At 39.2% G+C, this 72089-nt stretch overlaps 1 protein-coding gene across 1 annotated transcript; it reads right to left on the bottom strand.

Annotated features, from left to right (window-relative positions):
• Positions 1-4208: 4208 nt before the first annotated feature.
• On the bottom strand, positions 4209-32265 carry HAS2 (hyaluronan synthase 2). Its single transcript, XM_054499257.2, has 4 exons — positions 31698-32265; positions 20614-21240; positions 9305-9406; positions 4209-7126 (listed from the first exon to the last, which is right to left on the bottom strand). The coding sequence occupies exons 2-4, from the start codon at positions 21238-21240 to the stop codon at positions 6197-6199; spliced, it is 1659 nt and encodes a 552-aa protein (XP_054355232.1). The 5' UTR covers positions 31698-32265; the 3' UTR covers positions 4209-6196.
• Positions 32266-72089: the final 39824 nt, after the last annotated feature.

The following is a 72089-nucleotide window of genomic DNA, read 5'->3' on the forward strand; positions in this document are numbered from 1 at the left end:
AATAGAACACTAAGAGCGAAGGTAAATAAATCATTTTAAACTGAGGTATTGGGTAAAGGATATGCTAGTAAAATGAAGAATATGGAAGAATTTTGACAAGTAGATATGAGAATAGGGGGAAAGGTGAAAAGCCATTTAAAATTGAGAGCAAATACTAACAAAGGAGAAGGGCAAAGTGTGTTCAAGAGGAAGCAAAAAAATCAGTTTAGTAGGACATGAAAAATAGTAGGAGTAAAGGACTGCAAGGGAGAAAATAGATAATCATCAGTCTTGAATAATTTCTTATATATTTAATGCTTTTATCTTGTTGACAATGAGGAGAAGTTAAATCTTTGTATTCCAAATTGGGCCTTAGAATGATAATTTTAACAGAAATGCAAAGAATCCATTGGATGAAACAGAAATGGAGAATAGAAAGGTAGTCAGGAGGTATTTTCTTTCTTTTTCTTTCTTTTTTTAAGACAGAGTCTCACTCTGTGCCAGGTTGGAGTGCAGTGGCGTGATCTTGGCTCACTGCAACCTCTGCCTCCCTGGTTCAAGCAATTCTCCTGCCTCAGCCTCCCGAGTAGCTGGGACTACAGGCATACGCCACCACGCCTAGCTAATTTTTGTATTTTTAGTAGAGACAGGGTTTTTGCCCTTTTGGCCAGGCTTGTCTCGAACTCCTGAGCTCAGGTGATCTGCTTGCCTCGGCCTCCCAAAGTGCTGGTATTACAGGCGAGAGCCACTGCGCCCAGCCATCAGGAGGTATTTTCAACAGTTCAGGTAAGAGATTTAAAAAGCCTTAACAAGGATGAGAGACGAATTTGAATAACATGGCAAAGGTGGGATCAAATGACTATAATAACTAGCTGGTTAGGGGCTTCTTATACCAAAACAAAAGCTGAAGAGAGTGCTTGGGTAATTGGCAAGAGGTGATGACCTGAGAATGTAAAGCAAGAGGCAGCCTTGGAAGAAATACAATGAATGTGGTCAGGTGCCTGGGAGAGCAATACCAGTTTATTACAAGCATGCTCAGGCCAAATCGTAATTCTAAACACAATTGTTTCTGTGAGATCTTTGAAACCAAACATCATAAAGTGCCTTATTTTATGACAGTGTTAGAACCCTGTCCAAAAATTCCATGGGTGTGTCATCTATCAAAAGTAATGTAAATATCTCATTCTAGTATTTCTCCCAGTTGTGTTATGGTCTTCCATCGTCCATCTTCAAATTTACTTGCTTTTTTTTTTTTTTTTTTTGAGACAGAGTCTTGCTCTGTTGCCCAGGCTAGAGTTCAATGGTGTGAACTCGGCTCACTGCAACCTCCACCTCCTGGGTTCAAGCGATTCTCTGGTTTCAGCCTCCCGAGTAGCTGGGACTACAGGCATGTGCCACCACACACAGCTAATTTTTGTATTTTTAGTAGAGATGGGGTTTCGCTGTGTTGGCCAAGCTGGTCTTGAACTTCTGACCTCAGGTGATCCGCCTGCCTCGGCCTCCCAAAGTGCTGGGATTACAGGCTTGAGCCACCACGCCCAGCCTTCAAATTTACTATCTATAGTCATGTCCCACTCTTGGTTAACTACAACCTCCACTTTAATTAGATTTGTTAATTCTGTTTAAAGGACCACATATTAAAAGCACACCACTATCGCTGTATTCATGTTCTTTTACCTGAAAAATCCTTAATTCCCATCCAAGTTTGCACATCTTTAAAGAATCAACCTAAATACCAGGCTATCTTAAAATCTGCCGTTATGAGGCTAATTGTATATGTTCACCTTCTTTTTACATCCCATGCCACTCTGTATAAAGAGTATTATTCTATTTTGCATCAAATCCCAGCGTAATTACCCTCTTACTTATGGTGTAAATATCCCTCTTACTCAATTGTAAGCTCTTTGAGTATAGACACAATGTACACCACTTCATTTCTTGCCCATGACAGGAACTTTTTTTTTTTTTTTTGAGACAGAGTCTCACTCTGTTGCCTAGTCTAGAGTGCAGTGGCATGATGTCCACTCATTGCAACCTCCACCTCCCAGGTTCAAGTGATTCTCGTGCCTCAGCCTCCAGAGTAGCTGGGATTACAGGCATAAGTCCCCATGCCCGGCTAATTTTTGCATATTTAGTAGAGACGGGGTTTCACCATGTTGGCCAGGCTGGTCTCGAACTCCTGACCTCAGGTGATCCACCCGCCTTGGCCTCCCAAAATGCTGGGATTGCAGGCGTGAGCCACAGTGCCCAGCCTATAACAGGTACTTAATAAACTTAGTTAAAACCAGGTATCTGCCAACACCCATAAATTATATTAAAGTAGAAAAGTTCAATGGGAGAGTACAATATTTGAATGAATAACTATCTTAGAAATGATACGTGGTTTGAAGGGAACAATATAAGATACTAGATTAGGGCAATGCTTCTCAAACTTTAATGTGTGTAAAAGTCACCTGGGTGTGAATCTTATTAAACAGATTCTCCAGATAATTTGATTCAGCAGGCCTGGGGTAAAGCCACGAACTTGCATTTCTAATAAATTCCCACATGCTGCTGATGCTGCTGGACAGTTGATAAAATACTGAGTAGCATTAGTTGAAGGGGCAAGCTTGATGTCATAATGTCTGGACCTAAATTCCACCACTACAATGTACTGGCTTTATAATATTGAGTTACCAAATCTCTTTAAACTTCACTCAGCTTCCTCGCTTAAAATGGTAATAGTAATGGAACTTCTTGGGACTGACATAATAACTAATCTATAAAGCATGCTTCTGGTAGTGCCTAAAACATAGTATGTGCTCAAAAATTAGGTGTCAGTGTGAGTACTTAATGGTACAAATAAGTCAACAGATTTCTAAAGAGTGGGGGTCATTAACTATGGGCTGCAGGATATATCTGGCTTGTTGCCTGTTTTGGTAATGCTGGTGAATTAAGAATAGTTTTATGGGTTTTTTGTTTTTTGTTTTTTTTGTTTTTTTTGAGATAGGTTCTCATTCTTGTTGCCCAGACTGCAGTGCAGTAGTGCAAACACAGCTCATTGTAGCCTCCTTGACCTCTGGGGCTAAAGCAATCCTCCCACTTCAGCCTTCTGAGTAGCTGGGACCACAGGCGACGCCACCACACTGGGCTAATTAAAAAAAAAAAAAAATTGTAGAGACGGGGTCCTGCCATGTTGCCCAGGCTAGTCTCAAAATCCTGGCCTCAAGCAATCCTCCCACACTGCTGGAGTTACAGGCGTGTGCCACCATGCCCACCCCTAAAATGTATACTTCAAGGCTCTTTACATTAAAAGATTGTCACCAAGTGACTTCATCAGCGAATTATTAAGATTAGAACGATCAATATTTCTGGATTATCTGACAACAATGTTCAGTGGCTATAGTTTATAATGTAGCAGTACAAAAGTAATGAAGGATTCTTAGAAAACAGATAACACAAAAGAACTGGGAAATAAGATGAATTTGAGGGATAAGAGGTAAAATGAGATAATTACTATCAAACTCCTCTAATCAGAAAATGCTGTTAGATGTCCCAACCCACTTTTTAAAAAGTCAATATGTATTGTCTTTTTTTTCCTGATTATAAAAACATATTTATAGTATTTGGAAAATACGAAAACATATACAGAATATAAATCAGTCATTCTCAGTATTAGAGATAATCATGTTTAAACATCTTCACTTTTATAAAATTGGGATGTTACTGTACAAAATGGTTATTTTTTAATGTGACATTTCTCCAAAATCCACGTGTTCTCTGAGAACATTGTGTTCAATAGCTAATGATGTCCCATTTTTTAGAAATGCCATGATTTATTTAATTGTTGCCCTCATCATTTGATTTTAGGTTAAGGTTTTATTATTTCTGAATAATGCTGAAACAAACAAGCTTGCTTAGCATATTTCTGCATATATTTGATTTTTTTCCTGCTATAAGATACCATAATTAAAAAAATTGTCTAAATTTGTGCTGCTTTCAAGGGAAGCAGAAGAAAGAGAAGATTATAGACAAGGGTAATGATAATTAAGCAGTCTCTCTCCTCTCTCTCTGATTTTCCAGATTTCCAAACCACACCAATTTTGGGGATTTCTGCCTAATAATAAGTAACATTAAATGACATATTCTTTTTTACCAACCATCATTTTTTTAAAACCCCCCTTCCTAAATTCATACCATTATAATCAGGAAAACAAAGTTCCCCCTTCCCTTAGAAAAAAAGGCAATAATCTTATCAAAAATATTTTATTTACAAAAAATTAATTATACTATACATCCTATACTGGAAATACATTGAATAATTGCTAAAATAAATACAGGCAATTAATTCAACTTTTTATAAGAATGAGAGAATTTGACATTTGAATGTTATCAAAGCTTAACTTAGAACATAAATAGTTAAAAAGGCAAACTCAAGTTTTCGTCTCATTTATTGGCATGGTGTGTTTGTTTTCCACAAGCTCTCCAATCAGTGGGAGTCTTGAGTTTCAGAAGATGTACCTTTTTGTACTCTGAAGGTAGGATGTGCAGCTTTTTCTTAGGCAGGATAGATGTAACATAGACGACTGCATAAAAAAGAGGCAGAAAGGCAGGAAGCCCATTTTTTTTTTTAACACTTCTCCATGTGTCTCTGCCTCACCATAATGCTGTTTATTCAATTATTCATATATTCCGATTGTGTTTTCAACACAGGTCTACACAGCACCAGCTACAAGGCAAGGTCAATTGTGTAAAAAATAAAACTGGATAATAGAGGCCTTGTAGTAACTAAATTAGCCAAGTTCAGAGTATTTGGTTCAACAATTTTTATATGTGCCAATCATTGATATACTTATTAAACCTTGATGTCACTTCTACTGTGTAGACATTTTTATACAGGCCCAGAACAGGAAATAGGAAGTGATGATCTGTGTAATTCAGAAAAACAAAATTCCTCATTTGAAAGTAAAAGAGGATAGATAATTGGTGATTCTATCTGCCAATTTTGAATTTATATGTTTTATAATTTATCCAACTCACCCGTGTAAACATTATACTAACATGTAAAGCGAACTGGCAAGTTGAAAAGAAAAAAAGACAGGCAAAACATGTTCAATGTATAGGTAGGACCCAGTAAATTCAGGCCACAGAAAACCTTTGATAAACTGCATCATATGTGTCCAAAATTATACAGATAATTTCTCCACTTTCCACTTGACTCGGTCTGGGAAAACACTGCCAGAATCTCCAAAGATTATTCATCTTTGATACCCATGTTTTGTCCAGTGCTGGATGCCTACTGTTTTCTTTCAAAGACTATCATTCCCTTTTTTTTAAATCTTATGAAAAAATTGCACTACCTTTGGCCTTGATTTTCAATGATTTTTTTTTTTAGGTACACATGGAAGTGTGTATTTTTACTTCCAAAGTGTGATAGGTATATTGGCCTTTTCTAAAAGAAATAAAAACAAAAAGTTAAAATATTGAAAGTTTAAATACTTCTTTCACAGAAATAAACTATTCAATTTTAAAAGGTAGAGAGAGAGAAACATTTTATTCTTTCTATCATGAACATCAGTCAACCAAGCTTCACATTTTGGGCAGGATTTTTTAAGTATAAATTTTTTAAGAACTTATTTTATTTTAAAAAAGGAAGAACAGGTTTATTTTGGCAGAGAAGTAAAATAGAGAATATGCAAAATTTGTCTTTAAGATTGGCATACAAAATTTAAAAACACAGTACAATTATATCAAAATACAGCACAGCCAACGGCCTTTAAAACTTCCTTTGGCATTTCATTTGGTAAAGTTAAAAAGAAAATCCTTCCTAAAAAAAAAAATTATCTATCAAAACAGTCCATAAGTTAGGTTGTATAGGTTGAAAGAACTTTTCCTTGAGTTTCCAAAATCCTTTTCTTCCATGATAACCCACATAAAGCATGGCTAGTGAGGTATATAGGGCAAAACACTTTCAGGCGGATGCACAGTAAGGAAAAAAGTGCATAAACAAAGAATTCATCCCATTTTCATAGAAATAACAGGTTAAATCTGAGTTTCTTCTTGTTGATGTATTGTTTTACTTTGGCAGAATGAAAATAAACCCATATAAATGTCTTTGTTCAAGTCCCAGCAGCAGTGATATGTCTCCTTTGGTGGCATTATCTGATGCCACAATACTGTACAGCCCCTAGAGGAACTAAGGTGTTGTGTGTGACTGCAAACGTCAAAACATGGAATATCATACATCAAGCACCATGTCATATTGTTGTCCCTTCTTCCGCCTGCCACACTTATTGATGAGAACTACATACAGCGTCAAAAGCATGACCCAATAGCATGCATAGAGTAACGTTCCAACAATTAGAACTGTCTGTTTGGATTCTGAAAATGGCCTTTTAGATTCCTTATAAATGGTGAAAATCACACCACCCAGGAGGATTGTAAACCAAACTGATACTGGAATGAGTCCTATGAAATTAACAACAATGGTTTTCCTTCCTGATGTGCCCCACCCAGCTTTGTTTATTGTTGCAATTGCAAACATCTTGGCGGGAAGTAAACTTGACATGTATAACACTGAGTAGAGAGACATGAAGACCATGACGATATTTCCTCTAAGGCAGCTGGCAAAAGATGATTTTATGAGACCTACTAGCTGGACAGTTAACAAGAAGAGGAGAATGTTCCAAATTTTACCCCGGTAGAAGAGCTGGATTACTGTGGCAATGAGAAAGAAAGGAAAGAATCCAGTGATAATCGCTTCGTAGGTCATCCACAAGTGATGTTTGTGAAACCACATTGCATTGTACAGCCATTCTCGGAAGTAGGACTTGCTCCAACGGGTCTGCTGGTTTAGCCATCTGAGATATTCTATAGGTGTTTCAGTAAGGCACTTAGATCGAGCTGTGTATTTTGTTGCATAGCCCAGACTCAGCACCCGGTTCGTGAGATGCCTGTCATCACCAAAGCTACATTGGTTGCCCATAAATTCTTGATTGTACCAATCTTCCACAAACTCATGCAACAAGGAGTTTCTGTACATTCCCAGAGGTCCACTAATGCACTGGACACACCCAAAATAAGACTGACAGGCCCTTTCTATATTAAAAGCCATCCAATATCTCACACTGCTGAGGAATGAGATCCAGGAATCGTACTTGTTTAAAATCTGCAAGAAGAAAAACATAAAAGTAATAGGTAAGCTTTAGCTAAAAATTCCAGCAAAACCTGTTCCATCCTGAGGCTACTACCTGGAGTAAGATTTGTTATTTTATCCTCCCATTTTGGCTTCGTTCCTCTTTTTGGCGTGGTTATTTTATGTTTTCTCTGATTCTCTGATTCTGTTACTATTTGTTATGTTGTATGCATGTGTTGCGATTCTTTGATGGTGAATATTTTTTTCTATTTCATCCTCTACCCTCTTTCTGCTATTCTTATTGTGTTTGTTGTGTTATCATATTGAGATATTTATTTATTTATTTATTTATTTATTTATTTAGAGACGCAGTCTTGCTCTGTCACCCAGACTGGAGTGCAGTGGCGCGATCTGGGCTCACTGCAACCTCCGCCTCTCTGGTTCAAATGATTCTCCCGCCTCAGCCTCCCAAGTAGCTGGGACTACAGGTGCGCGCCACCAGGCCTGGCTAATTTGTGTATTTTTAGTAGAGACGGGGTTTCGCCATGTTGGCCAGGCTGGTCTTGCTCCTGATCTCAGGTGATCTGCCTGCCTCGGCCTCCCAAAGTGCTGGGATTATAGGCATGAGCCACCGCACCTGGACAAATTGAGTTTTTTTTAGGCTTTAGCTCTCAATCCCTAAACTCTTTTCTCAGGCACTCTTTCATAACAGCTAAGATTTCAATGTTTTTAGGTCCCAGTTCCTCCTGTGCTGGTTAATTTCAAACTGATCTTGTCCTTGGCTATTACTTTTCCTCTCCTTTATCCACACTTTTTTTGCAATAGCAGCAATAGGAGAGTTTCCCATGGCCTTCCTGCAAAATTTGAATCGTGAAATAATGCTTTATATAAAGGCTATTGAAAATTATCAGCTTTTCTTGGCAATATTTCTACATCCTCTCCTCTGTCTCATGTTATGGATTTTGCAAGCTTCCTTTTTTTTTAAATCACCAGGCTATTTCTTTGTCCCTTCTAATGTAATTTCTTTGCTTTTGCTATCAAACTACATATATAAAATGGGTTATATAGCATGATAATATCTAAATTTTAAAGTCTATTGTCCACATGCTTTCTTAGCTTTTGCTATCAAACTACATATATAAAATGGGTTATATAGCATGATAATATCTAAATTTTAAAGTCTATTGTCCACATGCTTTCTTAGCTTTTGCTAAAATCTAACCTCATATTTGCAAGGGAATCTTATTTTAATCTTCACAGATTTTCACATACACATTTTTCCATCCCACAAATGTCAAATTACCTCCATTAATATTTGTTTCATTAATTGTTTCTTCATCAATAACAAATGATGGACAGTATTGAAAAACCACTTATCCATTCTTTGCCTTTCTCACTAGTATAAATTTGAGTCTGTTTTTTTTTTAATTATTCCTTTTTGACTCAGTTTTTTTTTTAATCAACCACATATTGATCATCCTTTAGGTATATAGGTATAAGATATATATCAATTTCTTACCATACTTCTATTTCTTTTTTCTTTTTTTCTGTTTTTTTTTTTTTTTTGAGACCGTCTTACCCTATCACCCAGGCTGAACTGCAGTGGCATGCTCTCGGCTCATTGCAACCTCCGCCTCCCAGGTCCAAGCAATTATCTTGTCTCAGCCTCCCAAGTAGCTGGGACTACAGTTGCATGCCACCACGCCCAGCTAATTTTTGTATTTTTAGTAGGGATGGGGTTTCACCATATAGGTCAGGCTGGTCTTGAACTCCTGACCTCAGGTGATCCACCTGCCTCAGCCTCCCAAAGTGCTGGGATTACAGGCATAAACCACTGTGCCCGGCTCATACTTCTATTTCTTAATCCTTGTAATGAAATAATTTTTAGCAGAACATGAAATATTAAGTTATGGCCCAAAGGTATATGGTGGAAATCATTATACATTTATTTTAAGTTGCATATAACTTATCAGCTACCACAGAAATGGGTTATACCCCAGGACTAAGCAAGAAAGTTCTAAATTGTATTTCAATTTACATAGGAAAAGAGGCAGTGAAGCAGATCCAAGGCACATTTTAATGTGTCTCAAGCACCAAGAACAACACCTGGCACAGAGTTCGTATTTAGTAAATGTATGTTTAATGAGTCAATGAGTAAAACTGCTCTTAAAAGTATTTCATGCAAAACAAAAAAAAAATGAAGCCACGTACCTGGACATCTCCCCCAACACCTCCAACCATGGGATCTTCTTCTAAAACTTTTACCATCTCCACAGATGAGGCTGGGTCAAGCATAGTATCTGAATCACAGACCTGCAAAGAAGAAAATGAAAAATGAGTTAAAGAAAAGGAGGAACTATAAATACATTCCTTGTAGTCAAAATTTTGCATACATACTGTGTCCTCATCTTACTGTCACAAGGCCTCAGTAAGCAAGTATCATGGTGATAACAAAGGCCTTGTTGTATCATGGCGAATACAAAGAGCCTATTTTTCAGCAAACTCAATATTTAAGTTAATGACATTGCTGGGTAGAACAGCTGAAGTGATGTGCTAAGTATGACTTGTAGCGTGATCAATTTGTCCCAGTTTGCCATAGATGCTCCCAATTTTGTCAATGAAAGTCTCACATCCCAGGTAACCCCCAGTCCTGGCAAACTGTAATGGTTGGTCCCCCTAGAGGTCTGTTTAAGAAAAAAAAAAATGTTTTCTTGTTACCTTCAATAAGGCTTTTAGGCCTTTTTGTCTTTCAGGTCTGAATGATAAGAAAATTCTATGACATTATTGAAAGGGAGATATATTTAATAATGATTTTACCTTTCATTTTAATATGGTAAATAAATGACAGGAGAGCAGTTCTCCTACATAGGATTGTATAATTCTAAAGCAATAGTGTAGTTCTAAAGATTGTTTAGTTCTAAAGTCCATATGACCCGGGCTTAGCAAATGACATTGTATCAGGAAGGGGATTTGCAGGACCTTCAACTCTTTTATTCTAAAGTATTAAGTGTTCATCTAGCCCTCTGAATTTAAAAGTGGATATAAATCACTTTAAGCTATTCTAGAAATGCCCATTGTTGTTTTTAAACACAATCTTTCTATGAGCTAAAAAAAAAAAAGCAAGTCTGAAACCAGACCAACCACAACTTGAAGAAAATTGTTGGAATTAGTTTATAACTGTGTATTCCTAATAGTTATTTCTATTGGAGTCTCAAGGGCACAGGGCTATAAGCTGTGCTTTTCTTTTCAGACTGATTTCCAAATCAATTGAAAAATTAAACAGAAGAATAATAAAGCAAATGGAAAACCAAACTATTACCTGTATGCTTACAAAGCTGATATGGAGAATAGGGCTTTATATGTGGAAAAATGAGCTTCATAATTCTGTTTCCCAGAATTACTCAGTCCCGGAGACTTTACTCAGTCCCAGAGAGGCTCTCAGTGGGACTAGCCTCCTGCAGATACAGTGTATGTCCCTTCAACAGGTACAGCTGATACCTGTTCCTGGGGGGTGCCCACTCCCAAAAGCCAAGGAGAAAGAGCTGGGCTTCCCCTTATTCCTTCCACACTCACTAATAAGATTAAGTCACTCCTTTTCTCTCAAGAAAGCAGTGAAACAGCTGGAAAAGGCTGATGGGTTATACCTGCCAATGGAGCTTCCTCCATATGATCAGAGAAAATCAGAAATAGGAAAAAAAAGTCCCCAACTCCCTATCCCTGCAACATTTACTAATTGGACATATTATTTTCTGCTGAATGCAGCAAAGTCCTAACAAATATAAATTGATCAGAATTGTCATGTGATTAATCAGCTTGACATCCCCATTCAGATAATGAATGGCATGATTGGCAGAGACTGAGTATTTACTATCTGCAATTCCCATTATTCTGCCATCAAGTCTGACTGTACTGGCTGGACTGAATCAAGATTTAGCCCATTTTTTTAATATCAAAATAAATTAGTTAACAGTTCTGCAAACCACTCTATAAACATAGTATTTCAGCCTGAGTGACAAAGTGAGACCCTGTCTCACAGAAAACAGTGTTTGATATACCAGTTTTGAATTAAAAAAAAAAGGAAATTAACCAATTAGTAGAAGCATAAAGTCTCAGAATTAAAGGAGACTTTAGATACATGTAGCATGAGTCCCTCACATTAGTAACTAAGGAATCCCAACATTTTTAAAAGCATCTAGGCTGGGTGCAGTGGCTAACACCTGTGTTAGGAAGAGCAGTGGGAAGCCAAGGCAGGGGGATTGTTTGAGCCCAGGAGTTTGAGACCAGCCTGGGCAACACAGCAAAACCCCATCTGAAAAATATAATAAAATAAAATAAAAAATGAAAGTATCTACCTCAATTTTACTACTAGCTTTTTTTCTGAAAAGGTTTCATGTTAATGAAGAATGCTGGTGAAAATAGCAATTTAAATGCATTATTGGAAATCATAATGTGTGGAGTATATGGGGCATCAGAAGGTGAACCTATCACCCTTCTAGGTTTAATTATAGCAATTTTGGGGTTAACTTCTGAATTTTTAAAACTTTATTCTCCTTGTTTAGAAGAACTCATTTTCTAAATGAAACCCTATTGATTGTCTTTTTGTCATTCCATTTAGGTTCAGCATAGTCTCACTTATTTTAAGAAAAAAAAAAATTAGGCAGAAGCTAGGCATTCGCTTTTCATTGTAAAAAACAGGATTTTACTGACACTTGGGTCTGTAGCCAAGCATCTCAAGCCTCTGGAACCTAGAAGAATTCCCCCGAAAGTGATGTTTTGCCTCTCCCATGCCCTGTCTATCCCTGGTTTATATGTGGCTACGAGGTGGGCAGGAGGTCTGTGATGAGGCTAGAAAAACATGAAGGCAGAAAGTCTAACTCATCTTTAGCCTCCAGCATCCTGAGTTTATGACCACACCCACCTCTGTTGACTCAAGCTGGAAAAGGTAAAACCAGGCTAAAATAAGACTAAAAACAACAGGAAGGGGGCAATCCAGAGTTAATGTTCAAATAACTCCGTCTGCTTGTGAGCACAAGCAAGCCAGGAGAACTGGCTCTTTGAAATGACTACACTGGAACCAAATTTATAAGGTTCTACATATTTAAATTGGTCCCTGCCCCTCCCAATTTCCAATAGTAAAGTGCCAGAAGTTCTCTGAGAGAGATTGTTCACATGGTGAATTTAGCTGTATCAAAAAGGAAAGCTCAGAAATCTCTTGGGAAAGAGTTTATTATCATGGGATTTAACAGCTTTAAAATTTTTCAACTACTGGATGCTGTTTGGTGATAGAATGCCAGCTAGAAAGCCATGGTCTTTGACAGTTTGTGAAAGCATGTGTATTCATGGACACAAGGGAATTTACTCAGTAGGGTGTAAAGAGCATAATTTTAGCCCTTCTTAAAATCCATACAGCAAGAACAGGCTTTCTAGCCATCTCCTCACTCATCGATAACAAGTATGCAATTTCATGAATGTCAGCTATTTAGCCCTGGATTACAATCTGTGGGAGACATGCACCAGTTCAAGGAGAACTGAACCTCACATAAGGAAAAACTACAGGACAACATTTGCACACAGGAAAGAGAACAAACTGAAACATCTTTTTGGCCACACTAAGTGTATCAGTGTAATTCGTTGAAACCACATGATCACTAGTTATAAGATTTCTCACCAGGACATATGGAAATGAAGCAAGTCACCAACTTTTGAGTAAATGAAACATGTCAAGAAGACATTATTTAGAAGAACCAGCCACCACAGTCTTAACCACAGAATCATCCACTAAATTGCAGAAGCCCATCACTCTTCCTGCCTCACTACTCCAGCCAAGAGTTAATCCCCTCCATTTCCTCCCTATCTAAAATAGGGATTGGCAAACCAAGGCCTACTGCTCAAGTCTAGCCTGCCACCTGTCTTGATATGGGTCATGGGCCAAGAATGGTTTTACATTATTCAATAGTTGAAAAAAAAAAATCAAAAAAAGAATATTTTGTGACACATGGAAATTATATAAAATTAAAATTTTACTGTTCATAAATAAGGTTTTATTGGATGCATGCTGTATCAGAAAGGAAAGCTCAGAAAGGCATGCATCCACCCTTGCCTGCTCATTTACTTACTATTTATGGCTGCTTTTCATCCTGCAACAGCAAAATTGACTAGTTACAACAGAGACCATATAGCCTGCAAAGCCTAATATTTACTTTTTAGCCTTTTATAAGCAAAGTTTGCCAACCCTGGGTTCAAAATAACTGGTTACAGGGGGAAGGTTCTGCTTTCTTAAAAATAACAGTGAAGTTGAGATTAAATATGTTTGAAGCCCAATTTTAATTTAGTAGATTTTGCAAAAGCTGTCTCTATCTCCCTGTGTTAGGAAGAGCCTGAAGTGTAGGATATTAATAAATTAGATTTTCTTCAGCCAAGATTTTGCCTATTACAAGAGCAAGTACCCATGAAATCAAGAAGGCTTAATTAAAGTCTGAAGTCCTGTAACTTACTACTTCTATAACCTTGAATGAACCATTTGCCATCATCACGGGACATTTGTGAGACACTGCAAATAAAAGTACCTTGTGAATTACAAAGGACTGTAGAGAAGTATTCCATTAGTATAAGGTAATAGTCTTCAATATTTTATACTTTCTAGGTAAACCCACACCTAAAGGATTATGTCAATTATCACAAATAGATGGCTCAGTAGCAACAATCACTAATAGGAACACAGGAATTGATTACATATACAGAATCTCTTACCACATGAACAAACTCAAATTTATCTGGAAGCATCTATAGCATTCCTGTCTGTTCTAATTTATCTCACTAATCTTAAAGTTAATTTATCTCACAACAATCTAAATAAAAATCTCCTGTAGAAATACTGTTATCTATTCTAACAGATGCCTTTCAAATTTTAAGATACAAGTCTAAAATGCCAAATCTCCATGTTTTACTTTTAATGTCTTTTTTTTCCAGACTGATGGATCTCCTCACTTCCTCCCATACCACTTCAAAGGGCATTGACAGCTAACACAGCAAGAGAGAAATCTTAATTACTCTGGCTGCCTCCAGTGAGGAAACAGGTTGAAAATAAATCAAAACTCTTTCTTTTGAAGAAGGCTTCACCTTTTTCCTGCTTGTAAGGCTTAACCCTTCATCTTAACCTTGACCCTTCATCTTAACCTTGACCCAATGAGACTAGCTCTAGAATGTGTAGAATTTGTTCTTGTTTCCTCCCACAACTTAACCCAAAAGTAAACAGAAATTCTGTATCCACCCCCAGCCCAATTTCTCTAGTAAAAAGGGGTAATGGCAGGAACAAAAAATTCCACAAATACTTACTTAGTAAATACAAGATGCTACCATTCCCCCTGAACTCCTATCAGTACAACCTCAGAGCAAACACACTACTGAAACAAACAAACAAACAAAAAAAGTACTATATAAGGCCTTGGAATCAAATTAATCTGGATCCCAATCCACCATTAACCAGTTATGTAAACTTGGACTCGTTTCTTCACTACAGACTCCTTACCTCCTAAGCTTCCATTCTGTAGGTGAAAAATATGGATAATCACATCTACCTCATAAGTTTGTTGTAATGGTTAGTTAATAAGATAATGTATGTAAAGCTGTTAATAATGGCTAGCTCACAGTAAATGCTCAATAAATGGAACTCATATATACTAAAAAGTGGGCCACAATACATGCAAGATTTGGGGGAAACAAAACAGTGAGGACAGAAGTTGACTTTATAAAGATGGAATATTACACACAATTTAAAATTTCTCATACAACCAAAAAAAAAAAAATCAATCCAAAACTCTAGTGCATGTTCATTAATTATATTACAACAAACTTCTAAGACTTTATCAAGATTGTATAACTTTATTTTTTAATCTTGATTTTCTATTTATATGAATTCTAGATGAATAGAATTTACATATAAACATATAGCTAAGTTAAGCAGCCTCAAATTAAGCAACAAATACAAAATCATAAAATCTAAACATTTTAGAGCTACAAAAGCTTTTTGAAATTAATGAGTAAAACCATCCCAGAAAAAAAAAACAAGTCCTCAATGAAAACATCATCTTTCTTTTGTGAAAGGAACGGGGGATGGGGAGGAGGTTCTTTTCTTGTAGTAATTTGGTTTATGGTACAGGATCTCAAATCTAGCCAACAGAAAGCCTTTACATTATAGACACCTATGCAGTTTGGTACTTCTTTGTAATTCTTCTTAAAAGGAATTAGGAATATACAAGCCTTCCTTAGTAGAATGAATTATCCAAATTATTATAAAATAATTCCTGCCTTCCGACAACCAATCTCTTCCAATTATTAAAGTGAAAAAAAGAAGTCATTTGGTTATTCTCTTTTCCTTTCTAGGAAAGTTGAAAATGAGTGAAAGTTATAAAAGGTGCAAAACAAAGGTGACGAGCCAGCTGGAAAAGTGAGAAACCAAATGCTGTCACCTCTAAGGCTTAAACCATAAAGGACCCTTATTCCAAATGTTTGGAATTCTCATTCTAAAGAAGGGAATCAGAAAAGCTCATAATGGTGCCCTTAAATCAAGATTTATATTCAAGAAGCAATCTGGGGGGAAAAGGCAGATTAAAAGTGAGAGTGAGACACATGATAGTAACCAACAAATGAAAATTCTGATATCCCTTTTTCTTTTGATCTTGCTCTAGCAGAGCTTCAGTATGTTGCTAGATATAATTAAGATGTCAGAAGAATTACACCAATACTGACTTAAGAATCTTGAGCTGAAAGAGATCTTAGAGATCATCTGGTCTACTACCTCAGTTGATGATTCATTAAGGCCAGGACCATAGCAGGTAAACAACAAAGTTGGGTATAGAATTCAGATTTCCTCATTCTTATTTCAGTGAGCTCTTAGTCTTATCCTCCAAAATGAAAGATGCAAATAAACTTACTATTCTCAATACTGGCCCTCAGAATATATCAGTTGCTCAGGCTTTCTATACAGAACAAAACAGGAACCAGTCAAATGTTATACACAGTTGATTATCATTATTTATGGTAATTATATTACATAAAGTTGTCAGGAACACTGAACTGGAAAATACTGAAAACATGCTTCTAGCAGAAACAGGGCTAGGTTCCTCCGAACCTCTGGCCACAACATTTTGACAACATATAATCTTGTTTTATCTGTGCTTCTGTTTATATGTACCTTATTTAATATACCTATAGTTGGTTCACTAATATTGAACTCATGTCCAACAGCACAATATCTCATGCCTAAAGGAAATTCATCTCCGTGAGGTGTATCACAGTCTTCTTGTGCTTAGGAGCACTAGATAGCATTTCAGCATTACAGTTTGAGGCCATGTTAAACAGCTACATCACCAAGGAAAAGCACAAAAAAGGGAAAAATGTGGCACTAAAGAGACCATGAAGAGGATAATTGTTTACAGTATAAAAGCTGAAACAAGAAGCCAAAGCATCACCTTGTTTGACCTCAGCTGGAACATGCACATTGGATGACTCAAATTTTTTGCCACTGTGTGCTTGTTAGCAAATGACCACCTAATGACTGCAATTATTGATTTTAGGGTTACAAGTACGTTTTACTGAGTAGACAAATTTGCAAATACAGAATCCAGTAATAATCACAGTCAACTCTACTGTTAGGAATAATAAAGCCTTACTTTTTTCCCCAAAGAATTCTGCATATGTAGAATGCTGTGAGATTAAATCAATAATAACATTTCCTCCTGTAATCTTCCAGCTTAGAAGATGTTCATATTTGTTATATTATTTTCTACCTAGGAAGTCCCTAATGCAGACATCAGGGGATACTGTTTTATGTTTTCCTTTGTCTCATAGACTGGTGGCCACTTGAGTGGTAATACGCATGTTCAGTAAGAGATAGGAATAAAGCAATTATATAATAAGACATCCAAATATATTTTAAGTTTTCTGATAACATTACATAAAAAATATAAAAAATTAACATAATCCCAAATTGTTCTAAAAACAAGGGAAAAAACAGAAAAATATACATTGGAAAGTGTCAATCAGTTGGGTATTTGTTTAAGATAATTTTAATTTTGTTCATTATACTTTTTTAATACTTTTAAAACATGCTGCCATAGGCCTGTGTTATTTTGTAAATAAAAAAGCCAATATAAACACTATTTCAAAGAGGTACAAACTTTTGTCTAACATTAAGCCATACTCAGAACAGGTCAGAACCCATCCATTTTTTAAAACAAAGTTTCTCTAGAAAATACATTGATTCTGAATTTTAAAAATCTTTGTCACTCTTAAAAAAAAAATTTCATTCCCTTCAACTTTTTTTTTTTTTTCCTTTTTTTGAGACAGGGTCTTTCTCTGTTACCCAGGCTGGCATGATAATGGCTTAGTACAGCCTGGACCTCCCAGGCTCTAGCCATCCTTCTAGGTTGGCCTTCCGAGTAGCTGGGACCAGAGACATGCACCACCAAGTCCAGCTAATTTTTTTTTTTTTTTTTTTTTTGTAGAGACGAGCTCTCCCTAAGTTGCCCAGGTTGGTCTCGAACTCCTGGGCTCAAGCAATCCTTCTGCCTTGGTCTCTTAAAGCACTACACTTACAGGCATCAGCCACCACACTGGCCCTCTTTAACTTCTTTTCTCAATTTATTTTTTCCCTTCCTCTGTTTTCTATCTTCTTTATCTCTGAAAGTACCCACCAGCATCATCAGATAAATTTGCTACCGCACTGGGTTTCTCTGTGACTAGTGACTCCCTTACTGTTCTATGTCAGCATTAATTATTTGAACAGCTACAGGGCCAAGAGAGCAGTCAGCAGAGAAGACTAGAGATGAAAGCTGAGACAGATAGAGTTAGAGCTGGTAGCTGATAAAGCTGTATTCCCGAGGAGACAAGAGGAAGCAGGCCCAGTGGTCTCAAGAGCATAGATCAAAAGAATAACTTTGAGACAAGAAGTGAGGTTGGATACTCTTGAAACAGTTTAAGAAGAGAGTAAAGATGATCTTGACAGCATTCAGAATTAGTACTTTTGACTTTCTCTGTAGTAGGAGGCAAGGTCATCTGTTAGTAGTTAAGCAGAGAGGAGTTTGGATAGGGTTTTGGGAAAGTGGTGAAGGTATGAAATAATAGGCTATGAGAGCAAAAAGCAAGGCATCTATTCAAGACCAAGTGAAAAGAGTGCTGAAGAGTGCCAAGGATTCGGCTGCAACTGGAAACCAATCCTTTTGGCCATCTCTCTCCACAGTTAAGCAGAATTCTCCAGCAAGTTTGGAAGCATGGTTAATTTCTTCCCCAGCCCCCATTTTCTCTTGTGTATTACCACCTGAACTTTGCTTCCTTCATTCCCTAACCAGCCTGCACTCCAAGTTCCATCACTTGTAATGCTTAGCAGCCAACATCCTCAAACCCTTTTACCCTTATTTGTCTTTCTGTGGTTTCTGCTTTGCAATTCTCAAACCCTGGGACAGTTAGAATAGAAGATGGGAGTGGTTAGTATTGTGGATTGAACCTTAGGAAATTGCCATTTTTATAGGTCAAACATGGTTAAATATCAGGGGATTTACTGAGGGATGAAAAGATGGAATTACCAGGTTCAGAATGCTAAGAGATTTGTACTCCTGTGTGAGTGCTTGGAACTGGCTGAGAGTCCCAGGAGGCATCAGGGCCTAGTTAAAAGCTGCTGGTCGGGTCAGTATATCTGGAGACTTCCCCTATCTCAGCCTGGAGGAAGAAAAGTTCTCAAGCTTGATTAGGGCTCTAGCAGGAGGCCTATTCTAATATTTCATATTTTGTATTATTTTTTTCCTGGACAGGCACAGCATAAAGTTGTCAAGGATACAAACAAAATTCAAAACAAAAATGATGGGAGAAGAGGGTTTGGGAGGAGCAGGTTTAAAGAAAAGGAAGAAAAAACCCATACAATGAGGCCTTAATTAGAAATGACAAATGTAGCAATTGTTTTAACTGAAATTAAAGACAAAATATCAAAACAGATGCTTTCTTATTTAAAGCCCAGAACTTCATTTTTCATATCCTCTATAAGTTCCCAGTCATCCTTTCCCTTTGAAAATAGCCTGTTATCCTCTCATCTAAGCCCAAAGTTGTACTTATGTAAATACCAAATGTCCAAAGATAACTGAAACTACCTTAACTTAGAAGTTTTACCTTTGAGAAATTAGGAGAAACTTGACAGAGAAATGCTCCCAACTGTCTAGAAGGGAGATTAACATAATGAAGAAACGTCTCTAAACTCTTCAGACATCAACTGAAATCAGTCATATGGTGGCAATTGACAGGTACTATAATTTGAGCAAGGACTAAATGATAATAAATAACAATATTAATATAAAAAGCTTTAATTATATCAATGATAATATCATAAATAACTTTTGCTAAACACTTGGAATACATTAATTTATTCTATCCAGAAAACTGAGACTCAGAGAGGTGGTCTTGCCCATGGTCAACCAGCTAGTAATCTCTATGATTAGAACTTTGGTCAACTGACTGTAAAGCCAATGTCCATTCCTATCTCACTACCTGACAACCACTAGGCATGACTCTGTGCCAGTAAAGGACCCTAAAGAATAGGATGGGTCTTCTAAAAACTAGAATTTCACTAGAAATTCTAGAGGAGAGGAAGAATATCCCAGTGCCTTTCTTAAACCAGAGACATTTTCCCCCTCTCAATACCATCATGGCCAAAATCTAATTATTATAAAGTATCTGCAGAAAATTAAAACTAGAAACTCACAGGGACCCTACTAATGTTCTAAAGAAGGAAGCTTCAATGAGAACCAGGAGAGGAGAACCCCTATAGTGAGCTGTCAGGAAATTAATGGGAGACACAGCCTGTCTAATTTTCATGCAGGCAAACACCATCACAAATGCTTTCAAAGGTCAAGTTGCAGTGAGTGAGGTAATGCTGTTTGGAGAGTGAAATAAACATTACTTTGCTTTTGCTCTAAGATTTTTTTTCTCATTTTTTGTTTTCCTTTTCCTTCTCTCAATTTTAATTTTTTTTTTTTTTGCTCTTTTAAATCAAAATTGTTCTCACCACCCTCATTTTGCCTCATTTTGCAGTCTCTGTGAAAAACATTTTATAGCCTCCCTTCAGCCTGCAGATTTTCTCAAGACCCTTCTGCTCAGGCAGACACTATTTTCTTACAAAGCTGGAGAGTTTTAGAGTGTGGAAAATGACGTTGGATTTGACTTGGCAGAACCAAGGGGGCAGAGAAGGTAAAAGGGGGAGAGAAGGGAAGGAAGGGTCTCCTGTCAAAATAATCTTGATTTTTAACCAATAACACAGCACAAATTAAGCATTTTCATAGATAGTCTCAACAGTTTTACAAGATTTTTTTTCCCTTTTTCAAAATGTGCTTTCAACAGTCATGCTGTTTTCAAATGAACTGAAAGAAGTACTGTGTTCAGAAGGGACAAGGATGGGCTATAGCATATGACTGGACAGATACAAAAGCTGCTTTATTTAAATGTATGTTTGCCCTGGCAGGAATGTGGAGACCTACCTGTACATAATCCACACTTCGTCCCAGTGCTCTGAAGGCTGTGTACATGACTTCTCTTTTTCCACCCCATTTTTGCATGATGCAGATACTTTTGTTGGACAAGACCAATTGCGTTACGTGTTGCGAGCTTTCTTTATGTGACTCATCTGTCTCACCGGGACCCTTTTCGTGGAAGTTGTTCTTCCAGATATAAGTGGCTGATTTGTCTCTGCCCATGACTTCACTGAAGATGTCCATCATGTAAAGGTCATCTTCTGAGTTCCCATCTATGACCATGACAACTTTAATCCCAGGGTAGGTTAGCCTTTTCACAGATTGCAAACATTTCCTTAAGTAGTCTGGATCTTCCTGATAGGCAGCGATGCAAAGGGCAACTGTTTTGTTCAACTTTATGGGGGTTTCTAGGGATTTTTTCATTTTTCGGTGCTCCAAAAAGGCAAACAGGCTTTGGATGATGAGGTGTGATGCCAAAAAGGCACCATACAGTCCAAAAGAGAAATAGTAATTATCCGTTTGGATAAACTGGTAGCCAACAATATAAGCAGCTGTGATTCCAAGAAGGAGAGAGACTCCAAAGAGTGTGGTTCCAATTATTCTCAGGATACATAGAAACCTCTCACAATGCATCTGTAATATAATCAGATGATACTCTTGGTTAAACATGATTGTCCCACACTTGTTATATACCTAGTATCACAGGGACAGTATTGGACTAGAAGCATTCAGGAGTTTTAACACTCAGTTTCTCACCCAACTCATTGTGTGACTTTCTGCACTTCAGTTTGCTCATCTGCAAAACAGGGATAAGGATGCCCTTCTAGCATACCTCAGAGGGTTATTTCAAGAGTCAAATGAGATGATGGTGCAGCATACTACTGAATGCCATGATGTTTTAAACAAATACTGCATACATTGCTTTAATGTGTTATATCACTTGCCTAAGGCTGTACTCTATATATGTGGTCACAGCCAGGCAGGGACCCTGAAGTTTCTAACACCCAAAGAAGTCATTCTTCTATATAGTCCCCTCACCCCTTGATACTGGCCAGTGAAAAAAATCCACTGGAGATTTTGTTAAATTTCTCATGTGTAATTTAATCTCACCTCCAATGTGTATTCTTCAACTTACATCCTTTCCCTGCAGCCAGCTGAGATTGGAGATCAGGATACTGGATTCTAGTACTAGCTCATTAACTAACTGTGTGACCTTGGGTGAGTCACCATACCTCTCTGGGTCTCAGTTGTTGTTTTGTAAAAATATCTCTTAAATGAGGGATTTTAGAATTGAGTATTTCTGAAGTCCTCACTGATACTAAAAATCTTCCATCCCTAAGTACCCTGCATAGATGTCTATTAAAGCCCCATAATTCTGAATTATACTCATTTGTTCCAAAGTCTCTCTCCTCCATCCACCATCACCAATACTAGATGATGAGATCCTGAGCATCATGAACCTTACTGGAACACAGTAAACACAATAAATGTTTGTAGAAATAGTGAATAAATTAAAGGACAAATAACATCATGATTTATTTTAGCAAGTGAGTTTCCATCCTGTTAAAAGCCATAGCACATTAGACCTGAAACACATTTCCACTCAGTAATAGTCAGTTTTGCAGTCATCCCTAAATTTTGTCTATCTCCTGAAAAAAGTTTTAAACAACTCAAGGACAAAAGGACCATTTTTCCCAAAACATTTGTGTTTCCCAAAGGATTTGTATTTCCCAAAGCATTTCCAATGCTTAGCATTAAAGTGGTGGTTGGCAACCCTTTTTATTTCATTTTTTTCCTCCTGGAGTTTTATTTTCCTCCTCTTCCAAGGATGAACTATCAAAGAAGATATAATTGGTATAAATGCAGTATCTTCATCTTTAGCCATTCGCATCCATTTTTGGGCTTTTCTCATATTTACATATATTTAGTGCTTAATCTTTTTCTTTAATTCAATTGATTTTTAAAAGCTAAATAACTTTATTTTAAATAGAAACTTAGACTAAGCAATTACCTTTGCAAAATCTTTTGCTTGATGTGCTATTTATAATTTCCTAATCCACGTGCAAACTTAACACTGGCTGTTCACACAGTATCCTCTAGACTATCAACAGCTGCATGGACACCACGTTGCTCAGCTCCAAGAGGCACCATTCACACAGTCACCTGCTATTCCCTGCAATTGTACATCGAGAAGATCCTAAGGGGATCTGCACTGTATTTTTGGGAAACCTTAGTGTGGCTTCTTACCAATTGTGTTACCTTTCCTTCCTGAGCATAGACTTGGTGTGGCCACCTCATTCCAGGCTTTGGAAATCTGAGATGTGCCACTTCCAGTAAGATCTTTTAAGAAAGAGAATATACCTCCTCTCATCTCTCTGGCCCTTCCACAGGCTTGATACACATATTAACAATGTTTTAGGGAATTGGAAAGCCCCAAGATAGATGGAGCTTGGTCCTTGGATTGCCATATGGAAGGGAGCCACCCACCAAACAAGAATACCTGTCAAGGACCCTTACGTTAGCACAAAATAATTTCTGGATTTTTGTTTGTCCATTATGCATTTGGGGCTTAGTGTGCTCCACTAGTATAACTTAAATAATGCAAAGCGCCCTGGAGATCATGATTCTAGCTTGCAGGCGTCACTTTTTTATTGTTGTTAAATGGAAATAACAGAACTTGTCAAAGACCCCACAGGGCTGTGGTCAGGAGCAAAATGGAAGTGTTTATCTAAGTGTTTTTAAAAACCAGAAATGCATTGCAGCTTAAAGGATCAGTGAACTAGGAAGCGAAAAAGCAAACACAACAAAAAGAAAATTGGTGTTCCACTTCTAGCAACTATATGGGACACCATAGCGTGTAATGTAGGAGTCTGATAAATGTAACCTTAACCCAAGTGGGAAGTTTAGACTGTGGGGGAATGGTGAAATGCTGAGTTTTCAGTGAAAGGCAGGCAAGTACAGCATCTCTTGTTAATTAACACAGTTAGGGGATGCTGAAAACTCCCACATGATACATTAACCAATGCCTGAAGGTGCTGGAAGCACCAGACTTGGAACTTGTCATTTCCAAGACGTGAGTCATTCTCACAAGAGTGAAAAATTTCAAGGGGACTAAATCACTTTGCCAGGGAGAAGCTTAAGTGTGTATTTAGCTTGTGTTTAAAATCACCATAGCCAGCAAAAAAACTGCCTGCCATTCTTTTCCATTATTCACATTTTCCTTGCTTTTATCAGCACACGTGGACATAGAGAGTGTTGACATAGCATCTGCCGGCCACAGCTGAAGTGGGAACACCCTCTTACATCATAAGACTCTACAGAATGTCCTTTTGAAGCTTGGGAAAAGTACTTTACTAGCATACCACAGCAACGTGGCTAGAAGTGAACCTTGATATTTCTGTAAGATATCTCAGTGTTGTCTAGTATGGCACACACAGCATCTTAGTACAGACCAAAAGGCAAAAGGCACATTTTAGAGCCAGCTTTGCTGAGGGAATACATGCACCACCATGCCTGTGTAATTTTTGTATTTTAGTAGAGATGGGTTTCACCATGTTGGCCAGGCTGGTCTCGAACTCCTGACCTCAGGTGATCCGCCTGCCCCGGACTTCCAAAGTGCTGGGATTACAGGCGTAAGCCACCACACTCGGCCTGAAAATTGTTTCCCTACTGTTATAGAAAATGGGAAATTGGCACCCACTCAAGTATAGACACAAGGCTAGCCAATACTGAGATTTCGGGCTCATATATTTTCTATGTGGGAACAACCTAAAGAGACATGAAAAGTGGTTGTTTCAAAGAAGAGCCTGGTTCCATCTATGCAATAGCAATTCTCCTCCTAATGCCAACAGCTAAAATCCTGTGTTACCATAAAAAAGGCACTAGTGTTCCCACTTCTTCCACCTGGGGAGCAGATATACAGCCTTGCTGTTGGCTCATATACCCCAGTGGGACTCTTCAGGTCACTGGACCTCGAAGCCATTTCCTCTCCCTTGACCTTTTTGTATTAAGCGGAGTGAAATGTTGGATGAAAGGAGAATAACATCTACTCTCACTGCCCCAGTTCAACAGTGAGAATTGAGTTCAATGGAGTTGCCCTAGTTTTTTTGTTTTTTTGGTTTTTTTTTTTGAGACGGAATTTCCCTCTTGTTGCCCAGGTTGGAGTGCAATGGCATGATCTTGGCTCACCGCAACCTCCGCCTCCCGGGTTCAAGTGATTCTCCTGCCTCAGCCTCCCAAGTAGCTGGGATTACAGACATGCGCCACCACGCCCGGCTAATTTTGTATTTTTATGAAAGACGGGGTTTCTCCATGTTGGTCAGGCTGGTCTCGAACTCCTGACCTCAGGTGATCCACCTGGTCTTGAACTCCTGACCTCAGGTGATCCACCCACCTCAGCCTCCGAAAGTGCTGGGATTATAGGTGTGAGCTAACGTGCCCGGCCGGAGTTACCCTAGTTTTCGTAAGGTGGTCCTTCCATTTTGGATCTGGAAGAAGCTGAAATGAATTCAAATGTATTGAGTCAGCATCTGGGAAAGACTACAATTAGGTCTGATGATAACTCTTCTGGGAGGCCTTAGCTTATCTGTCCTTCTAAAGCAACTCCTCCACCCTTGCCTTCTCTTCACCCCCTGCCATGCTCTCTCCCCTTAACCTGCTTGATTTTCTAAGTAGCATATAGAGAGAGAGAGAGAGTATACATGTACATACTCTATGGCCAGGGGGGCTTGTGTAGTTCAATTATTTGGTTTGTCCTTGCATGAAAACCACGGCTTGGCACATAGCAGGGACTCAATAAACACATTTTTAATAAATAAATAAGCCCATTTGGACTCAGGCAGTCAATGTAGACTGACAGACACAGGTCCTACCCCAATCTTTACTGCAGAGGCAGTGAATATGTGCTAGAGACAACCAAGCCCTTAAGGGTACCCCTCAAACCGTCATTTTTTTTTTTTAAGAAACCCATCTCCATAATTTTTCACCCAGATGTCTAAAGGCAATGGTTATGGGGAGTCCCAGAACAGGTCTAGAAGGCCTTTGGAAAGCAAAGATAGAAAAGGCTGATGGTCCCCAAGAGCATTTACAGGGATTGTAAGTTGCAATCTGAGATATCTTATGAGCTCAGGGGTCAAGTTTGGGGCATCAACTTTTATCATCTTGAATTCCAGTACCCTTACAGTGTTTATTGTCCATTAATCCATATGCTGCTTTATATTTTGGCTCTAATGATTTGTGAGCATGTGTGCATGTATGTCTTGTCTCTTCAACTAAATAAATTATCTAGTATTAACCAGATTAGCAAATATTTTGAAGTCAGTTATACTAGCGTTCAAATCCCAGCTCTGCCATCTACTATCAATTGCAGAGAATTTGACCTCTGGAACCAAACTGAGTTGGGATAGAATCCTAGCTCTTCCTTTTAGTGGCTGGCTGACCTCAAGCAAGTTACACAACACTTGTCATCTTCAGTTTCTCCATCTATAAAATGGAGCTAATCATATTGACTCATAAAACAGATTATGAGATTTAAAAAAGGAATCTTAAGTACATATTTTAAAAAGAAATTATCAATAATTAGATCTTAGTGATGTTAGCTTCCTGCCGGTAACTACCTAATAACCCTGACTCTCCTTCCATTTAACCCATTACTTATGGGTTAACAAGTAATAACTATGGCATGATGAAAAGAATAGGAGGACTGGGAATCAGAAGAAATGGATTCAAGTCTGCACTCTGCCTCATATTAGCAACCTGGCTCAGACAAACTGCTTGAGGGTTCTATGAATAAGTCATGTGTCCTTGGACAATTCAATTAATATCTTTGAACTTAAGTTGTAAAGTACACTTGCATCTCTTCATCATTATATTTGAAAATCCACTGAAGACTAAGTTCAGTGTCTTTTCAACTTTTAGCCAAGTATTTAAACACACAAAGGCACAAAAGATGATGAGACATTTAAAGAATGTTTATCTAATGAAGGCGTGAACTGGTTCTAAAACATAGGCTGTCTTTATGCATAAACTCATGTTGTATGGGAGAAGGGGCCATAGGCCTTAAATCATATGCATGATAATTAGAATTCGGACTATTTATCTAGGCTGGTGACACTAGCAAGGGTAATAGAAATCTGCTTCTAAGCAGACATACTCAGGTCAGGTGGTAGCTATCTGCTGGCTAAGAGTGGATTAGGAAGGTATGGTGAACAAAAGGTTAAAAAGTAGTGGTTCCCAGATTTTGCTATATATGCAAATTACCCGCAAATCCATAAAATTTACTGATCTGTGGCTCCCACATTTTGAGTTCATTGATAATGGGCTGTGCCCAGGTCATCACAAGTTTTAAAATCTCCTCCAGCAATTTAGCTATATAACAAAGTTTGGCAACCACTAGGTTAAAGTAAAATAAGACTTTCATGACCTCATTCACATTGATACCCATCCCTGATGTGTATTCCCTCTGCTACTGTCCCTAAGGAGAAATCTGAGATAGGAGAACCCAAATGAAGTCTCCCCGCAGCAGTCTTCACATTACAGCACATTACCTCCTGGAACACAAATCATGAACCCTCCCAACTCCCCCTCCCAACCTCCCTTCTCCCCTTCTGACCTTCTCTTCCTCTCTGGCTTTGAAGTCTGCCTTTTTCTCTCCAGTCCCACTGCAGTTATCCTAGCAAAGACCCTGGAGCCAAGCTTCCAGGGTTAGTATACAAGCCTTTTTTACAGGACTTGTCACCCCAGCAGTGTCTGGGTTCAGAACTGTAGGTTTCAGATTTCTTTTCCTTTGCACCATCTATATTAATAAATTATTTCTAGGATGTGTGTTCTTCCAACTGCTCTACCGGTTCCTGAATTCACCATCCTAAACTTAGTTCACAGTGTAGGGGAAAAAAATTACCAAATGACTTGACATGGAATCTTAGTTTTATATGTACCTACATTGGCTCCTGGGAATCATATCTAAAGGTCAAAACCCTACCTACAGAGCCAAATGTAGCACAAATGCCAAGTCTCTTTAGGAAATCTTTACTGATCTCTCTCAATCAGATGTGACTTCTCAATTTGAACCCCCATAAAACTTGACTAGTGCAGCTGCAGCATAAATTAGCACGAATTCAATTCAAGGCCATTATATTCCAAGAATTCTTGGATTAAATTCCATCCACACCCCTTATTAATTCACTTTGAGTAAATTGCTTAACTTTTCTGAGGCAAAGTTCTTTTACTTATAAAACTTTTTTTGCAGATTAGGATTAGATATATGTATGTAAACCATCTAGTTGAGTGCCTGAAACATACTAGACATGTGATAAACAATAGCTGTTGTTTCTTATGGGCCAGATCATATTTTATCTTACAGTATATTTTAAAATTTCATTAAATACACTTTTAATTCATTTTTTAATTATCTGCAGTACAGATGTATTCAGTTAAGAGGCATTCATTAATAAATTTACTTAATTTAAATAAGAAAATATTTAACAGTGTGGCCTTGTTATATTTAATTGACTCTCATCAGTAACATTCTCCTAGATTGTGGGAAAGGCAATATATATATGAACTCCACATGACTACCATTCAAAATAGACTTTTTTTTTTTTTTTTTTTTTGAGATAGAGCCTCACTCTGTCGCCCAGGCTGGAGTGGAGTGGTGAGATCTTGGCTCACTACAACCTCCACCTCCCGAGTTCAAGAAATTCTCCTGCCTCAGCCTCCCGAGTAGCTGGGATTACAGGTGGCCACCACCACACCTGGCTAATTTTTGTATTTTTAGTAGAGACAGGGTTTCACCATGTTGGCCAGGCTGGTCTTGAACTCCTGACCTCAGGTGTTCTGCCCTCCTCCTCAGCCTCCCAAAGTGCTGGAATTACAGGTGTGAGCAAAATATACTTAAATAATTTAAGGCTGTATGCAGTAGGATAATACTCTACACAGATTGCGCTAGAGAGGAAAGGATAAAACACCAAGTTGGGGTGATGGAAATCAGTTTTCTCTACAGGTAGCTATCCCTCCACTCCGTTGGCATACCAGCTGCCACCAACTCTGTCATTGACAGGAACATGGCATGGGTTTGCATGGATAAAAAGGACAACCCAGAAGGAGACATGGGGGTTATGCTCTGTCCCCTCATTAACTTAACCCAGGGATCACACTTCATACAAGAGCCAGGAAGCTAATAATGTAGCAAAACTACTTGTTCTTAGACTTTGAAAGTAACTGTGTAATATAACTTTGAAAAAGGGTATGTCTACCTTGATCCATAGACAAAAGGACTTTCCCCAGAGTGCCAACAACAGGAAATAAATGAACCAGTGACAAGTAAGTGTTTAAAAATTCAAGAAAAAAATTTTTTAAAAATCTTACCTAGTAAGGAAACCATGTATGGGAAAGTATTTATGAAATTCAATACTATGGGGCTATATTCTACAGACCTAACAAAAATGAGTGGTTTCAACTAACTTACTTTCTAGTAACAGTTTCTTACTCACTTGTTGCACAATTCCCAATTTCCAGGAAGGTAGCTGACTAAATAACTTTGCTTTGTGGAAAGTGACATTAGAATTTAATGCTAGTCACTGATTTGTTAAGTCCTTGAATTTTTATAAACTGCATAACTTTCTTTGATAAAGGGATTCGACTACGGGTACAGTACAAGCAACTCAGGTAATATGCATTTGTCAGCACGTCTACAATATATTTTTCTATTTACCCGACTCAAGTGATATCTAAGAAAAAAGAAATGGGCGGATGATACTTTAGTTACAATATTTGGTTCTAGAAATGTCCACTTAAAAATCAGAGTTATCTGTCCCAGAATTGGAAACACATACAAAACATAATATATAAACGCAACAGGTACCTTAAAGTGTTAAATTGTCATTGAAAATGTAAAAGAATCGCCAAACTATTGGGAAAACTTTTGGTGGAGTATGATGGGTACTCAAAATACAGTACCTCAGCTGTACTGTAATCTTATAAGCTCTAGAAAAATGTGGTGAAAACTAATTTAATGAATGAGTCAACTTGCACACATTGGAAGGAAATAAAAATTTAGAATTTAAAAGTTCTTTTCAATTCAAGTCATAGAAGTATAAAACTTAAAATTGTATCTACAAAGAGGTTGACGGACTTGGATCTATAGAAATACATATTTTAATTTTAAACCTAGCATCGTGAATGTAAATATGTGTTGACCGTTAAAAGCTTTATTCTTAAAATAACCTTTTTAAAAAATAATAAACTGGTTTAATACCGCCAGAAGTACTTATCATATGCCTTAACCGCAGTGAGAAATCTGAGCCAAACCCTTGGAATGTACAATGAGCAGTGAAGTTGTCTCCCTCTTAACAAGCTGCCTCACTCCTTCAGCAAAGCCCATCTACCAACTTCCTTCTCTTTATTCTAACACTGAGCTGATGGTCTATATATACTCAGGCCTCCAGTTGGGGGAAGCCCTTGGTGGCCAATCGGGGCTTCCCTATCTATTGCGTCACACCTCCCCCCTGCGTGTGACGTCAAAGGCAATCCCAGCCCAGACACGTGGGTTGCAGCAGCGTCGCGTTTCTGGGCAATTGCTCCTGAGACCCAACAGGCAGCAACGGTCCCAAGGGTGAGGAAGTGGGCAGGGAGTGGCTGATGGGGCTTCCACACGTTTCCTCCCGTAGCGGGGCTGCTGCAGCTCGTTCTCCCCAGAGGCGCGCGGTGTCCCTGAGTCCAAGTACTCAGCGCGGACGTTTGGAGGACGGAGGGAGAGGCGCTAGGGGAAGCTGGCACCTAAGACTGTGTAATAGGACCCGGGTCTTGCAAGCCCTCCTCCCCAGGCACCGCCCCTGTGCTCCCAGCGCCTCTGTGCAGCTTTAATTATCCTTTCAGCGCCGTTCCCCCGCGGCTGCGTTTCCGTGGTCAGAGGAAAAAGGCTTTCTCGCCTCTCGGTTCTCACCCTCATACAGACCCTCCTTTCAGACCCGCCCTCCTGTTCACAGGGACCCATTTCGGAGCCCTGGCTCACGCTGGGCGGGAACTGCCGTGACGAATTCCGCCCAAGGTGTTGATTATCCACCCCAACCCAGCCTCTGGCTTCCCTCCCACCTCCACCCCAGCTCCCGCAGGCCCCTCGCCCCCTTCATCGGCTGGGCGCTCGAGACGGCGCCCCCAGATCTCCCACCGGGCAGTGTCCCCAGCTGCAGCTGAGGAGAGAAGCGCCGGCGTGCGCGGTGCCACGTCGGAATTGGCTCTGGGGACGCTGCAGCTGCCGAAGCGCAGCGCGCGGTCCCCACGCACGCCCTGCCCCCGGGCGGCCGGCGGGCTGGCCCGGCGAGGAGAAGAGGGATGCGCGCCCTCCTCCCGCTCCCATCTGCGGGTGCCACCGCCTGCGTCAGGGACCCCTGGCCCGAGTAAGGCTTCCGGGGCCGAGCTGAGCCCAGACTGACGAGCCTGACACTTTAATGGGGTGCGGGAAGTGCAAAGGAGGGGAGGCCCGGGAAAGGGGGGAGTGGCCGAGAGAGGATGGTAGCTGCGAGGAGGTAGAGAAGGACCCTCCTTCTCCAGGGTCCCAGCTTGTCGGAGCTGGAAGCCCAGATTGCTTAACCCTTTGCATTCCCAGGAAGAAGCGACTTTCTCACTTAAAAGTAAAACGCGCTGGGCTATTCCAGTTTTTCTCCCCACAGTGTGTGTGTGTGGGAAAAAAAGAAGGGAAGGGGTGGGGGCGGCTGTGCAGAATGCATTTTCCTTACATTGGGAATTCTTGTTTCCTAACTCAGGAGCCCCTCTGCTGCTCCGGAAGATGCAAAATGGAAAAGTACATCTGGGGACGTGCAGCCTTCCCCAGGCAGAGAGGCTACCTGTGTCCCCAGAAAGGCAGCGGATTTCTGGCGAGAGCCGCAGAGATGGGAAAAGAGGGCTATGTTGCTAAGCCTGACAGTGACCTGAAATATTCGCTGATCTTCAGTCTGTTGGAAATTTTTAAACTTCCAACTTTTCTATCGAAACTGGCTTAAAAATTTTAAAACAATTAAATGGGTAATGTCTTCCTTCTCCCTGGCCTGTTGGAGGACCTTCATCCTTCACCAAAACGCGCCAGTGTAACGTACCTTGTTCAGCTCTTGGTCATAAAGTCGTCCTCAGCCTGTCTGTGTGGTCCCGGAGGGTCGGTGGCGGGCAGTTTCCAAAATTGAGGTAATAAGAGATCAGATGAATTTGAGACGACCGGCCAAAAAAAATAAGAAATTTAAAAACAACATTTAAAAAGGATAAGGGAGTCTTAAATGTTTGATTCTTCCCCACTTTAAAAAATAATTTCACTAATATTCTCTTTATGTTTCTGTTGCACTTAAGTCTAATTCTTAAAAAAAAAAATATGCTTTAAAAATAAATTAACTTTTCTTTTTTTTTTTTTTTTTTTTGCTTCAGTCTTTCTGCCCCCGATAACAGAAAATCTCTTTTTCGTCTTAAAAAAAAAAAAAAAAAAAAAAGCCTGTGGAAGACTCAGCAGAACCCAGGAAGCGCAGAATCGGGAGAAAAGTCTTTGGCTGGGGCTGTTTCAAGTCTCTGGTTCAATGGGCTGCTCGAAGCCAGGACTGGGTAATTCTTTCCAGACGTCTTGACTTCTCCTTCCTCGCCGTTGTTGCCTTTCTGCCTCCTCCAACTTAAGGGGGTCTTAACAAGTGAGCTGGTGGGTGTTTTAATAGGGCGGCGGAGGGAGTGGGGGGGTGAGGGAAGTGGAGAGGGAGGTGTGGACTGGGGAACCCTGAGGGGAGGGAACTGGGAGCGCAGGCGGGCGGGCGAGCAGGAGGCGGGGAGGGGGAGAGGGAGAGAGAGAAATTGGCCATTCAAAGCCTTCTCTGAGCTAGAGGCCGGTTCTAAACTCCAATGAATTCAATTAACTTGATTGCTAACGTGTGCAGAGAAATGCAAGACACATAGGGGGCCACCACCTGATTCCCTACTCTCCTCTGGCGGCGGAGGTGGGAGCCCTCGCCTCTTGGATTTCCCTGAACTCCCGCGTTACAAGTTCCCTCCAAGCGATAAACTCCCTGTTGCGCTTAAGTAATTTGTTTTAAAGCCAAATGGTGCCCTTCAGCTAAGTAACCGACCCAAGGAGGAACAGTTGGGAGGGGTGTGTGCACGTGTGTGTGTGTGTAAGTGTGCGCGTGTGTGTGTGTGTACCTGGAGCCTTCGACAGCCGACTGGGACTCTAAAAAGACCGCGCTGGTCCACCACTTGTTAACCCTTTCTTCCCGCCAACTCAAAAGTTTCTGAGCTGACGTCAAGTGTCAAAGCCTTTCTCATAAAGAGGTTTCTGCCATGGGTGGGCGGAAAAAATAGAAAAGTAATTATATGTATATTTTTGCTCAACCTGGTCCCCTAACGTAAAAATATTCAAACAGCGCGCATTAAAATTAAAATAATAAAAACTGTTTTCTGGAGGACTTATATTTAGACATCTTGAAGGGAATGGCTTAACTGGCTTTTGCTTCTTGCAAGCCTTCTGCAAAGTTAACGAGTAAAAATATGTCTTGCTTGGAGATGGCCTTGCCTCGTCGTTTTCACAATGCCCCAAGGCTGGGTAGAGTTCGTTTTTTGGTTACTCCTCCCCCCACCACCCCGCCTCCTTTCTTTCTTTTGGTCCTTGCCAACAAGCCTGCTGATGACTGAAAATGGACAGTAGGTGGCACTGTTTAGGAAAAAATGAGAGTGACTTTACAAATTAACCAACTTGGTCTTGGGAGATTGCGCTGAAATTGTTATAGGGTAAAACAGATTTTTCTTTCTTTCTTTTTTCCTTCTTCCCCTTCCAAGGATCTTCTGAGGGGTAGACTTCTTTGGAACTTGACAGGACCTTGAAGACTGGGTTCTTAGTCCTTATCACATATATGGGCTATAATGAATAAGTCTAAACAGAAAAGTCGAATAAACTGGAAATGATGCTTTCATCACGTCGCACAAGGTGTAGTGTTGAGGGATGTGATTAGAGGTCAAGCATTTTACTGCAATACCAGGTAGTCAGCCATCCCAGTCCCCAGGGGCCGACCTGCAAAGTACTGCGCGTTTCCGCCCCCTTCCCACCCCCACACACAGCGGTTACACCTCTGGGAAGCATTACCTTGGCCTGATGACTTCACGCTGCTCAGGGGACCCCACTGATTTCCCCCAGCAAACCTTCACGCTTCAGCCTTTGTTTGAACTCCGCCTTAGGTGGTTCAACTCTTCGAGAGACTGGCTTAAATTTCAGAGCACAATTTCATCCCACTTAATCAGACTCGAGCTTCCTGATTCAGTTTTTCGGTAGTTTTCAAATGCTAAATTATAATTTTAGATATATCACCTAACTTCTGTACTCTGACATATAACGTGGATTAAACTGATTTAGAGGTAGAGTGGAAATTGTGGGGTGCCAAGTGTCTAGCTGTGAGGCCCCAGGGGGACACTTAACCTTCCAGCTCTAAACTTTCATGAATATGATACGTAATGCGGAAATACCTATTATTGCTTACTAGCATTTAACTGTGCTTGTGCTAACAGTTCAAGCAAGAAGCACATTTACTAAAACTGTTTTTTTATTATAGAAAAACACATTTGTTGTTTCTCGCCTCTTGTAATTCATGTCCCATAAGACAAAAGTAAAATGTTCTCTGACTGCAAATGGATGTAAAAGCTGATTATGCAGCTACACATTTCTGTCATCCTCCCATCTCCACCCCAAAGAAGGAGGTAAGAGACTAATACAATGGGAAGCCAGAGGTGAAAGTTATTTGAAAGCAAACTTTCAAGTTTGAGAGAGACTTTACATTCAAATCCTATCTTTGATGTTTGCTGTTTGTGAGATCCTGGAAGCATATTTCACCTCTCTGGATCTTCATTTCCTGGTTGATAAATGGAGAAAATAGCTACAAAATGGTTTTGATGATATAATGTGTTAAATTGTATTAAGAGCTTAGCTCAGTGCCTGCAACATTGTAGGTATTCAGAAAAACATTAGTACTGCACTCTTTTCCTGGCCTTCTATTCCTTAAATTATTCTTGGTGAGCATTAACCATGGTTTCATTCTAGGTTCTCTTATTTGACCTACTTCAGCTTTCTACTGTCCCCTCACTCTTTTATTTTTATTTTTTATAGAGATGGGGTCTCACTATGTTGCCCAGACTGGTCTCAAACTCCTGGACTCAAGCAATTCTTCTTCTACCTTTCAAAGTGCTGGGATTATAGGTGTGAGCCACTTTGCCTGGCCCCTTCACTCTTTTAGATTGACTTAGTCAGTGCCCATGAATATATCCCAGACATTCACATTTAATGCAACTTCTTTTCTGAGTCTCAGGCCAAAATTACAACTATCGGTCATGGAGTACTGATTCACAAGCACCAAATTAAGAGACATTAAGATCCAGTTTCACAAATAAGCTATGGCAACAACCAATTGAATAACATTAGATAATTCATCCTTAGCTTTCTATCTTACAGGAGCTGTTTGGATCAAAAGATGACATCCTTTCACCCATCCCTTTCAGGTTTTGACATCCTAAAATGTACCTTATGGAACCCATACCTGTTATGTTTTCGCCTGTACAAGGCAACAGAGAAAACATGGTAGTTTTTACTTGAGTAGATGTGACTTAGCAATATGTTGTTGCTGACCTCCATCCCACAGCACAAAACATATGTTTATATGTCTGAGAGACAAAGTATCCAGCACAAGGATTTAGTACCTTCATAATCCTCTGTATATGTGGTTCTAGAACTTTTGGTAAAGAAACTCTTTATACTCTTATTAATTATTGAGAACCTCAAAGTTTATGTTATTATCTATCAATATTTACCACATTAGACATTAAAGCTGACTTAAAAAGTTTTAAAATACTTAAGTCATTTAAAGTAATAATAAATGCAGTTACATACCAACTTAATAACATTTTGTGAAAATAGCTATTTTTCAAAACCTAAAGTGAGAAGTGGCATTGTTTTCCATTTTTGCAAATCTCTTTGCTGTCTAGCTGATAGAAGACAGCTGGATTCTCCTGTTTGCTTTTGCATTCAATTGTTGTTTTGATTGAAGTATATGAAAAAAAATCTGATGTCATACATATATATAATTGGGAAATTGAAGAGTATTTACATAGGCTTTTTTAGATATTCTTCCTTTATACTACATCAAAACTTGATAAGTTGCAATGTTCTGAATTGGCCCAGGGCTTGGCCCTCTGAAGATTTGCTGAAAATCACTGACATGAAGTAGATTAATAGGATAAAAGGCATATATATTTATTTAATGTGTATACACAGCGGCCTTTAGAATGAAGACCCAAAGATACAGAAGAAATTGTCTGTTTTTATGCTTAAATTTAACAAAGAATGGGCAGCCATGTAGAGATAGGATAGGACAAAAAGGGCATCATCTAATGCTAGCTGACTGAGTGAGGAAGCCCAGCAAGGCCTGTCAGTGTGTACTCAGTATGAGTGAATTTTGTGTACTCTGATAATACATTAAAATCTGTATACGTACTCTGATAACAGATTCAAATCTGTTATTCTGTCTTACACTTTAAATGCATCTTTTATAACCATTTATGAATTTGTAATATTGTATATTGAGTATCTAAAAAATACAGGTCTAATGAGTTATTTTTATTTTTTTAATTTTTACTTTATTATTATTATTATTATTTTTTTTTTTTTGAGACGGAGTCTCGCTCTATTGCCCAGAGCTGGAGTGTAGTGGTGTGATCTCGGCTCACTGCCAGCTCTGCCTCCCGGGTTCACACCATTCTCCCGCCTCAGCCTCCTGAGTAGCTGGGACTGCAGGCACCCGCCACCACACCCGGCTAATTTTTTTTGTATTTTTAGTAGAGACAGGGTTTCACCTTATTAGCCAGGATGGTCTCGATCTCCTGACCTCATGATCCACCCGCCTCGGCCTCCCAAAGTGCTGGAATTACAAGCGTGAGCCACCGAGCCCGGCCAGGTCCAATGAGTTATACAGATTTTCTCAATGTTGACACATTTCATTTTTGATAACCCAAAAGGTCACAATCATTAATATTACCACAATCTCATCCAGTGTCTTCAAATATTAAGAATCTGTCATGCCCATCGTGGCAAATACAAGTTCCCCAAAATTCTAGTTTTCTCTTGAAAGCTCACATATTATCATTAGCAATAAATACTGTCAGTTGCTTGCATTGTAGTGACAGGTTCACTTTATTCAATTAAAAAAAAAAAGGCTTCCAAATGCCCACATTTGAATACTAGTAGTTTGTCTATTAATTATTCTTTCAAGTAAAAATTATGTTCCATGATAAAAGTGGCCAGTTAGTTAAGGCGTGCAACTCAATCACATGAAAGCTTTTCCTCCAGATAACCAGGGTAGCTTGGTGTGCAGTAGACGTCTTTACTGTGTCCTATTTCTTCACACAGAATGTTAAAAAGCCAAATACTCAAGGATTAAAATTTAATAAAATTAAAACTATTGGCTGGACATGGTGTCTCACACCTGTATTCCCAGCATTTTGGGAGGCTGAGGTGGGCGGATCACCTGAGATCGGGAGTTCGAGACCAGCCTGACCAACATGGAGAAACCCCATCTCTACTAAAAATACAAAATTAGCTGGGCATGGTGGCGCATGCCTGTAATCCCAGCTACTCGGGAGGCTGAGGCAGGAGAATCGCTTGAACCCGGGAGGCGGAGGTTGTGATGAGCCAAGATCGTGCCATTGCACTCCAGCCTGGGCAACAAGAACGGAAATCCATCTCAAAAAGAAAAAACAAAAAACAACTATTTACTGCTTTATCAAGGATCTTCTTAAATGAAACTTGCCATTTATTTCCTAGTGAGGGCTTGGGGGTAAAGCATGTGAGAATGACTGCTAGTATAGTTTGCTACCACTGACTATTTTCCAGCTAAGTCACTATCAGTTTTGCCCATCATTGTCTCTGCATCATCAATATAAATGTCAACAAAGTGAAAGATTAAAATGCCTTAGAATTAATATTAAAATTATTTTGATTTCCTGAAAGGGCTTCAGGGTCCCCCAAATATCTACAAACCACATTAGAAAATACTGGTTTGTATTAAGCGTACCAAATGCAGTAGTGTACAAATCTGATTGTTTTACTTTGAGAATATAGACAAACTTTTGCACATTGAGAAGATATCTAGCAATAAGAACAGGAATATTGATAGCAACTCTGTTTCACGATGCATGGCTGTAGGAACTAGTAATGCTTAGTATGACACAAGATTCAGAGGACGCAAGAGACACTGGGAAACTTATATGCCTTGGATACACGTGAGATTTAGCATATGCCCTATGATCCTGAGACTGTCTGTATACCACTGGGGATTAAAACACAACATATTTCAGCTCCACAAATGATGGAATTTCTTAAGAGTCTGACTGTGTAAAGATGGGAAAGAATTAACCTGCAATTTAGTTTTCTATTTCCAGTTTGCATGAGGCAAAGGGATTTCCAGCATCTCATAGAAATTGGACTACTTGCCTTTTAGTGTTAATTCCAAGGCTGAACTCCCATGGCTCTAGAATTAATGCAGAGAAAATTTTGAAGATGATATGGCTGTATTAATGATGGTCACTAGATTTTAAAATGTGAAGAGACAGAGATCTAAGCATTTATCAGACACTGAAGAAATTGGAATGAACAGATTGGAAGAGATTAAAATACTCATTGATTCATTGATATAGGTAGAGGAAGATCATTTTATTTATCGTTGTAGTTTTTGAAGATTTCACTATATCAGAGTAGTAATTTGTCAATCTTTGATCCTTTCAAATTAGACCCTGAATATTATTTGAGTTTTTTGTTTGTTTGTTTTTTGAGATGGAGTTTCACTCTTTTTGCCCAGGCTGGAGTGCAATGGCTCCATCTCGGCTCACTGCAACCTCTGCCTCATGGGTGCAAGCAATTCTCCTGCCTCAGCCTCCCGAGTAGCTGGGGTTACAGGCATGTGCCACTACACCTGGCTAATTTTGTATTTTTTAGTAGAGACAGGGTTTCTCCATGTTGGTCAGGCTGGTCTTGAACTCCCGACATCAGGTGATCTGCCCACCTTGGCCTCCCAAAGTGCTGGGATTACAGGTGTGAGCCACCGCACCTGGCTTGAGTTATTTTTTAAGGATTATCAAAGTGAAAATGAAAGGAACAAAAATCCAAAAGTCATGGAAAACTCTTTATAATCATCTCTCAATAGTCCTTTCCACAGATGAGGAAATTAGCTTTAAAAATTTTTTTTTTTTTTTCAGGTAGGAAATGTCTTTATTATTGGCCTTGAGTCATCATGTAGTGTCTGACATAGGTTACGTGTCCAGAGGATCTGCCTGGCACACACTAGCTACCCCTGCCCACTGGAGCAGCCCCTCTGGCCGACACCAGGCCTTTGTCCATCATGCCAGGGAAGCCAACCCCACCATCCCACAAGTCCATGCTTGGGGTGCTGAGGGACAAAGCTGTACCCTAAATGGTAGGTAGGTATTCAAAAGTATTTAAGGTCAATAATTGTGATCTGATTGACAACAAAATCATCAAATATAGCCATCTGGATCACTTAGTGAAAAAGAAAGTCCTGTATTTTTGAATTTTACATTAGATCACTGAATAATTATGTAGGAGCAAAGTTTCATATTATTGAACAATTTAAATCTTAAGAATTATCTCCAGATTCATGTGTGTTTCAGATCTAAGGGCAGAAAGTTATCTTACATAGCCTAAATAACATGTTTATCAGTTGCATTTTTCTGGACCCAGATTATAGAAAAGGACAAAACTATCCAACTATCCTTAATTTAAATGTTAGCAACTTCTGTCAAGAAAAGTTTGTGCTTTACAGGACAAATCAACAATAGCAGAAAGTGCTACTCAAGGGGAAGTTTTGTAATCTAATCGTCCTTTGATATTTTAATGGCCTTAATTGTAATCCCTAAAGATAAGATTTTAAAATGTGGGTGTGTGTCCATAGCAATTGCTAATAATCTCAATGGGGGAAACAGATTAAGTATCTACATTACAGAAATAATCTTCCTTGGAAATCATATGGCATTTTATCTTATTCCTGAATAGCTTAACAAGCTTTCCAGCTTTTTATTTATTTATTTATTTATTTATTTATTTGAGATGGAGTTTCGCTCTTGTTGCCCAGGCTGGAGTGCAATGGCGTGATCTCAGCTCACCACAACCTCCGCCTCCCAGGTTCAAGCGATTCTCCTGCCTCAGCCTCTTGAGTAGCTGGGATTACAGACACCCGCCATCATGCCCAGCTAATTTTTTTTTTTTTTTTTTTTGTACTTTTATAGAGATGGGGTTTCACCATGTTGGCCAGGCTGGTCTAGAACTCTTGACCTCAGGTGATACACCTGCCTCGGCCTCCCAAAGTGCTGGGATTACAGGCCTGAGCCATTGCACCTGGCCTCCAGCTTTTTTAAACCCCAAAAAGATGTGCTTAATTTCTGGAAACTGACTTGTTTCTTATTAGAGGGTGTAGTTGTTAAGCTTTTCTAGATAAAAGAATCTTCTTTGATAATTTGGGATAAAAAGTGACTCTGTTCCCAAATTAATAAATATGCATTTGAAAATTTTCTCACAATTCTGGGGACATTACAAACTGCCATCCCTCAGGCATGTTCATGGACAGATTAAAAAGCCTCTTGTCCGATAGAAATATTGTGCGGTCTTTGGAAAGACTAAGAAATCCAAAATCTTCCTAGTTAATTAGAAAGTAAAAAGCTTAGGAGACTTGTATTTTCATCTACAACATCCCTATAGGAGAAGTTCCCAAGCTTCAGAGTACTTACAAGTTTAAAAAGAAGACAAAGGGAGAAAAAAGTTAAGCCAACTTTAATTTTTTTCTAATGATTTACACTAATTTTCTTTTGATGCATCCGTTTGAGAGAGAGAATCTCAAACTAAAGAAATCTTACTCATTTGGGAGAAAGCTAAGAAACTGGAAATATAAGATTTTTCAAGAATCCATTACATTTCCGTTTTCCCAGGTATTGACACCTGTTTTTATATTTTTAGGAGAATAAGAAAATCCAAACTCTATTCCAGTTTTTCAAATTAAGAAGCCTGTTGTTCACACACACAGGTGGTTGAAATCCTTGTCGGGGTGGAGGGGACCTAAACCAATTCAGTAAAGTGAGACTTCCTACCTTTATCCAAGAGAGGTGTTAGCTCCAAGACCCAATTAGTAGAATTATCATTCCAGTTGCAAATCCAGGGCTGGTACTGTCACTATCAGTCCTAATAATGCAATTATTCCAATTCCAGGGCTGGCACTGTCACTAGCAGTCCTAATAATGCCATTAAGAAGTGCAACTCCAGGTATTAGTCACATCCTGCCTACCATGGAAGCCATAGCAGGATAACTTGAGGATGAAAGCAAGCAATTGAGAAGCTTACCAAATACATTATATTTTTGTGAATTATAGGTGTGTTCTCTCTCATAGCATTTTCTTTCTAGTATTTTAAGGTTTCCAAGTTCAATCCAGATCAGTGCGGGATTGAGAACTTAGTGTTCAATGGTTCCAACTATATATTATGTGTAGGCAGAGAACCAGGACCTAGTTTGATTTTGTTCCTGACTCATCTCTTGCAAACAGCACCTGCTGTTTGTTCACACCAAATTCATCAGGCTTCTAATTAAGCAATTGTTTGTTTTGAAAAGCCAGGTGGCTTCAAGAATCAGAGGTGAAAAGGAATGTAAAGCTGTACTTCTTAAAGTGGTCTGAGAGTGGTCTCCATTGCAATGAATTGGCTGCTGTTAAAAATATAAATTTTGTGTCCAAACCCCAGACCCAGCTCATCAGAATTTATAGTAGTGGGTTCTGGGAATATGTCTACTTTGGAAAAACTTCCCCAGGTCATTCTTACATAAACTCTGAAGCTTGGGAACTTCTGCTTTGGAGAGTGTTGTAGATGAAAACACAAGGTTCCTAAGCTTTTTACACGTATCTGTTTAAAGTTATATTTGTGTCCTTAACTCTAATTGGGTAACAAAAAAATAACAATGCCTATTTTTGCGGAATAGGATTGTAAATTCCAAATTTTTTTCTCTTTAATGACAGTATGTTTGTCTTGAACACCCTGAGGCTTATGTAATCAATGGGTTATCTGCTGGCACATTAAACCAATGATTTCTGTTACAGGGGAGACAATATCAAGTATAAAATTGAGGGTTTTAGACTTGAACTACCGATTTGGGGCACCCTCACACTTCTATCTGCATGGTCTTGGGAAAATTGCTCAATCTCTCTAAGCCTCAGTTTCTCTGTATTTATATTCTCTGTATATAAAATAGACATGGTAGTAAGATCTTAGAAGTTCATTGTGGGGAGTAAATAAAATTATCCTTTGAAAGCTCTGATAAGCAAGATATAAATGTTTGCATAATTATGGGTGTTGTTGAAAACACTGTTAGGTTGAAAGATGACACGTGTACTCATCCCTAAGAACTTGCTCCTTGGTTACAATGAAGATTTTCAATTTCTCCTATTCTGGTAGGCTTCCTGCTATTGTATACTTCTAGATTATGCTCAGAATTCAAAAATATAAAAAGCTGGTCAAGACTTCTTGAAGGCTTAAAAGCTACAAATGTGATTTTTAATTCCTAAAGGAAATCCCTTTAAAGTACTAATTAAGTATCAGCTGTAAGTATGTAGTTTAGAAGGAATTTACTATATGCGTTATTCACCATGTCTACTTAAATAATAGGAAACTCCATGTTCAAAAGGCTTAAAAGACAAGTTTAAAATATTTCTTTGAAATAGTTGTTTTTGGCGGGGTGCAGTGGCTCACGCCTGTAATGCCAGCACTTTGGGAGGCCAAGGCGGGTGGATCACGAGGTCAGGAGATCGAGACCATCGTGGCTAACACGGTGAAACCCCATCTCTACTAAAAATACCAAAAAAAAAAAAAAAAAAAATTAGCGTGGCGTGGTGGTGGGCGCCTGTAGTCTCAGTTACTCGGGAGGCTGAGGCAGGAGAATGGCGTGAACCCGGGAGGCGGCGCTTGCAGTGAGCCCAGATCGCACCACTGCACTCCAGCCTGGGTGACAGAGCGATTCCATCTCAAAAAAAAAAGAAAAAGAAAGAAAGAAAGAGTTGTTTTCTTTCTTCCCTATCGTAATTTTCCCAGGGAAATTAACAAAGTTCTCATCTGGTTTTCAGCACACCCTTGCTTCATCGCATGCCTCCAGCTGAATGATCTGAGGTGCGAGGAGATCAAGTGACCCATCCAGGTCACACACAGTAGTGGGTCAGAGATTCAGGCCAAATTGAATTTTTGTGCCAGTGCTGTTGACAAGTTTCTAGGATTGTCTGAGAATAAATAGTTAGCTAAAACCGAGTCTTTACACGTTTGTTTTAGAGCAAAGAGAAAGGATACCTTTGTTTTTATTGATGTTTTCATTCAATTCAAATTTCTAAATAAAATAAAAAGTATTTCTAAATATAATAATTCAGACATGACTTATTAACTCTCCTCCAAATAACTGAATTTATACTGCTATCACATTAGAACCCTAGCAGAGGACGTCACCTCTTGGAAATTCTTGCCAGTGTGGTCTACTTCCGGCCTCGCTCCTTATTTTGAGCCATCACGTTCACTGTTGCTGCATATTCATTCACCAGAAGTTTATTAAGCATTTACTATAGTCCAGGCACAAGTCCTGTCATTAGCATTTTCAGGGCTCTGCACAAGAATACTAACAGTGGCTCGTATGGCGTATGTCTAAATGCCTAATAATTAGAAAACAAGTTGGCAAAATATTTGCCAAAATTAGTTCTTCCTACCTTGACAAAAAACTTTGCAAGGCCTATTTGAAATTTAGAATTCTCAAATGCTTCAGCATACTATGCCAGAACCACAGTGCTAGGAGAACATACCAGCAGCCACCAGCACCCAGGTACCAGTCTCCTGCCTCTGGCCTTCAGCCCATGCCTCTTTTTTCTCCACTTGTGGCCACATCCCATAACATGATGGACTTTGCGCACATGCCTTGAATATCCTAGCTTGCACATTGAAGCTCATCCACAACTGCAACAATCAGGCCCCCTTGCGCCATTCTTTGTGGACCCCTGTCCTCCAGACTCTTTAGTCTGATCCGACCTTAAGTTTTCCAACCTAATTGCAAACTTTTTTGTTTACAGTACATGATACTAAACAAGTTAGTGCACATTTTCATTACAATACCTCTCAGTCCCAAACTACTCTTTCTGCCTAAACTACTCTTTTTCCATCTCTGTCCACTTCAGTATTCTAACTCATCTCTCTGTCTCTTAGCTCTGACAATACTCCATGACTAACTTTCACATCATAGTCATCATCTTTTATAGTTATGTGTATGTACATATATATATAATTTTGCAATTGTGTGTCTATAATATATATATGTCATATATACATATATACAATCATATATATGTCAAGTTTGCAATTGGGTTGATGTGTGTATATATATATAGATGTCAAGTTTGCAACATATGTGCATGTATGTTTGTACATGTATATATGTACACATACATATATGTACACATGCACATATATTAAAACATATATATACATGCCACATGTGGTGGCTCACGCCTGTAATCTCAGCACTTTGGTAGGCTGAGGTGGATGGATCACCTGAGGTCAGGAGTTCGAGACCAGCCTGGCCAACATGGCGATACCCTGTCTCTACTAAAAATACAAAAATTAGCAGGGCAAGGTGGCACACGCTTGTAGTCCCAGCTACTCAGGAGGCTGAGGCAGAAGAATTGCTTGAACCCGGGAGGTAGAGGTTGCAGTGAGCTGAGATCACGCCACTGCACTCCAGCCTGGGTGACAGAGTGAGACTCTGTCTCAAAAAATAAAAAATAAAACAAAACACACACACACACACACATACATACATATATTTTTAGAGACAGGGTCTCTCTCTGTTGCACAGGTTGGAGTGCCGTGGTGTGATCATAGCTCATTGTAATTCCAAATTCCCACAGAGAGGGCCCTGAAGGGACAGTACGTATAGAGAGAGGAATGGGATATTTGGTGTAACTTCACTTCATCTATTGTATGGTGCCAACATTTACTAAGTTTTCCCAGCTAGAGATTAGCTTCTCGTCTGCTACTTCCCTCATTCAATTAACAATCAAATCATTTTAATTTTACCTTTAAATATTTTTCAAATCCAATCTCCCCTCTCTAGCTCATGTATCATTCTTTTGTTTAGGTCTTCAGTATTTATAAACAGGTCTTCTGGTCATAAATTAGTATCATATGAGCCACCAGTATGAGGTATGTGAAGTGCACAAATCTAAAATGTCATGTTTGTTTCCACAAATATAATTGTATGATAAATAGAATATATGAAACCAGAAGGTAAAAGTAAATCAAATTATAATGGCAGTTACAATGAATATAAATGTGTCAAGCTTACTTGGAAACAAGAGACAGAATTTCATTCTGGCCAACACAAATACAATACACTCATGAGTCTATTTTTTTTTTCACTAAACAGATTTTTTTTAAGCAAACAAAATATAATGAATTAAGAAAAAACTAGTAGAAATTTGGAAATGATAGGTAATATACACCAAACGAAATCCAGGATAGTAATTTAATATCAGTGTTACCTTATTCTACCGCTGCTGCTACATAGTAGAGGCTTATGTGTTTTTTATACTTATTGATTTGTTATTCACTTTGCCAATTAGCAATATCTCTTTTTTGTCTCATAGTCAAATACAGTTGCAAACTAGTAGTAGTAGAATGAAATAGCAACTAGGATTATAAGACTATATAAGAAAACCTAAATTAATAGCTAGGTATTTTTTAAAATTCTCATAGCTTTTTAGACATTTCCCCTTTTCTAAAGTAAGTATGTAGCCCAAAAATTTCCCTCTCAGCACTATTTTAGCTATATCCCACATATCTTGATATGCTGGGATTTTTTTTTGTTTGTTTTCATTCAGTTCAGTGTGTTTTTAAGTGTACTTTAATACTTTCTCTTTGATCCATGGATTATTTTAAAATGTAATTGTTTAGTTTCCATATGTTTGGTGACTTTCTGCCCTTTCTGTTATCAATTTCTAGTTTGATTTCATTGTGGTCAGAAAACACATTCTTTATAATTTCAATTCCTTTAAATTTTTTGAGGTTTGTTTTATGAACCACGATATGTCTTTCTAGGTGTATGGTTTTTTTGTTTGTTTGTTTGTTTGTTTGTTTTTTGAGATGAAGTCTCACTGTGTGGCCCAGGCTGGAGTGCAGTGACCCGGCCTTGGCTCACTGCAACCTCCACCTCCCAGGTTCAAGTGATTCTCCTGCCTCAGCCTCCCGAGTAGCTGGGATTACAGGCATGCACCACCATGGCCAACTAATTTTTGTATTTTTAGTAGTGACGGGGTATCGCCATATTGGCCAGGCTGGTCTCGAACTCCTGACCTCAGGTGATCCACCCGCCTCAGCCTCCCAAAGTGCTGGGATTAAAGGCGCGAGCCACTGCCCCCGGCTCTAGGTGTATGTTCTGTGGGTACTTGAATATATTCTGCTCCTGCTGGATGGAGTGTTCTATAAATGTTGATTAGAGCCTGTTGGTTAATGATATTTTTGAGTTCTATTATTTTGATGTTTTTGAGTTCTATTATTTTGCTGATTTTTTCTCTAGTTCTTTTCTCAATTGTTGAGAGAGATATGTTGAAGTTCTAACTATAATTGTGACTTTGTGTATTTCTCCTTTCAATTCTGCCAGTTTTGCCTTCACAGATTTTACAGTTCTGTTGTTTGATGCATACACATTTAGAATTATTATTTTCTTGGTACATTGACCTTTTTATTATTATATGATGTACTTCTTGGTGTATGGTAATTTTCATTGCTCTGAAATCTATTTTAGGTAATATCAATACAGTCACTCCTGTTTTCTTTCAATGTTTGTATGGTATATCTTTTTCCATCTTTTTATTTTCAACATGCCTGTATCATTATATTTGAAATGAGTTTCTTATAGACTACATATACTTGTGTCATGTTTTTTATTCCAATGTGCTTATCTGTGTCTTTTAATCTATGTACTTAGACCATTTACATTTAATGTTATTATTATATTAGGGCTTTAGCCTGCCATTTTAATTTTTATTTTCTGCTTGTTCTCTCTGATTTCCATTTCTATATTTTATTTTCCTCCCTTCTGATGGGGTGCTTAAATGTTTTTAAAAATTTCATCTATAATTTTTTTCAGTCTATCTCTTGTATATACATATACTCTTATATAATGTATATATTTCATTATATATACCTAACTTATCACAAAGACTGCTAGTGTTGAGAGTCGATCAACTTGAGTAAAATGTAAAAACCTTACCTCCCTTTAATTCCCTTTAGCCTCCACCTTTTATAATTGTCTTAAAAATTTCTTCTCCATATATTTAGAATCATGTCATATAAGTTGTAACTTATTTCCACTATCAAACATAATTTAGAAAACCCAAGCAGAAAAAGAAAATGCATTGCACTTGCTCATGTCTTTACTCTTTCTCTTGTTCTTTCTTCCTTCCAGATTTTCTAAGATTCCTTTTTTTATTACTTTCTATTTAGAGAACATCTTTTGCCCATTCTTTTCGGGTAGGTCTGCTTGGTGACAAATTCTCTAAGATATTTTGTTCTGAATGGACTAAGAGTGCTAATATCTTGTCTAACTTCCTTATTTTATTTTATTTTATTTATTTTATTTTATTTTATTTTTTTGGCTGTTGAGACAGGGTTTTACTCTGTTGCACAGGCTGTTGCCCAGGCTGGAGCAGTGGCACAATCATAGTTCAGTGCAGCTTCAAACTCCTGGGCTCAAAGGATCCTCCCACCTTGGCCCCCTGAGTACTTGAGACTACAGACATGCATCACTACACCCGTCTGATAAACAACAACAACAAAAATTTATAGAGATGGGGTCTCACTGCATTGCCTAGGCTGGTTTCAAACTCCTGGGGTCAAGTGATCCTCCCACCTTGAGTTCCCAAAGTGCTGGGATTATGGGCATGAGCCACTGTGCCTGGCCAAAATTCTGATTTTAATTCTTTTGGATAAATACCCAATAGTAAGATTGCTGAAATACATTATAGTTTTAATTTTTTGGCAAAATCTCCTATTACTTTTCATAGTGGCTGCAACATTTTTCATTCCCAACAACTGTGCAAGGATTCCAATTTCTCCACATCTTTGCAATACTTGTTTTTTGTTTTTTTGTTAATAGCCTTCCTGATAGGTATGAGATGCTATTGTATAGTTTTGATTTGCATTTCCCTGGAGAATGGTGATGTTGAACATTTTTTCATGTCGTTGTTAGCCTGCATGTCTTTGGAAAAATGTCTCTTCAAGTCCTTAGCTAATATTTTAATTGGCATTTTAGTTTTTTACTAATGCGTTGTAGAAGTTCTCTCTATATTTTGGAGATTAACCCGTTATCAGATATATGGTTTAGAAATATTTTTTCCTGTTCCACAAGTTGCCTTTTTACTGTGTTAGTTTCCTTTGCTATGAAGCAACTTTTTAGTTTGATGTAATTCTATATGTTTATTTTTGTTGTTGTTTTTTTTTACCTGTGCTTTCAGTGCTATATCCATGATGTCATCCTCAAAACTAAGCTTTCTCTCTTAATTTCCTTCCAGTTTTATAGTTTTGGGTCTTACATTTAAATTTTTAACCCATTTTGAGTATGATTTTGTGTATGGTATAAGAGTCCAATTTCATTCGTTTATATGCGGATGTCCAGTTTTCCCAGTACCATTTGTTGAAGAAACTATCTTTTCCCCATTGTGTATTTTTGACCCCCTTGTTGAAAATCAGTTGACTGTATTTGTGTGAATTTGTTTCTGAGCTCTCTATTCTGTTCCATTGGTCTATATGTCTGTCTTTATGTCAGTTATGTTATGTAACTTGGTAATATATTTTGAAATCAGGAAGTGTGATGCCTCCAGCTCTGTCCTTCTCTCTCAAGATTGATTTGGCTATTTGTGGTCTTTCATGGTTCCATATGAATTTTAGGATCCTTTTTTTTTCTCTTTCTATAACTATGCCATTGGGATTTTGATTGGATTGCATTAAATCTGTAGAACATTTTGGGTAGTATGGACATTTTAATTATAGTAAGTCTTCCAGTCCAAGAATACAAGATGCCTTCTCATTTGTTTGTATCTTTTAAATTCATTTCATCAATGTTTTGTACTTTTCAGTATACAGATTTTTCACCTCTTTAGTTAAGTTTATTCCTAAATATTTTACTCTTTTTTTTTTTTTTTCTTTTTGAGATAGCATCTCGCTCTGTTGCCCAGGCTGGAATACAGTGTGGCATGAACACCGTAGCCTTGACCTCCTGGGCTCAAGCAACCCTCCTGCCTCAGGCTCCCGAGCAGCTGGAACCACAGGGGCACACCACAATTCCCAGCTAATTTAAAACAATTTTTTAAAGTAGAGATGGGATCTTGCTATGTCACCAGACTGATCTCAAACCCCTGGGTTCAGGTGATCTTCCTGCCTCAGCCTCCCAAAGTCCTGGGATTATAAGCATGAGCCACTATACTTGGCTATTTTATTTTTTGGTACTATTTGAAATAGGATTATTTCCCTTATTTCTTTTTCTTTTTCTTTCTGTCTTTTTATTTATTTATTTATTTATTTATTTATTTTTGAGATAGAGTCTCACTCTATCGCCCAGGCTGGAGTGCAGTGGCGCAGTCTTGGCTCACTGCAACCTCTGCCGTCTGGGTTCAAGCAATTCTTCTGCCTCAGCCTCCTGAGTAGCTGGGATTACAGGCACCTGCCTCTGCACCCGGCTGTTTTTTTTTTTTTTTTTTTTTTGGATTTTTAATAGAGACAGAGTTTCACCATCTTGGCCAGGCTGGTCTTGAACTCCTGACCTCGTGATCCACCTACCTCGGCCTCCCAAAGTGCTGGGATTACAGGCGTGAGCCACCGCACCTGCCCCCACAATATCCTTTTCACATAATGCATTGGTAGTATATAGGACAACTGATTTTTTGCTGTTGATTTTATATCCTGCAACTATATTAAATTGACTTATTAGTTTTAACAGTTTTTTTAAATGGAGTTTTTAGTTTATATATATAAGACCATATAATCTGCAAACAGGAACAATTTTACTTCTTCCTTTATGATTTGTATTTTTTTTTAACTTTTAGATTCAAGGGTACCTGTGCAGGTTTGTTATACAGGATTTTAGATTCAGGGGTGCATGTGCAGGTTTGTTATATAGGATTTTAGGTTCAGGGGTGCATGTGCAGGTTTGTTATATAGGGTTTTAGGTTCAGGGGTGCATGTGCAGGTTTGTTACATAGGATTTTAGGTTCAGGGGTGCATGTGCAGGTTTGTTACATAGGATTTTAGGTTCAGGGGTGCATGTGCAGGTTTGTTACATAGGATTTTAGGTTCAGGGGTGCATGTGCAGGTTTGTTACATAGGATTTTAGGTTCAGGGGTGCATGTGCAGGTTTGTTACATAGGATTTTAGGTTCAGGGGTGCATGTGCAGGTTTGTTATATAGGATTTTAGGTTCAGGGGTGCATGTGCAGGTTTGTTATATAGGATTTTAGGTTCAGGGGTGCATGTGCAGGTTTGTCATATAGGATTTTAGGTTCAGGGGTGCATGTGCAGGTTTGTTATATAGGATTTTAGGTTCAGGGGTGCATGTGCAGGTTTGTTATATGGGTAAACTCATGTCACAGGTGTTTGTTATACAGATTATTTTGTTACCCAGATACTAAGCCTGGTACCCCATAGTTATATTATTTTTTTCTGATTTCCTCCCCCCTCCCACCCTCTACCCTCAGGTGGGCCCCATATCTGTTGCTGCCCTCTTTGTGTCCATAAATTCTCATCATTTAGCTCCCATTTGTTTCTTTGTTGCCTAATTGCTCTGGCTAGGACTTGTAGTGCTATTTTAAATAGGAGTAGTAAGAGCAGTCATCCTTGGCTTGTTCCTGATCTTTTATGATCTTAGAAGAAAAGCTTTCAGTTTTTCATCTGTGAGTACGGTGATAGCTTGGGCTTTTCATCAGTGTCCTTTATTAAGTTGAAGTAATTTCCTTCTGGTTCAACTTTGTTGAGACATTTATTGTGAAAGGTTGTTGAATTTTGTCAAACATTTGTTCTGAATCTATTGAGATGATGTGATTTATCTCACATCTTTTATTTTCTGTATTCTGTTAATGTGGTATATCACATTAATTGATTTTTGTATGTTGGGCTATCCTTGAATCTCAGGGATAAATCCTACTTTATCATGGTATATAATATTTTAAATTTATTTTAGGATTTGGTTTGCTATTTTTTTTTTGTTTCTGTTTTTGGTTTTTTGAGACAGAGTCTTGCTCTGTCACCCAGGCTAGAGTGCAGTGGCACGATTTCGGCTCACTGAAGCCTCTGCCTCCCAGGTTCAAGTGATTCTCCTGCCTCAGCCTCCCGAGTAGCTGGGATTACAGGTGCACACCAGCACGCCCGGCTAATTTTTGTATTTTAGTAGAGACAAGGTTTCACCATGTAAGCCAGGCTGGCCTTGAACTCCTGACTTCAGGTGTTCCACCTGCCTCGGCCTCCCAAAGTGTGGGGATTACATGCCTGGCTGGTTTGCTATGTTTTGTTGCAGATTTTAGCATCTATATTCATCAGGGATATTTGTCTATAGTTGTTGTTCCTTCTTTTTCTTGTGATTCCTTTATGTTTGGTATCAGAGTAACACCTCACAAAATGAGCTTGAAGGTGTTCCCTTCTCCTCAATTTATTAGAAGAGTTTGAGAAGAATTGGCATTAATTTATCTTTAAATATTTGGAATAATTCACCACTGGAGCTATCCAGCCCTGGGCTTTTAATAAAGAAATAGAGGTCTTAAATAACACTATAGATTAAATGGACCTAAATGACATGTACAGAACATTACACCCAACAGCAGCAGAATACACATTCTTCTCATGTGCCCACAGATCTTTTGCCAAGATATACTACATGTTAGGTCATAAAACAAGTCTTTATACATTTGAAAAGACTAAAGTCATATCAAATATCTTTTATGAATACAATGGAATGAAACTGGAAATTAATAGAAGAAAGAAAACTGGGCCAGGCGCGGTGGCTCACGCCTGTAATCCCAGCACTTTGAGAGGCCAAGGTGGGCGGATCATGAGGTCAGGAGATCAAGACCATCCTGGCTAACACGGTGAAACCTCATCTCCACTAAAAATACAAAAAATTAGACCGGCGTGGTGGCGGGCGCCTGTAGTCCTAGCTACTTGGGAGGCTGAGGCAGGAGAATGGCGTGAATCCAGGAGGTGGAGCTTGCAGTGAGCGGAGATCGCACCACTGTACTCCAGCCTGGGTGACAGAGTGAGACTCCATCTCAAAAAAAAAAAAAAAAAAAAAACCTGGAAAATTTACAAATATGTATAAATTAAGCAACACAGTCTTCAATAATCATTGGGTCAAATAAGAAATCAAAAAGAAAATTAGAAAATATCTTGAGACCCATGAAAAGAAATTACAACTTACCAAAACTTATGGGATACAGGAGAAGGAGTACTACTAGAGAAGTTCATAGTAATAAATGTCTACATTACAAAAGAAGAAAGATCTCAAATAAATGACCTAACTTTATACCTTAAAAAACAAACAAAAAAAGCTCTATATAAAAATACTGAGAAATTAATGCATATATATATCAAATATATATATAAAGTTAAAATTAAAATATGGTGCCAGGCACAGTGGCTCAGTCCTGTAATCCCAGCACTTTGGAGGCCAAGACAGGTAGATATCCTGAAGCCAGGAGTTCAAGACCAGCCTGGCCAACATGGAGAAACCCCATCTCTATTAAAACCCCATCTCAATTAAAAACCCCATCTGTATATAAAATTAGCCAGGTGTGGTGGCACATGCCTGCAATCCCAGCTACTCTGAAGGCTAAGGCACAAGAATCACTTGAACCTAGGAGGTGGAGGTTGCAGTGAGCTGAGATAGTGCCATTACACTCCATCCTGGGCCTGGGCGACAGAGTGAGACTCTGTCTCAAAAAAAAAAAAAATTAAAATATGATATTTATCATTATTTTTATAATACTTGAATGGAACTTTTAAAAACCTGACTGAGAAAGAGAAGAGATGTAAGCATCTTCTATATGCTGCTTAAATCTGACTTCCCACTATTAAATATATTTCTTTCAATTAGCTGAACTGGTAAAGTGAAGTTGTCCACTAGAAAGTTTTCATTTTCTGTGATAGGACCTAGATCATTATTGACTGAACTCTAAATGGCTTTTGACAGATAACTGAGAAAAATCCATCTGAAGACAATTTTAGCTTAATAAATATCAATATGTTTGCAAGTTACTTAAAAACATAAATTTTTTTGAGATGTGGTCCTTATTTTGTACACACGCACACACACAGATACACAGACACACACACACACAAATATGCTTTATAAAACAAAACTATATCCTTGCACCTGCAACTTCTGGGTGGCAGTAACTTGACATTCAAACCCATGTGATGGAGATGTTAATTTTCTACTCTCTTTGGACACTGGAACAGATGCTGTCTTAAACTTCAAAGAGATTTGACAATTTTTTGAGTTTCATTAATGAACAACAACTTTTCACAGCCAGTTTTTTTTTTCTTTTTGAGAAAAAAAAACAACTAACAAAACATACAAAGGAAAAAGACCAATGAGGAATTCATCAGTATTTTCTTTCCGAAGTAACGTTAGGGATAGAGAGGAAGTCAAATTCAAAACATTTTATCTTTCCCAGGAAACTGGACTGTAGTATATTTATTGCCTTTTAAATCTGATGGTTCATCTTGTGGCCTCTCATTGTGGCAAGGGACCCAACTCATCATGCTAAGATAGACTTTAGGAGATAATTTGTTAAAGTGCTTTATAAAAAGAGAAAAACGGAATTGATGATAAACATTTTTATTTTCTTTTGTGTGTGTTTTCTCCACTAGCTTATCTATTTCTGACTGTTTTGTTTAGCTCACATATTAATAACACAATTCTTACTGTTTAAAGAGAATAGTTAAAGAAAAATAATAAAAATTCAATAGTTTTGAGTATTCCTTTAAAACAGGTAGGTTCTGAAGGGAAGAAAGTAAATCAAATAATGTTCTGACTCCCCAAACTTAAAAATTTTTCCAACTCTATTAGAAAATTTTACATGTCTGTAACACTGACTAATTTATTACAGAGAATTTTTTTTAAATCAAGATGACTTATTTGTTAATATTGGACTCACAGTTGCAAATATCTTCAAGAGAAGCAGATAAAGATTTGAGTTCTAAGTGAGCTAGACAAAGATTGAAATACCAGCTCCACTGTTTGATAGCCACGTCATTTTATTATTTTTTCTTTTCTTTTGGAGACAGGGTCTCACTCTCACCCAGGCTGGAGTGCAGTGGTACAATCGTGGCTTACTGCAACCTCTGCCTCCTGGACTCAAGTAATCCTCTCACCTCAGCCTCCTGAGTAGCTGGGACTACAGGCGCACACCACTGCACCCAGCTAATTTTTGTATTTTTGTTTTTTTGCCATGTTGCCCAGGCTGGTCTCGAACTCCTGAGCTCAGGCAATCTCCCACCTTGACCTCCCAACGTGCTGGGATTATAGGCATGAGCCACCACACTCAGTCACTGCTGTGTCATTTTAAACAAATAACTTAAAATTTCCAGCTTTTGGTTTCTGCTTTTATAAAATGATGTGATAATAATGATCTATCATGCCTTAATTAAAACTATTGGAACCCAGATGTGTTTTGGAATTTAGAAGAAAAACATTTTTATGTACAAACTTCTATTGAGACAATGGTTCAATATAATTTAGATGTTTATTAAACTCCTACTTATGCATTTTTTAGGCACCATGAATAATGTAAAAATGAGTACAAATTGTCTTTGCCGTATAGGATAAGCCCCTATTCTGTATAATAGATGCAGATGACTGGAATGAGTTATTCAATTTCATTATAGAGACATACAATTCTGTGGAAGCTCAGAGGGAGGAAATGAATTCTGATGGAGTGAGATAACTCAGGGAAAAGTAGGAAAGAGATGGTATTTGGATTTATTTTGTTTCTTCAATTTCATTAATTTTTCACGTTCCTTTTACTATTCTGTTTAGAATATTTGTCTTTTCTTTTCTCTTTTGTGAAAATTGTAACAGTAGTCCCATTCATGTCATTACAAATTCAAACCCTGGATGGATGGCACTAAAGTATTTGTATCAGCTAAGCCCTACTTCAGGCTAAAAACACTAAACATCACAGCCAGTGGTGATATTAAACTTGAAAGATTACAAGTGTACCTGATCAACCTTATTATTCTTAATAATTACATATGTTTTCCAATTTAATGGTCTTATGAAGATATCATTATTAAGGTATAGTTTACATACCATAAAATGTATCTGTTTTTAAGTTGATCTTTAGTAAATTTACAGAGGTATATAGCTATCACCACAACCCAGTTATTAAACATTTCCCTCATCCTGAAAAGAGAGAATGTAGAAGTTTTGAACGATAGAAAGTCAATGAGGTGCAAACACTGTATATCATCTGTATCAGTCCATTCTTACATTGCTGAAAAGAAATACCTGAGACTGGGTAATTTATAAAGAAAGAGGTTTAATTGGCTCATGACAGCAGGTATACAGGAAGCATAATGCTGGCATTTGCTCGGCTTCTGAAGAGACCTCAGGAAACTTACAATCATGGTGGAAGGTAAAGTGAGAGCAGCCATTTCACACGGCTGGAACAGAAGCAAGAGAGGGAGGTGGGGAAGTGCTACACATTTTTCAAAAACCAGATCTTATGAGAACTCACTCATTATCGCGTGAACAGCACCAAAAGGGTGGTGCTAAGCCATTCATGTGAAACTGTCTCTATGATCCAATCACCTCCCACCAGGCCCTACCTCCAACATTGGGGATTACAATTGAACATGAAATTTGGGTGGGGACACGGATCCAAATCATATAATTATCTAACAATGTAATAACGCATATTAACCTTCTCAGGTGATTTGGGACAGTACTGCATTATAAAGGATATTGCTTTCATCTGTAATCCCAGCTACTCCAGAAGCTGGGGAGGTAGGAGGATGGCTTGAGACCAGGAGTTCAAGACCAGCCTGGGCAACACGGCAAGACCCTCTCTCTAAGAAAATTAAAAAAAGAAATTAGTAGGGCATGGTGGCCTGCCGCTGTAGTCCCAGCTACTTGGGAAGTTGAGGCAGGAGGATCGCTTGAGGCGAGGAGTTCGAGCCAGCAGTTATGATTGTGCCACTGCACTCCAGCCTGGGCAACGGAGCAAGGCTCTTATTTCTAAAGAAAGACAACCAAAGATATTATTAATATTTCTGTAGTGAATCAGATAAATATCACACTAAATGGAATAAAGTATGTCTACAAATAGCTTTATGTCAATCAAGGCAGATTTTGCCTCTAGGGGAGTTCAAGTCATCCAATGAAGTTTGAAATGCTTTCAGTGTTTGGAGCTTCTTTGATTTTGAAATTGCTCCTAAGGTATCACGGACCTGTAATATTCACATTAAAATCATTGTGAGAGTTAAAGAGTAAAGTGCTTAGCACCGTGCTGCATACATAGCAGGCTCAATCTCACTGTATATATGTATATGTTGATAATTAATTAAACCACCATATTAGAGAGCATGTGGTATAGTTTCAAAAGCACTATCTTTGTGGCAAGGAGACTAAGTTCCAGAACCCGCTGTCTTGTAAACTGGTGTGAGATATCAGGGTAAGATGAAGCTAACATTTGATACTTGTGAATGAATCAACACTTTGCACGTGTTAATTAGTTTAATCTTTATATCAAGATTATATGCCATAGATATGCATTATTATTCCCATTTTATACATAATGGAACAGAGGCACAGAAAGTTTAAGCAACTTGCCTAAAATCATAGAGCAACTCCAACCTAGGCATTCTGATTCCAGAGCCCATCTCTAAAATGCCAGGCTATATTTGCTAAGTCCCGTTAACATTGCTGCAATTCTCTGAGCCCTGGTCTTCTAACTCTTGAAATAAAGAGGTAACAAAAGTGCAGATTTTAATTTACTTAATGCTACAAACTCATAGTGTTCTGGAACTGAAAGGGATCACAGGGCATATATAGTCCAAATTAGCATTTTGGATGAATGAAACTAAGGTCTAATATTAAGCAACCTCCTCATGGTGACACAATTAATGAACAACCTAAATCCGAGGTCCTCCAGCTTCTGGAAAGACAATCATTGTTGAATCTCCAAAACATCATCTAATAAGGATATACATATTAACATGGTCAGATACAATAGTCCTACTTCCATGTTTAGAAAATAAATAATGAGGCCAGGTGTGGTGTCTCACGCCTGTAATCCCAGCACCTTGGGAGGCCGAGGAGGGCGGGTCACTTGAGATCAGGAGTTCAAAACCAGCCTGGCCAACATGGTGAAACCCCGACTCTACTAAAAATACAAAAATTAGCCAGGCATGGTGGCAAACACCTGTAATCCCAGCTACTCAGGAGGCGAGGCATGAGAATTGCTTGAACCCTGGAGGCGGTGGTTGCAGTGAGTTGAGATCGCACCACTGCACTCCAGTCTGGGTGACAGAGTGAGACTCTGTTTCAAACAAATAAAAAATAAATAAATAAAGAGCACATTAATCTCTATACTAATAGAGGCATATTGTAGATGGAAGTAGGTATAGAATAGATATAGTTGATACATAGTAGGTGAAGGTCTAGAGTGCAGGAGGTATGGAGAAGTATATAGTAGATAGAGGTAGAGAGTAGGTTTAGAGTAGATAATACAGAAATATTAAGAGAGCGCAGTGGAGACACTGAGACGGTCATTCATCCTTCTGAAAGTGTGTGGGGCAAATAGAAAACACAGAGAGGAAGTAACTTTTGAACTCTTGAAAAATAAATAGAAGTGGGCTTTGAAGACAAAGAAGCAGGCCGATTGAGACAGTGAACACTGGTTGTTCAAGTGGCAGATCCAGGATAGCCATCTCAAAGCCACTGTCTACCCTCCTGGTTCATAACCTTTAGGCCACCTGAGCGCCAAGCTGGAAGTTTATGTGATCAATGTAAGACTCCAGACTCCATTTGGGAATTAGAATCCTTAGCCTTTTAAGTGTCAAAATTAATAGAATGTTTTGGTTAACTGCAGTTTCAGAAACAACAATTTTTATTTGCTTTGAGTGCCCAACTTCCTGCCATCAATAGTTAGAAGATATTTTTAATTCTTTCAGCTTTTTTGTTTCTTCTAAATAGAGGAGAAAGGTCGGCATCCATTTTTTATGTTTACATCAAGAAAAGAGTGGAAACTTAACATTTTTTTAGCAATAAAAAGAAATGTTTATTGAGTATTCGTAGGAGTCAGGCACTGTGCTAACCTTTTATGTGCATTTTCTTTTTTTTTTTTTTTTGAGACAGAGCCTTGCTCTGTCACCAGGCTGGAGTGCAGTGGTGTAATCTCGTCTCACTGCAACCTCTGCTTCCTGGGTTCAAGCGATTCCCCTGCCTCAGCCTCCCGAGTAGCTGCGACTACAGGCGTGCATCACCACACCTGGCTAATTTTCTATATTTTAGTAGAGTCAGGGTTTCACCATGTTGGCCAGGATGGTCTCAATCTCCTGACCTCGTGATCTGCCCTCCTTGGCCTCCCAAAGTGCTGGGATTACAGGTGTGAGCCACTGCACCAGGCCTCATTTTCTATTTTAATTCTCATGTCTACTTTATGAGAGAGGTACCAATAGTATCCTAGATAATTGGGAAGCATAGAGAGACTGAGAAATTCTATGTTCAGTTGTATAACCCTGAGAAAGTTGCTTAATTTTTAGACCTCAAAGGAGGCACAGACTCATGCAGTGCATTAGTTGTTATGGTTTGGCTGTGTCCCCACCCAAATCTCACCTTGAATTGTAATAATCACCACATGGCAAAGATGGGGCCAGGTGGTGATAACTGAATCATGGGGGTGGTTTCTCCCATACTGCTCTCCTGGTAGTAAGTCTCACAATATCTGAGGCTTTTATAAATGGAAGTTCCCTGTACAAGCTCTCTTGCCTGCCACCGTGTAAGACATGACTTTGCTCATCATTTGCCTTCTACCATGATTGTGAGGTCTCCCCACTCATGTGGAAGTATGAGTCAATTAACCCTCTTCACTTTATAAATTACCTAGTCTTAGTGTGTCTGTAATTGGTGGGTTCTTGGTCTTACTGACTTCAAGAATGAAGCCGGGGACCCTGACAGTGAGTGTTATAGTTCTCAAAGGTGACGTTTCCGGAGTCTGTTCCTTCTGATGTTCGGATGTGTTTGGAGTTTCTTCCTTCTGGTGGGTTTGTGGTCTCACTGGCTCAGAAGTGAGGTTGCAGACCTTCACAGTGAGTGTTACAGCTCTTAAGGTGGCGCATCTGGAGTTGTTTGTTCCTCCCGTTGGGTTTGTGGTCTCGCTGGCTTCAGGAGTGAAGCTGCAGACCTTCACGGTGAGTGTTACAGCTTATAAAGGCAGTGTGGACCCAAAGGGTGAGCAGCAGCAGGATTTATTGCAAACAGCAAAAGAACGAACCTTGCACACAGTCAAAAAGGACTGGAGCTGGGTGCCACTGCTGGCTCCGGCAGCCAGCTTTTATTCTCTTATCTGGCCCCACCCACATCCTGCTGATTGGTCCATTTTACAGAGAGCCGATCGGTCTGTTTTACAGAGAGCCGATCGGTCTGTTTTACAGAGAGCTGATTGGTCCGTTTTGACAGGGTGCTGATTGGTGTGTTTACAATCCCTGAGCTAGACACAAAAGTTGTCCATGTCCCCACTAGATTAGGTAAATACAGAGTGTCGATTGGTGTATTTACAAACCCTGAGCTAGACACAGAGTGCTGATTGCTGCATTTACAAACCTTGAGCTAAATACAGAGTGCCGATTGGTGCACTCACAATCCCTTAGCTAGACATAAAGATTCTCCAAGTCCCCTCCAGATTAACTAGATGCAGAGTGCCGACTGGGGCATTCACAAACCCTGCTAGACACAGGGTGCTGATTGGTGTGTTTACAAATGTTGAGCTAGATACAGAATGCTGATTGGTGTATTTACAATCCCTCAGCTAAACATAAAGGGTCTCCAAGTCCCCACCAGACTAGATACAGAGTGCCGATTGGTGCATTCACAAACCCTGAGCTAGACACAGGGTGCTGATTAGTGTGTTTACAAACCTTGAGCTAGCTACAGAGTGCTGATTGGTGTATTTACAATCCCTTAGTTAGACATAAAGGTTCTCCAAGTCCCCACTACACTCAGGAGCCCAGCTGCCTTCACCCAATGGATCTGCACCGGGGCCACAGGTGGAGTTGCCTGCCCGTCCCGCGCGGGGCGCCCGCACTCCTCAGCTCTTGGGCGGTTGATGGGACTGGAAGCCGTGGAGCAGGGAGCGGCGCCTGTCCGGGAGGCTCAGGTTGCACAGGAGCCCACGGCGGGGGCGGGGTGCGGGGGAGGCTCAGGCATGGCGGGCTGCAGGTCTCAAGCCCTGCCCTGCGGAGAGGCACCTAAGGCCCGTGGAGAAATCGAGCAGAGCAGCTGCTGACCCAGGTGCTAAGCCCCTCACTGCCCGGGGCTTGTGGGCGGGCCGCTCTGAGTGCCGGGCCCTCCGAGCCCACGCCCACCCGGAACTCGCGCTGGCCCGCAAGCGCCCCGCGCAGCCCCGGTTCCCGCCCGCGCCTCTCCCTCCACACCTCCCCGCAAGCTGAGGGAGCCAGCTCCGGCCTTGGCCAGCCCAGAAAGGGGTTCCCATAGTGCAGCGGCGGGCTGAAGGGCTCCTCAAGGGCGGCCAGAGTGGGCGCCAAGGCCGAGGAGGCGCCGAGAGCCAGCGAGGGCTGTGAGGGCCGCCAGCATGCTGTCACCTCTCATTAGGTATGTCTTTATTAGAAGTGTAAGAACAAATACACTAGTCTTCAAGGGGCATTTTCAAAATGTGATGCGTTCATTTACAATTATTCACACAATGTTAATATGGCTCATAATTTTCTCATTGTAACATGTATGTCAATTGAGATATTTCAAAATACTACTTTATATGGAAAGAATAAGAGTGTTTACTTTCAAGACATTAAAAATCAGAAAGAGGTCCATATGCTTTTTAAAAAAATTAAAATATAATACCAATGTGCATGGAGTTTTGTTTCGTTTTGTTTTGTTTTGAGACAGAATCTTGCTCTGTCACCTGGGCTGGAGTGCAGTGGTGCGATATCAGCTCACTGCAACCTCTGCCTCCTGAGTTCAAGGGATCTGTGCCTCAGTCTCCTGAGTAGATGGGATTACACCTGCACATCACCACACCCTGCTAATTTTTGTATTTTTCCTAGAGACGGGGTTTCACCATGTTGGCCAGGCTGGTCTTGAACTGCCCGCCTTGGCCTCCCAAAGTGCTGGGATTACAGGCGTGAGCCACTTCACCCAGCCCACATGGAGATATTTTAATTGTGCAAATATTTTTTAGAAATGTAATGGGAGGGCCGGGCGTGGTGGTTCACGCCTATAATCCCAGCACTTTGAGGGGGCCGAGGTGGGTGGATCACCAGGTCAGAAGTTTAAGACCACGCACCTAGCCAACATGGTGAAACCCTATCTCTACTACAAATACAAAAATTAGCTGGGCGTGGTGGTGGGTGCCTGTAATCCCAGCTACTTGGGAGGCTGAGGCAGGGGAATCGCGTGAACCCAGGAGACAGAGGTTGCAGGGAGCCAAGATTGCGCCACTGCACTCCAGCCTGGGTGACAGAGTGAGAGTCCGTCTCAGAAAAAAAAAAAAAAAAAAAGAAAGAAATGTAATGGGAGGCTCTTTTCTCTAAGATTTTTAAAAATCATTAAACATTTTCTTTTAATTATTACTTTTACAAAATAGTTATATTAGAAGGTTTTTTTAAAAAAAGTTCTTTAAAAACTTTTAAGTGCACAAAAACTAAAGCACATATGAACAACACAGACTTATTTCCATTCTGCTTGCTTTCAAATCCAAACTTATGGAAAAGGCTAAGCTCTCCCAGAAGATGCTTTCAGATTTAAAGGCATCCATAAAATTGGGGGAGTTCATGCATATCCCAGGCAGCTTGTTGATTACACCAAAACTTGTGTTCAGTTCATCAGCTCACTCCTAAAAAAGAATAGAGACTTTACAAAACCGAGAATAAGGTGAGGTGGAGTCTTAGTACTGATTTGCCTGTCTCTACAATACTGCTTTAAAATCCCTTTATAATCACTCTTAAGTCAGCCCCACCCCATTCAATCCTATTTATTGTTTTAATTACAAATTTCTAGAAACGAAACTGACAATACACTTCCAGTAAGATGTAATGAGACTAAATTGTCAAATTAACAAGGCAGTGAGACACAGCAAAGGCAAATGATTTCACAAGCTGCTGTCAATTCCAACTAAATCAATCCAGTGTATCCAATGGAACGGAACAGAGGCCTGCTGTGTTCTCTACTCTGGGAGATAAACAATGAAGATGACTTGGTTAACAGGAAGTCTCTATAATCTAATAGAGATAAGCCATAGAAGCCAGCCAAGTAGTTATATTCAGTGCTGCCAGGGAGGTGTGAGCAGGTTGTCACGGAATAGTGGAAGTTGGGAAGACATATTTTGAAGGGAGAGAAGGGGACTGTGGGAGGCAGGTGCTGGAGAATCCAGGAAGACATGATGATGATCTGTGTATTCAGTTTGAATCTTGAAAGGAGGATAGGATTTCTAAAAATTGAAAAGGAAGTGGCATTCAAAATGAAATAAAGTGCCTGTACAAACACATTATTATAACAGGAAAGTGTGGTTTGGCTGGGGTGCCCTTTTGTGAAGGGTCAGAGGAGGGAGCTGTCCATCTAAACCTCTTTGTAAAAGCCTTGAGCTAGCTCATCTAATCCTTGATCTAGAGGGTAAATAATATCAAATTACCTGTGCATTTTCTGCCAATTATATGTGATACTTTAAGAGTTATTTAGTTATAATGACTATAAATACGTAAAATTTTTACATATGCAACCTGCTAAGCATTTTACATTCTATCTTATTAAAAAACAAAATTTTGGCTGGGCATGGTGGCTCATGCCTTTAATCCCAGCACTTTGGGAGGCCGAAGTGGGAGGATCACTTGAGCCCAGGAGTTTGAGACCAGCCTGGGCAACACAACGAGACCTATCTCTTCAAAAAAATTTAAAAATTAGCCAGGCATGGTGGCATGTGCCTGTAGCCCCAGGTAACTTTGAGGCTGAGGTTGGAGGATTAGTTGAGCCTGGGAGCTAGTGGCTGCAGTGAGCAGTGATCATGCCACTACACTCCAGCCTGGGTGACAGAGCAAGACCCCGTCTCAAAAAAAAAAAAAGAAAGCAAGCAAGCCAAAACAAAACAAAACAAACAAACAAAAAAACTACACACACAAAATTTCAACAAATTGAATTTAAAGATCTAATTGGCTTTGTTAGCTATTTATGCACTGGGCAGCATTTCTTCTAAAGATTTAGATAAGGAACTCCTACGGACATGGCAGAATGGTTGGTTTTTATCAGATAGCTTGAGCAGGAGTAAGGAAATGCATAATACAAAAAGCAGATTGGCTGACATCAGGTTATTTCTGGTTATTTTTCTTATTAGTGTTAAAGCAGAGGGGATCTCCTCATTCATGCTGGCTAAAACTGGCCTGTGTGGGAATTTGGCTATGATCTGTCTCCTGATTTCTCAGAAGATCAGATAAACAATGTGGTTTTGGTTTGATGATGTGGAATCTTAGCGTGAGTGGCTCCATTTTGATTTTGTCCGTTCTGTTGGGGCTCAGCCCAAAACAATGACCTCCCATAAATTTCACTTCACAGTCCTCAACACAGCAGAGAGGAAAGTTCCACCGTTAACTCTATTTTCCAGATAAAGAAATCAAGATGAAAAAGGTTAAGTAACCTGTCTGAGGTCCAAAGGTAGCAAGAAGATTTCAGATTCTAAAGTCACATGCCTAACTCTTGATACGTACTGAATGCCTATTACATGTCTGGCTTTTTGCTCAACAGTGGAATTATGTAAATGACTAAGACTGACAGTCTGTCCTCTCTGGGATCTTTTCTTGTGTACCCAGTGATTTAGCAGTTTAGTTCAGCTGGTGTAATAAAGAGAAATAAAGCCAGTAAATCACAACTGATTAACTAGTTAAAAAGGAGAGGGGGAGAAACCTGCCTGGGAAGAGAGCAGAGAAAAGAGAGGTAGAAATATCTGTGTGTCTATGATAGGATGAGCTAACCAGACTAATGGTAATGTAGTGTTTATGATAGGACATCCTGGAGAAGAAAGAATAATCGTATGTATTAAATACCTGATACACTGAAAGCTACATGTTATAACATGTATTAGTTTTTGTAATTCTCATGACAAACTTATGAAGTGCTTACATAATGGTCCTATTTTATAAATATGAGGAACATGAGGTGGGTGTATAATGGTTCCATTTTATAAATAAGAAAAATATAAGGTTTGATTGGTAACTTGTGACCATATATAAAACAGTAAAATCTGTCATGATCATGTCTCTTCCCTCCCTTTAACTAGTAACCTTAGTTCAAACTTTCTGCTGCAGATTAGAAATAAGTATTTGAAACCATGGCAACCCCAGAAACATTTAGAACACAATAAATATATGTGGGATGCAAGTGTAACCAAGAACACACTGTAATTCGGGACAAGAAGTTTTGAGCAGCACTTCGTTGGAGGATTCAAGAGCTTAAGTGAAGGCTTGAATAAGAGCTCCCAGGTAGACAAGTTAGGATTTCTTCAAAAACGGAAAAAACAGTTTCTCTGTAAAGTTGGCAATCTGTAGAGAAAGGATTCAGCGAGTTACCCTCTCAGCTTCAGTTTGGCAATTTGTCTTTCTGGTACTTAACAACAACAACAACAATAATTACTATTTGTTGAGCACAAACAAGGCAAAACGCTGTGTTGACTTCTTTTCATACCTCATCTGGAATCCTTTCAATTCAGGTGAGAATCATCTTCTGTTTTGTAGGTGAAAAAGCTGTGGCTCAGAGATTTTATGTGGCTTGCCCAATTTGCTAAGGGTTAATAGAGCCAAGATTAAACTCTTTTTTTTTTTCCATTAGACCATCTTATAGTCATCTGATTCTTATTTCATCTTACCATGAGAAACCAATGGACCATGCTGAGCTGATGTGATTCCAGTCAAAAGCAGATAAATTATGTGTCAGTTGACATGCAGGCTTGTTTATGCTAAAAGTAGCAATAAGTAGCTGGGTTTCCTGAGATACTGAAATTGGTGTTGGATCTCTATTCTTCTCCATTAGTGATTTGTATTGGGACTAGATTTTAAACATTTCTCTGTGTCTTGATTTCATCATCTGTAACACAAGGATGTTGGATTAGAAATCTAAAATCCATCACAGGTCTGTGATGGTTTGACTCTTTAGCTTCTATCTTCTGTTTCCTACAGGACTAAACACCTCAACAGCCTAGGTGTTATGGATTTTAGGTTCTGGGCTGGTGATTTTTGGAGACCTACCTAAAGAAAAGAGCATCTTCTGTTCTTAAGGGCAGCTTGTCTCTTTCCTCCCTCAGGATGTTGTGCTTAAAGTGTTTCTCATGCTGAAGAGATGAATGAGCAACTCCTAGTTATCTTTAGGTTACCTGACTTTGTGAGCTTATCAGTTTGTCCTGTTTGATAGTTCCACTGTCCTAAACAGTAAGTTGGACTTTGTGGCTTTGTAGCTTCCTCACAAATCATCACATTTGAAAACCGGAAATACAATAGAAAAAAATTATCTCTTATTCCCAAGAGATAAGAAAAAGCTCCAAGAAGCTCGTTTGTTGAAAAGCACTTAAGAACACGTTTTAGGGATCCTCAGAAATCCACATTCCAGCCTGACTCTCCACATCTACCAAGCAGAATCTGAAGGATTTCAGTCTGCTTTCTCTCCTCCACACTCAACTGATAATGCAAAAATGTCAGAGTTGAAGCAGCTGTGGCATACCTCTATCAAGCTGTCTCGGAATTAGAAAGTGGGAAGAGGCATTTCAGAGAGTCAAGATATAATCTAGGGTTCAAACTGAACCAGGTCTCTAGCCAGATCCAGGCTTGGTCAGTGTCTGAACATGGTAGCCAAGTTTCCATCAGCTTTGCTATAATTAACATCTGTATAGAGAATAATTTCTTAGTCATAGAAAATGAAACAAAATAGGAAGTTAACTAGCTGTTAGAGCTTGGATTTCACTTCTGGGTAAATCAGTAGTCATCTCACAAAGATATTTTTGTGCATAATCTCAAACCAGCTAAAAGAAATGGGATGAAATAAGAGAAGGTCTGTTAGCAGCTGCTCTTAAATTTCCCCCTGTTGTCAGGACTTGTCTTAGTTTGGGTTTTGAACTCTTTTAAGTAGTGGTTGCCATTTTCAACTTTAGATAACCCCATAAATCTGGAAATAGTTAATATGATTCATCTGGGAATCAGTTATTGTAATGACCTGTGTCCAAATGTTGGTTTTATAGTCATACCTATTCCAAGAGCTGTGTTCTGTGAAAGGATGGCAAGTCATGGTTACTGCAAACCTGAGTCACTATTTCTACCTACATAAAGCCTATGATTTAACCTGAGTTTGAATTTGGCTTTTCTTTAAGGCTCCAGGCTAAGTTAGGACTGCTGGGGTGGAGATTAGGGTTACAGTGCGGGAGGAAGGACTTTTGCTCATTGACATGAGTAAAAAGTGGATCAGCCATTAGTAAGAAGACATTTTAATTGTTACAAGGTTACAAATACTTCAAAGAGTTATTTTTGTAAGCTCCCTTTGTGATATGAAACCTGAGGCATTTTTTTCCCTGAAGATAAAAGACAGTAAGCGTTTTAGCAAAGCTGACACACCTTCTCCTCTTCCTCTTCAAAAACTTCATCGCCTTCATCTCAGTTCATCAAAAATAAACTGAGGCTCTGTTTTGTAAAAAGCTCCCTTCTGAGAGGTTATAGATATGAAGAGGACAGAGTGCCTGCTCTCAGGGTTCACGGTCTTGTGGGGAAGACAGACATGTGTACATGTAATTCTCAATCAGGGTGAACTAGGACGAGTGCAGAAAACATTTCCTCTTGGAATCCTTCTCTGGCTTCCCAAATGTGAGTTTTTAACCCCATAACACTGTGCTTGTGGCCAAGAATGCCTATTGCCAATAGGTATCCATTCTTCCCTTCTTTTTAGAACCAGAACTTCAATTTTATTTGGGGTAACTTTGTACATACTATAGTAATATATTTCCCAGTATCCTTTGCAACTACATGTGGCCATGTGACTAATTTTTGGCCAATAAAATGTGAGTGTAAGTACTGTATGGGAGCCACCAAAGGGACCTGACTCAGCGAGGAGGACTTCCCCTTTTGTGTTCCTCCTTGTGATGGCCTATCCTGTAAGATGTATTGGCTAGGTATCCACGAGCTACTATAGCTTGGTCTATGAGATGACCTTGAGCATGGAAGCCATGTATTGAGGATATCAGAGCAGAAAAACAGGAATGTCATCATCTGTAACACAGAATGTTGGATTAGAAATCTGAAGTCTGTCATAGCTCTGTGATGCTTTGACTCTTAGCTTGTGTCTTCCATTTCCTATGGGACTAAACACCTCAACAGCCTGTGTTATAGATTCCTGAGAACTTAGTGGAGATGCCCTATCAGACCAGAACTATTCTACTGGCAATAATTTTTTACATGAGAGAGAAATGTATTTATATATTTTATAAGTTATGTTGGGTTTTCTTTTAAATGCAGCTGTGAACCCCTAATATCTGACAGGCCTCAATCAGTTTAGGAAGTTTATTTTGCCAGGGTTAAGGATGGGCCCATGACAGAGTGTCAGGTGGTCCTGATGACATGTGCCCAACATGGTTGGGGCACAGCTTGGTTTTATACATTTTAGGGAGATATGAGACGTCAATCAGTATGGGTAAAATGTACATTGGTTCTGTCTGGAAAGGCAAGACAACTCGAATCAAGGAGAGGGCTTCCAGGTCACAGGTAAATGAGTGACAAATAGTTGCATTCTTTTGAGTTTCTGATTAGCTTTTCTAAAGGAAGCAATCAGATATGCATTTATCTCAGTGAGCCTAGGGATGCCTTTGAGTTCTGTCTGTCCTCTGTCTCCTTGTGGGCAAACTGTGAGACAGGTACGTGGCTTTTTTAGGCATAGAATGGGAGGCAGGTTTGCCCTAAGCAGGTCCCAGCTTGACTTTTCGCCTTCATTTAGTGATTTTGAGATCCTAAGATTTATTTTCCATTCACATGGCCAAACCTAATCATAACTCATACGTCTGACATAAAACTTAACACACTGTATTTGCTTATTTGGTTTTCTAATTCTCCACATAGAGGGACTTTATTTTTACATTTATTTATTTATTTATTTTCAGACAAACTCTCACTCTTTCGCCCAGGCTGCAGTGCAGTGTCATGATCTCGGCTCACTGCAACCTCCACCTCCTGGTTTCAAACAATTCTCATGCCTGAGTCTCCCCAGTAGCTGCACCACCATGCCCGGCTAATTTTTTGTATTTTTAGTAGAGACGGGGTTTTACCATGTTGCCCAGGCTGGTCTCAAACCCCTGAGCTGAGGCAATTCACCTGCCTGGGCCTCCCACAGTGCTAAGATTACAGGTATGAACCACCACGCCCAGCTGGGACTTCAATCTCATTGAAAGAATAGGCCTTATTTTTTTAGTCCTCTTTGTGAAGATTTATGTATTAAATTAGCATGTACAGGAGTTCACTCTGAAAGTGTAGTGGGTGAACAGGGCCAGGAAAGATAATCTTCAAAATTGGGAGGACCGTGTTATGTCCAAAACATTATCTGAACGGGGACTTGAAGGGTACACTGGATCGTAGGAATTCACAGGCAGAAGGCTAAGGACTCCTAAAAGGAAGAAACTGCACCAACAGTGGCTCAGAGGCAGGGTCAAGTAATCAGTTGAAATTTGAGGAATAAAGAATGATAAGAACTTGCTTTAAGAGCGTATGCCAATTATTTATTAATTTGCTCTTAGCTTGATTCCCTTTATTCTGTACTCTGCTATGTATTTTAGGGAAGTTTGGATGCTGTAAGCTGTATTTTCAAAGTGCTCTTTCTGGGAAGCACCAGAAAAAGATTGAAAGTCAGAAGGAGGAAATAAGAAATTATCTTCTTTATTCTGGTTTCGGGCTACAACTCTTACAGTAGTGGCGGTGGCAAAGCAAACAGTGGTGAGAGAGTTGGTGCAAGCAACAGAGGTGAAGGTGGCCCTGCAGAGGCAGTGCCACCGTGGTGGTGACTCCAGTGGCAGCAGCAGCCAGGGAGAGAAAGATCCTGGGTCCCCACTCGGGAAGCTCAGAAAAAACAAGAGCAGGCTCAGCAGCGCAGAGCCCTTTGCCTCTGGGTTATGCACTTGTTCTGCAGCCAGGGTAGTAGCACTTTCACCAAAAGTCTTTAACTCATGAGTGCCCTAACCTTTTTTGCTTTTCTTTCTTTTTTTGAGACAGGGTCTTACTCTGTCACCCAGGCTGCAGTGCAATGGTGCAAACATGGCTCTCCGCAGCCTCCACCTCCTGGGCTCAAGCAAACCTCCCACCTCGGGCTCTGGAGTAGCTGGGACTACAGGTGTGCCACCATGCCCAGCTCATTTTTATTTCATTTCATTTTATTTATTTATTTATTTATTTATTTATTTATAGTAGAAATAGAGTCTCCCTATGTTGCCCAGTCTGGTCTCAAATTCCCAGGCTCAAGCCATCCTTCTGCATTGGCCTCCCAAAGTGCTGGAATTACAGGAGTAAATGAGTAAATGAGTAAACCACTGTGCCTGACCATTTCTTCACTTTTAAAAATGGAGTTTATGATGATTGAGACCCTTAATTTTAACATAGTAAACTTTACCATTCTTTTATCCTTCAATAAAAGTCTTTTGATAATTTTTTGTGAAGTAATTTTCTACACCAAGATGGTAAAGATAGTCTTCCATATTTCCTTCTAAAAGTTTTATAGGATTGCCTTTTATATTTGGCAGTAAGTTATGAACATTGACTAAATTGATTTTGGTTAAATCGAAAATTGATTTTTTGATTGGATGGGTGAGATAGGGATTCAATGTCATTTTCAGCCATATGAGTTTAAACTTACTCCAGCATACTTACTAAAAAGCCTTTTCTTTCCAATGGTTCTATAATTTCATCTCTGTCATATATTTAGTATCCATACATGTACGAGTTTACTTTTGAACTATCTGTTCTACTTGATATTCTTTATTTACAATTATCTGTGCTAATACCACACAATCTTAAATATCATAGGTTTATAATAAGTCTTGTGTATTAGTTAGAGCTTTCCTGAGAAATAGAAGAAACTGTGTGTGTGTGTGTGTTTGTGTGCGCGCGTATAAATATCTATCTATCTATCAAGAGATTTTAAGAAATTGTGAGGACTGGCAAGTTTAAAATATCCAGGGCAGGCTGGCAGGCTAGAGATTCAAGATCCTGGGAAAAGCTGATGTGGCAGTCTCAAGTAGGAAGGCAGTCTGAAGGCAGAATTTCTTCTTCCTTAGGAGTCCTCAGTCCTTTTAACTTAAGGCCTTCAACTGATTAGATGAGGTTTACAAACATTATGGAGAGAAATCTGCTTTATTCAGAGTCTACAAATGTAAATGTTAATAATATCTAAGAAAATACCTTCACAACAATATCGAGACTAGTGTTCTTTGACCAATCATCTGGGCACCATAGCCAAGCCAAGCTGATACAAAATAAACCATCACGATCAATATGTGGTAGAAAATTCTCCTCACATTTTTCTTCTTCTTTGAGAATCTTGGCTACCCTTAAACTTTCACATTTTCATAGATAATTTAAAATCAACTTGCCAATCCCGGAAAATACCTTAGAAATATTTTGAAAGAGATTGTCCTGAATCTGTAGTTCAATTCAGATTTATTGAAAAGCAGATGTGGGATACGAGAGGACAAGAGGAGTCAAGTAGGACTTTAAGGTATTTATCCTGAGCAAGAGAAAGGATGGTTCAGGACAGGTTTAGGAAAGAAGACCTAGAGTTTGGTTCTGAACATACTGAGTGGGACATATAAATTTGGAAGTTGTTAGCAAAAAATGGCAGTGAAAGTCATGAAATTGGATGGGATCTTCCAGAAATGGATGCAGAAAGAACAGAAGTAGTGATAGGATTAAGCCTTCAGCATTCAGTATTTAGAGATCTGCAAGATAAGGAGGACGTAAAAAAAGAAAACCAAGTACAGTTACTGAGTTAGGAAAACCAAGAAAGTGTGATTTCCTAAAAAGCCGTGCTAGAAAAATATTTCAAAGAGGGGAGAGTGACCATTGATCCAAAGCCTACTGATAAATAGGCTAAATACATCATCATTGATTAGGTTTAAGGCAGTGCAGATCATTGGATATTTTGGTAACGTGGTGGGGGCTGTGTCATCTGACTAGAGTGAATTTTAGAAAAAGTGGATTGAAGGGAATTATAGACTACATTTTCTATAAATTTTATACTATAAAATCACAACAAAGTGGTGCTTCAGGACACTGCAGTATCCTGGAAGATGGTTGTTTTTGTTATTTGTTTAGATGAGAAAAATATTTCTAGACAGAAACAATAACTGATAATTCATGAGAGAGGGAAGAACTGATAAAGCATGTCTCTAGGTAGTCTAGCTTTTAATATTTGCCCTATGTATTTTACTCTCATAAAGGAATTTTTATAGCAATAGCTTTCTATGTAATTTATTATCTGCAGTTACACTGTAAACTCTTTGTGGGCAGGAATGAGGATTGAACTTTATGCTTGGTGGTCAGTAATAGGAGTTTGTAGTTGATTGATTAATTGATTAGTATCATAGAGTGTTGATTATGGGATGCCTAATGAATTAATGGCTCCCAAGGGCTTTGTAAAGCTGAAGCTAGGAGCGGGGCTAATTATTCTTAAACACGAATGGATGGCGCTTTTTTTGTTTTTTTGTTTTTTTTTTTTTTTTTGAGACAGGGTCTCATTCTGTCACCTAGACTGGAGTGCAATGGCATGATGTCAGCTCACTGCCACCTCCACCTCCCAGGCTCAAGCAATTCTCCTGCTTCAGCTTCCCAAATAGCTGGGACAACAGGTGAGCATCACTACCACCCAGCTAATCTTTGTATTTTAATAGAGACGGGGTTTCACCATGTTGGCCAGGCTGGTCTTGAACTCCTGACCTCAAATGCTCCACTCACCTCAGCCTCTCAAAGTGCTGGGAGTACAGGCATGAGCCACGGAGCCTGGCCCAAGGGGATAGCTCTCTAATGATGGGATTTTAGAAACCTATATAGCAAGGGATTAGGAGAATGGGACAGGAATTCATCGTAGTCTTTACCACACATTCTGACTAAAATAACATGTTTCCTGT

The sequence above is a fragment of the Pongo pygmaeus genome, chromosome 7 (genome assembly GCF_028885625.2).
Source record: "Pongo pygmaeus isolate AG05252 chromosome 7, NHGRI_mPonPyg2-v2.0_pri, whole genome shotgun sequence".
NCBI classification, from domain to species: Eukaryota; Metazoa; Chordata; class Mammalia; order Primates; family Hominidae; genus Pongo; species Pongo pygmaeus.

Bases quoted from the DNA above. Each gene is read 5' to 3' on its own strand.
- HAS2 (XM_054499257.2), bottom strand. From the start codon at position 21,240: ATGCATTGTGAGAGGTTTCTATGTATCCTGAGAATAATTGGAACCACA. The intron at 9,407-20,613 runs GTAGGTCTCCAC...TCTTCTTTGCAG, and splicing joins GAAGTGTGGATTATGTACAG to GTCTGTGATTCAGATACTAT. The intron at 7,127-9,304 runs GTACGTGGCTTC...TTCTTCTTGCAG, and splicing joins GTGTTGGGGGAGATGTCCAG to ATTTTAAACAAGTACGATTC.